Below are 72,089 nucleotides of genomic sequence, written 5' to 3' on the forward strand. Positions count from 1 at the left end.
TTGAAGGCTGATTTGCAGGCTCAGGGATCCAACCTCGTCTCTGGGCAACCCACTCCAGTGCTTCATGATCCTCACAGGGATTTTGGTTTTGATCCCTTACCTCCAGCCTGAACCTCTCTAGTTTCAGGAGGTGCCGCCGTCTCTCACCCTCCCACCAGGCAGTGCTGGGAAGAGCCTGTCCCCATCCCCTTGATACCTTCCCCATAGGCACCGGGGTGTGCTGTGAGGTGCCCCGATGCCACCTCTGCTCCATGCTGAACCAGCCCCAGCCCCACAGACCCTCCTTGCCTCCCCTGAGCCCCTCTGCTCTGTCAACGTGTCTCCGGGACCCCACGTGGGATGTAGTGCCCTCATGAGGCCTGGTGGGTGCTGAGCAAAGGGGATCACCCTTGTGCCCTCCAGCTAGGGCAGAAAGAGAGGAGAAAACCCTGATGTCACCGAGTCCCCGAGCGATGGGTTCTGTTGTCAGCGACGGATGGGCTGTGTCACCTAGCGATGGTGACCAGGCGACCCTCGCTGCTCCTATGCGGGCACTGAGTCCCACTGAGCTGGCTCATGCCCACACTCCAGCTGAGCAGCTTGTGAGGCTGGAGTGCTGAGCGAGGCCTTGGAGCTGGTGTCCTGACTGGGGAGCTGTTGCTTACAGCTCTCTGTGCCTGCTCAGAGCCGTCAGCAGATTATCCCCGGCCCTGCCAGCTTTAGGCAGCCGGGGCACCCAGGAGACGCGCTCGAAGCAGCAGCGGTGAGCTGGGTGGGGAAACCTCACCCTGGGGAGCTGGGAGGGTTTCCTTCTTGAGGGACCTGGGCATTTCTTCCACCCCTCGCCGGGCCACCCAATGACCGTGGCCTCTCTTCCTTTTCCAGCACAACACCCGCTGCTGCAGCGCCAAAGGGAGGGAGCAGTTCATCACCCCCGGCTCCCCCCGCCCACCGCAGTGAGTGGAGAGCATGGCCATGGAGGTAGGCGACCGCTGTCCAGTATGCCTGGACAGCTGGGATGATGCTGCCTACGTGATGCCGTGCCTCCACCAGTTCTGTTACAGGTGCATCCTGCGGTGGGCTCAGAGCAAGCCCGAGTGCCCCCTCTGCAAGAGGAGAGTGCAGTCCATCGTGCACTCGGTGTGGGCAGATGATGACTTCGAAGAGGTCATCATCACACCATCTGGGTCGGCATCACCATCGGTTAGCACCCGCCAGGCAGGAGGAGCGCCCATGCAGCCAGCCACCCAGAGCCCCCCGCGCCCTGTCACACCCCAGCCGCGGGCGGTGGAGTCGGGGCCCAGGCCTCCAGTGGGCGGCCTCCAGCCCGACACCTGGGCCTCCCTCTTCGACGAGCACCCAGCTCTCCTCCAGCGCTTTCTGCCCTGGCTGCAACAGCAGCTGGGGCTGATCTTTGCGGAGGAGCCTTCAACGGCAGCTGTGCTGGAGGACCTCATCCTCTCCGTCCTGGGCTTCTTTGGGCTGGACGAAGGGGTCCTGGTCCGGCTGCTGCAGGCCAGCCTCCACGAGCGCGCGGCGACGTTCGTACACCAGCTGATCAACGTCGCCGTGCAGCGCTGCAGCAGGGAGGCCCACCGCCTGCTGGGCCTCGAGGACGGCCATGCCGTCGAGGAGCGGGAGGGCAGCCCTGCGGCTGCCCCTCGGCCTGCTGCCTCCCGAAGGGGGTCTCCTGCCCCTGGCCCAGGCCCCTCCGGCAGCCCTGCGGGAGCCGGCGAAGAGGAGCGCCCCGGCACCTCAAGCGCTGCTCTTCGTGGGGGTCCCAGCAGCCCCCCCGACGCCCCCGTTCCCACCCACGGGGAGCAGGAAGAGCCGCAGGAGGATGCGGGTGAGGCTGGGGCAGGTCCCTCCACTCCCAGCCGGGGCAGGGACCGCTCCCCTGGAGGGCCTCGGCGAGCCCCGAAGAGGAGGGCCGGCAGCTCCCCGGACTCTTGCCAGCCACCCAAGAGGCCACCCCACCGGCCCAACTAGGACCAGGCCCCAGGAGCTGCCGAAACCAGGGCCGGGCCAGCAGCTGGGGCGCCAGCCGGCCTGCAAGTCCATCAGAAGGCCCCAGATCTATCAATCCCAATAAACTGCCCGCAGGCAAGTGCGGCCCAGCTCCAGGCCTGCATCTCTGCAGCTGGTCCCCGGACAGATGTTTCCAGCCGGGGGTCTCCAGGGCCAGCCCGTGCCCCATCGCTCATCACCCCAGGCCCGTCCTCCTCCTCACCGCACCCTCTGCCCCCACGTCGCGGGGCTCCGCTCTCCTACCAGCCTGCGCTGCCCGGGGCAGCCTCCCTACGGCGGCACCCAAACCCTCCTCCTGCGCCGAGTCACCAATGGTGCTGCTCTCTGCATCAACCTGGGGTCGTACCCTGCCAAGGCATCAGCCCCAAGAACTGCAGCAAGGGGAAGCGCAAAGCCCTGCACCTGGGGAGGGACAACCCCCGGCACCAGCACTGCGGCAGGCTGCCTGGCTGGAAAGCAGAAACAGCCCTGGAGGTCCTGGGGGGCACCTACTTTTTTGGAAGTAAAAAGATTTACTTCAAGCTCAAGCACTGAACACCCAGAGATGCTTAAGAATCTCAGTTTTCATTACGAGGAAATGTTTTTGATCCTTGTGACTGCAGAGGAAAAGCTGAAAAGAAACAAAGAGGAGCAAAGCAGAGAGAGTAAGTAAACAAAACTCCGGGTTTCCCCACTTTCTGACTCTATAGCACCAAAAAACCCCGACAAACCAAAGCCAGGGAGTTTGGTGACCAATTGTCTTGAATTCAATTGCAATTTTGCAAATTTTGCAACTTGCAATTTGCAAATTTTCCAAATTTCAGAGCAGAGGTTATGTAGCACCTGTTCAAAACACTAAGGCTATTAAAAGGCTATTAAAAGGCTAGCTCTACCCTGAAAATATTTTTGTCCCACAGTAGACATTTGGGCAGCCTGATGGATCACTATTCAAAGTCTGCATGAGAGATCCTTGGTCTTGTACGCACTTCTAGGCTCGTTGTAATACTAACTACATGGGCAATTACCTAAAGGCTATGTACCTCAGGTATCTCAGGGACATCTCAGATACCTCAGAGAAGTAGGACATGAACTTGACGTCGGGGCCAACACACACAGGGCTGTTTACATTTCCCTGGGACTGCAGAACATTTCTGGAGAGTCTTACCTGCTCTTTTACCCACACAACTTTACCTATGCTTTATGGTACATACAAGACCCTGCCTGCGGCAAAAAAATCCACAAGTTAGTATAGTCACGGAATGTTGTTAAAAATGTAAGCAAGCTTGATGAACATACCAAAAGTCCAGCTTGTCAGTAAAATATTTCTAAACTGCAGAGTGGAGGCCACATCATTTAGAAAAGGCTCCCAGATTGCTCAGGTGTTCCTGAATCCTAGATTGTCACACAAGGTGTTTCAAGTATTTGTAGTAATCATGGCTGAAACTTCAAAAAGGAGACCGGTCGATGTTACGCACATCAGATTGTAGGGATCTTGTGTGATCTTCACAAGTCCTCCTCGATGACCGTTTCAAGAGATGGCAATTACTGGTTGCCTGAAATACGCTAACAAAGTTAATAACACTGACGCTAGAAAGGTTTTTTTCCAAATCATGCTTGTGCATGATGTTGTTTGAGACTTCAGGGTGCTGTTCTAAATACTGAAAAGATGATAAATAATGCAAAGTTATGAATCACCATGTATTGCAAATGCCAGAAAATCCTGAGGTGAAACCTGGCTATCTGAGAAGGTACACAGTGTAGTATTGCCTGAAATGTGTGCATGTTCATCAGACTGCTCAAACCTGTGGAGGATTAGATGATGGTCTCAAATTCCATGGGACCACAAAAACAATGCAGGCAGCGAAGAAGAGCATGTTGGGCGCATCTTACAGATGCACAATACTTAGCATACATCCATAATACACATACGATACCATACGAATTAACTGTTTGTTTCCAACTTTTTGGGGATTTGCAAGGGTACAAAAAACAATCTAGACAAAATTATGACTCCAAGTTTTAAAAAAAAAAAAGGTGTCAAATTGCTTCCTGAATTCGTTTTGTTTCATTTGGGTTTTGGATCCTTTTTACATTTCTAAACTTCCAACTTGTTTTTAATTGCCAGTGTCTTTTTCATTCTACTGTCACCCTGGCCACATTCTTTACTCTGGATGAACTCCTCTGTCCTGAGAAACTGCACAATCTTTTTCACTCTTTACTCCCTTTTTCTTTTTTATATTGTTCTGGGCCTTTGTATTCTGGTGAACTCCAATATGGTATTTTTAAAAGTTCTCAAATTAAATGGAGGAATTGTAATTAGCTTATTAACTCCCAGTCTCTGTCTTAAAACTTGTTATTAATTATAGTAATGTCTTTTATACCTCTGAAATAGCTAATCTATTATTTCCCTCCCCCCTCCCAGGAAATAATATGGGCTTGCACGGGGCTGTCACTTTGCACGTGGCTATGCACGTGGCTTTTGACAGTTGCTGGAGGACTGGTGTTGCTGCTTGTGTCTCTGAAGACCTTTTTCCCATCTTTCTGGGAAGATCTGATCTACTTCTTGAGGCGCAAGAGCTTAAAAGCAAGAGCAAAGAAGTGGGCAAGCAGTGGAATTCTCTCCATAATTGACCTGTTCATGCAGAGAGTGGGAAAGATTCCCCACAAGCTGTTCCTCATCTCCGAAGGGAAGGTGAACACCTACCAGGATGTGGACAGGAGGATCAGCAGGGTAGCGCAGGTCTTCCTACACTCTGGGAATCTGAAAACAGGCGACACAGTGGCCCTGCTGATGGGTAATGGACCTGACTTCAGCTACGTCTGCTTCGGGCTGGCCAAGCTGGGCTTTGTGGTGGCTTTTCTCAGCTTCAGCATCCACCCTAGATCTCTCCTGCACTGCGTTAACACACGTGCAGCAAAAGCAGCGGTGATAGGAGAAGGTAAGTTCTGTACTGTGTTTGACTTACTACTGACTTTCCACTGCTTCATGCTTTTGCTCAAAAACAGGAAATCAGAGCCATTCCAAGCTGCAAGCACTTCCTAGAGACATACACATATGCTGGATAAAAAAGAGGGGAAAGCGATAGTCTTGTTTAAATTTCAAATGCATAAGCACCAAAAATATGTGGAATTAATTAGTGTAATAAAGGACTCAGATCCGAAACTCTCCAATGTACCAGCAGAAACAATCATGCATCAGCAAGAGAACAGCCTGGGCAGATGCTTCAGCATCATCTCCTTGCCGTTTCTATTTATTGGCTTAGGTAGCTACAACTCCACTGACTACAGGCAGACTCAGATTCCCTTTGTTAGTGGTGATTTCCTTCAGCTCAATATTTTCACATACAAATTTATGGTTACTTCAGAACTCTTTTAAAGTGGTGGTCCCAAGGTAGCGCTGCTTGGAGCAAAGAGTACAGCATGTTGAGCTGCAATTTTGGCCCTCTTACTGGCGTATGAGGTAATACTGGGCAATTTATTCAACCTTTCTACTCCTCTTTTCCCATCTTTCATACAGGTTGGCAATACTTCCATAACTCCATATGAACCCATGAGGGCTCATTAGTTGGTATGTGTACCAAGACATAAAACAAATGGTCTAACATACCGACTAAATGAAATCCTGTATATTAGCATCACCAAGTAGGAACAGGGAGTTCCTCAGGACACATACCAGGATGTATGACACAGGTGCAGTTTCTGCTACTAAGGAAATGGACTGAAATCTAGGACTGCTAGGAAAGACCCGTAACCATATTACGCTCTAGGATAAATGTTTTCTCTCTCTTCTGCTGATCCTGTCGTTTTTATTTCAGCTGAGACTGTTCAGTCTTCTTGACCTCACTTTGTGCGTACTTCCCAGTGTTGTCCTTGCCTTCAAGGACAGAAAAACCCACCTTTAAAATACATTCTTCACAAGGGAACAGCAACAGCAAAATCACACATCTCTACTTCCATTATTAGAAATAAACCAAACCGTTCCTCTGCCTGACCCTCCCTCCTAGCCATTAGCTTCCTGTTTTTCTTGCTCTCTGACAGGCCATTCATGGTTTCAGACAACCTACTCCATAGTCATGTGGTCTCCTTTACAGCTTCTTTAATCTTTTCCTCCAGTCAGGGTGAGAGTCCAATCCTTCCATAATGTGCCAATGTACCATACGACCGGCCCAGAATTATGATGTCCTCCAAACACAGCAAGTGAAATGAAATATTTAGTATGTGAACGGAACAAAGTCTCTAAGCTTAATTAATATATTCTAATCAGGTGACATAATGTAATCTGTTAATTATTCAGTAAAATGAATTGTAGGGAAAAAAGTAATGGCCTACAGCTTTTCTAAAATCCAAACACCATCATTATGCCTCAGAGAACATTCATACAGTGATAGAAGATACTTCTTATGAAAAATTAAATAGTACACAAACAGGAATGCAGCACACCCATGTGTATTTAGCAACCTTTTTCAAAAGCTGTTCAGCTTGTGATTTTGACTTTTAGAAATGAAAGGCTTAGTCCGTGTGATTTAAGTTGTTAGCCAACAGTGTATATGCCTTCCTGTATTCATGTAGTATTGCCTACTTCTTCAACCCATTAGGCAGCCAGAGGCATATAGTATAGTGTCCTTTTTCAGCATTTACAGTCTGTAACAAGACTGTCCTCCGAGGTTTGTATGACTAAGCTTAAAAAATGTGTTTGTCAGAAAATACTCTTCCACCTAATGAGGCCTTTGTACCTACTGCAGAGAACATACGACAATGTGAGAGAAATGCTGTGGAAACATTTGCTGTATACTGAATGTATTGGAGTTAGGAGTACACAGCAACATCACTACACTTCTTCCATTACACTGAAACAGTCGTTTCAACAGAGTAGTCCTTTCCTTTGGTACAACGCCCTGCCTTGCTGCTTATGGTCCTCTTAAGCATATAAACTAACAGAGCGTAATTGACTGCTTTTGCTTTTAACAATTCACTCTCCATACAGCCAGCAAACACACTGCATTCTAAGGTGCAACATCCGATTCCCTTTCAGTCAGATGCTTGAAGATAGCTGCAAAGCTGAGGAACTACAGAACAGGAGACCTGGGACATCCAGGAGACAGAAAGGAGGCTTCAGCTGTATGTGTGGGCACGCAGTCACCAGTGAAACACTACGGGTGTGGAGCTTCAGGAGAGCATCTGCTTGGATAAAATGAGTATGTTCAGAGTACCCACGCAACCTTCCTATGAGTGACGCACAGGGGCAGAAAGGATCTAACCGAATACAGGACAGTAATCAAAGTACAAAATCAAAAAGTTGGTAAGAAAATATCTGTTTACTTATCATTCAGATGCTGGAAAAAGCACTGGTTATACACTTAGCTAAATTATAATGTTCTCATGTCTTTTATAGGTAATTTCTCAGTACTTACACAGAACAACACCCACTGTATGTAGCTGAAGTCAGATTAGATTATTTCCTTTCTTTGCTTGCCTTACACTTCTCTGAAGCTGTCTTCTGTGCCTCTCTGCCTCAATCAGATAAACTTCTTAACCTATTCCAATTAACGAGACAGTAGGGTGAGCTTCAAAACGGAACTTTTGCTGCCTGCTGATTAGATTGCTTTTAGCAAGGGTAGCATGTTGTGTAACTGAAAAAGCTGGCAGATGACTTGGAAAACAGAACCTTCACTTGAATTCTTAGTGAATGTTTGGGCTCACTGTGTTTGGAAAGCCTTCCTGTTTGTCATTAGTCCTGTGGTTGCCTAAATACTGGAAGATAGTTAATTGTGCATTTCGATGCCGTTGACTACTGTCTTAGCCTTTTGTGTTTTACTTCAAGCTCAGGCTCTGAACACCCAGAGATGCTTAAGAATCTCAGTTTTCATTACGAGGAAATGTTTTTGATCCTTGTGACTGCAGAGGAAAAGCTGAAAAGAAACAAAGAGGAGCAAAGCAGAGAGAGTAAGTAAACAAAACTCCAGGTTTCCCCACCTTCTGACTCTATAGCACCAAAAAACCCCGACAAACCAAAGCCAGGGAGTTTGGTGACCAATTTTCTTGAATTCAATTGCAATTTTGCAAATTTTGCAACTTGCAATTTGCAAATGTTCCAAATTTCAGAGCAGAGGTTATGTAGCACCTGTTCAAAACACTAAGGCTATTAAAAGGCTATTAAAAGGCTAGCTCTATCCTGAAAATATTTTTTTCCCACAGTGGACATTTGGGCAGCCTGATGGATCACTATTCAAAGTCTGCATGAGAGATCCTTGGTCTTGTACGCACTTCTAGGCTCGTTGTAATACTAACTACATGGGCAATTACCTAAAGGCTATGTACCTCAGGTATCTCAGGGACATCTCAGATACCTCAGAGAAGTAGGACATGAACTTGACGTCGGGGCCAACACACACAGGGCTGTTTACATTTCCCTGGGACTGCAGAACATTTCTGGAGAGTCTTACCTGCTCTTTAACTGACTGAATGCTTCATGTGTTCTTTCTCTCTCCAGGACTTCCCCTGCCTCCCTGCCTTCAGGAAAATTACACCAGAGTCTACCGACTCATTGGAACAAGTAAGTTTATTTCTGACCACACAGAGATACAAATCTGGATAGACGTGCAGCAAAATGCCCCTTTGTGAATCCTGGTGAAAAGAACGCAAAGGAGAAGTAACACAGTCACATTGCAAGCAGTTACCTCTTACTTTGACAGAGGGCCTTGGCAAAAAAACCCCAAACCAAACCATGCCAAAACTTGACCGTTAGTCGATACTGTAAGAAGAATACAAAGGCTTTGCTGAGACTGCCAATTAAGCATGCACTGGGTAAGATGGGGAACAACTGAGTTGTATGCATTTACAGCTAAATCCCAAGTTATTCATCAGTGTATGAATAATTATTTTCTCCAGCGTGCCTTGAGTTTGTCTAGATTTAAGAAAATGCTTCACTGTCCTGAGCAGCTCCTTCTTATGGAGTGTGTTATAAATTCCTGGGCACGTAGCCTTTGTGAATGTTTTGGAGAATCCTGAAGTCCAGTAATCAGAAGCAAGCGAGGTGGTACCGCCAGGATACTGCAGCCAAAAGCAGGTATCAAGCTTGTCATTCCAGGCATAGGGGAGGTCATGGCAGTATGGCTTCTGGACTGCAGCTGACTGTATGCCTGTAGTATCACTCAGAGAGACGCATACTCTTTCTTAGGAGTCACTCTTTCCTAATATTCCCTCCTTTTCTTCTCCATCTATATATCCTACGTTTTTCCTTTCATCTCCTCTCTTTAGCTTGTATTTAATGTTTCTGCCCCATAGACAGTACCTCGCTCAAACAATTCTGAAACAAGGAATTGGTGGGCCTTCCTGTGAACCTAAATTAATCCTGAAACAACTCTGAAGACCAAAACTCTTTCATGTAGCCTGCTTTAGTCTTTTTGTCTGTTGTTTTAGTCTTTTGTCTGTTTTGGAACAGGGAGTTTTACTTACTACAATTAAATCCACAAGATAAATAGAGGGAGATTAAACCATGATTTTTTTTTTCCACTGTTGAATAGATGGGTTAGTTCTGCTGTACGCAGGTTCACTGTACGCAGCAGTAGTGTCTATCATTCCAATGCAGCTTATCGGGTCTGTAGTTGTTCTTATTTTAATAATAAGCATATAAATTCTTTAACTTGGCAGATTGTTTGGGATCAACAGAGAAAGACTTTCTTTTTCATCTCTTGGAAAATAATGTTGCTGTCTGGCTGATGAGCACTAGCTCTCCTTTCCAGCATCTTCACACTACGCCAGACAAATTAGACAAGGTGCCAGATCACCCCGTTCCATCTCACCGTAAAGTTTTCAGTAACACAAGAAACACTGCTTCATGTATCTTCACATCGGGAAGTACAGGTGAGGATGTGTGCTAACAAAGTACAACTGCAGCTCTCTGAAAATTTAGCTGGTATAAATTTAGCAACAAAACAGGTGCACAAAAAGACAGAACTTGAATTTTTAAGCCAAGAGAGGGAGGAATTCATTTAGTTAAAAGCATAGTACACTTTAAACCATTTTTGTCTTGGCATAACAAGGGCGTAATTCCAGTTAGTGACCTTTCACATAGCTATTCCATGGCTGAACTTTATTTCTTAAACATAAGGCCAATAAAGTCAGTCTCTAACAGCTGCTCAGATTCCATAGTGACAGAATTTCACAGGTCTATACTAAAAAGAAATATGGGCAGTACAAGTGCTTGGGCCTTGGGAGAAAAGTGTTCCTCTGAGACTGACCTGAATAATGAAGCTTCACCTTACTTCCCTGGGAAGCAAAGGGGAATCCTTCCTCTTGTCAAGCCAATCAACTTTGTAAAAGTTTTTCCTATTGCAAATAGCAGCCGAGCAGCACAGCGGCTCTTCAGAAGCTTTCCCATTCTCGCTTTGTGGCGAGGGAACACTGTGTGCGTGGTCGGTCTGCACTCGCCTGTGAAGGGTATGGACTTTCTCCCACAGACACAGCAGATGAGAGGATTTAATAGCCTTACAGGCAGAAAGACTAAAGAAGCTGAGAGACTAAGGAGATGTACTCATGAGGTAAAGACTAAAGGACGGGACAGACAAAGACTCAGAAGAAAAGACAATTCTCCCTCTACCTTCCAAACATAATTCTGTTTGCAGCAAAATTATTAATGCAAGCAGTACATTTATAATTATTTGCTTTTCTCCCATTGACAGGTTTCCCAAAAGCCGCTATCATCACTCATCTAAGAGCTCTATCTGCCTGCTTAGCATTTACTCAGTGTGATGCAGTTTCTCAGCATATTCTGAAGCTCACTCTTCCCTTGTACCACATGAGTGCTTCTCGGCATCAGTGGATGCACTGAGTTAGGCAATCTTTGCCTTCTAGTGAATTTTCATTAACTTGAGAATGCTGTAACATTCTGTTGTTTGGCAAGTATCTCCGTTTGGTGAGTAACTCAAATATTATGTCTACCAATAGACTTGTGTCATTTTCTCATTTTTATCACCTTCTACGGTCTGCAAACAATATCTAAGATACATGCCTAGTTTTTGAAGCTTAGAACAGATGCCAATCGTTACATAGATCCACCATAACATGACTTGAGGTCTGCATATTGCTCATACCACTGCGTATGTTCTGCAGGTTTAACTTAGAATCATATTTGTATCCTGTACCAAAAGTCTAAAAGGGCATTCACATAGGCATCTCAGCAGTCAGGCTTGATTTTTAGTGTCAGAAGGGACAAATGCATTGCGGAAGCTTTAACTAACCTTCAGAAGAAGGTCAACTAAATCTGTGTTGGAGCTTTTTGAGTCACATATTTGAGTAACACCTACAGAATTGGATTCTTTATATTAAAGGGAAGGAAAGGAAGAACGACGGAGCCTCCCCTTTTGATTCTGCTAAGGGGGGTTATTTGTAGAGAGCTAGCAACCAGGTGTTTTTTCAGGTATGTCCTCCTGTCCTGTCCTTAGAGTCTTGCCCAGATGCTGGTTTTTGGTATGCTAAGTATACACCTGGACTGTTTTAAAAGCCATTTCAGTGCTTTGTTTCTTAGGGAACAGCATGGGCAGGCATGCTGGGCTACAGCAACTGATCCCAAGACTGCTGCTGCCTAACCAAAACACAAAAGGGATAGGAAAAGGCACCTTAAAAGTGCAAGGAATACACCCCTCGTGTACTCCCCACAGGATGACCTTCTGCAACAGGTCAGGAGAGCATCATCTGCAGAGAGCAGGAAAGGGCCCCACATTACATCTTCTGAAAGTTTGAGCAGACTGTTTTGTGCTGTTAGGGGATGCCGAGAGGCATTCGGCAGTTTTGCCTCTCCCTAAATACTGACAAATTGCCTGAAAGGCACAAATTTGACTGCGAACAAGATGGGAACCTAACGGAGAAAGCACACAGAGAGAGTATACATTTAGAGAGAAGTGCAATTTTTAGATAGTTTAAAGAATTGAGGAAAGCTATTTTTTCACTAATAGGTTACTGTGCTAAGTAAATGTATCTTCAAATGCAGTTAGCATAGGTTATCTACGGTGCCTCAGGACAGCAGTGCCCTCTTCTCGGAAAAACCTTTGGAACAGACTTGTCTTTATGGTTCCATTAGATGGAGAAAATCTATATGGAGCTCTAGGGTCTATATATGTGGAAGCGATTAAACCTGTTTGCATTTATGTGTTCTCTGACTAAAGCTTTTTTTAGCTAGCTTACTACCAAAGATACTATCAGTACTAACTGATGAACATCTACACATGTGTAAATTCTTATTAAAGCAGATAAAAACAATCTTAGAAAAAACCCTCAAAATTACAAAAAAACATATCGTTACTTTAAAAAACATCTTAGGGGAGGATAATAGGATGAATGCTGAACTCACAATTTTCTGAGTGGACAGATAATTCAGTCCCTTCTGAAAAAACCAGATGTGTCTTGAGAAAGAGTTCATCCTAATCAAGAGTGACAAACAAAAATATGAAATTCTCATGCAAAATTGGATTTAAGATCAAATCAATCTTGAAAATTTTTCAGCAGTCCATATGTAGGCTCTTTCTAATATAACTTGCAACCATGGTTGACTGATTTTGTGAAAACCAGACAGGCTGAGAGTTGTTCTTCTCAACCTCCCTGACTTGACTCTAGAAGAAGAGCAGGGGCCCAGGGACAATGATGCATAGAACCAGTGTACTCCGAGGCTCTGAGATAGTAGGTTTTTCACTTGACTTTTGCTAGCTTTATTTCTTGTTTGCAGAAGGATATTAGGAAGAGGTTTCTAAGAGCATGCAGGGAGTAATTTCAGTTTTGCATTATTTGTGCTCTGGTTTGGTTTGAGGTTTTTAGGGGTTTTTTGGTTTTGTTTTTTTTTTTTTTTTTTCCCAAAACTCGTCTTTCCTTGTAGAAAAATCTGACTTTATTAAAATAACATCAAGGGATCATTTAAACAGAAAATCTCAGCAATCTGTATTCATAACACACATTTAAAATATTTAGTACCTGTCTTTATTGAACTTTTAATCTTATCATTACAACTTTTTAAATAATTACCAAGACACATTCATGCTAGCTATTCAGTTTGAAGCAATCCCACCTGGTAATGACTGAACATTATTACCATCTGGCAGCTATTCGGTGCCTGTGTGAAATGACTTGGTGGTCTAAGCGTGGATCCTGTCCTAAGTGCTGCCAAAAGAGAGAAGGAGCTGGCAAACTTATTAGCAGTCTCAGCTCAGAAGCCAAAGACTAAATGATCTGGGAGCTGTGGAAATGGAGTAGCAGTGTGAAGAGGAAATCAGGCATGTTACAGATCATGTTACAGATCAAGACGGAAAAACAAGAACTGAAAAGTGGCCTGTTTCAGCAAGAGAAGTGAAAGAAAATGTTGGCTACATTGAAAACACCGTACAAGTAATAACAGTGCTTGAAAACAGTGTGTTTTGAGCTTTTCCCTTAATGTAAGCCACCTTTTTAATGAGATTATTTTATATACCACTTCTGCTCTCGTACACTGACTATCGTGTGTAGACCAACTTGTTCATGAATTGGCATTTGAGTCACTGCTGTACAGCAAATGCTTACACAGAAAAATAACACAGGAAGGCGTTTAGCGTATTTGTATTTAATGTCTTAAATGAAGTTTAACAGCTGGAAATGAGAGGAGAGCCAGTACCATAAAATCAGCCAGCTCTCTGCAGAGCATCGCCAAGTGTCCCATGAACTAGAGATTTTGTGATCAGCTGCACCAATGAAAGTTAAAGAACATTCTTATTTTGAAACAGAAACTTCCAAGCTCGCATGTGGCTTTGATAGAGAAATGAGTAAGAAATAAATGCTGCATTTAGACTGAGATTTCACTGTACCTGGGAATCAGATGATTCTGTCTAACTGAAGACATTCCATAGTAAAATGGTATGATTCATTTTACTCAGTGATTGCATCCAATTTTCACTGACACAGGCTGAAATGGAACATTGCATTTTACTTGAATTACTTCTTTGTTAGGATGTTATGCAAATCACTGCAACTTTCAAGCATCAGAAAATGCATCTGGTGAATGAAGGATTTAATCCAGAAATTATAGCTGAACCTCTGTACTTCATGCATCAGCCTGCACATTCCGATATTCCTTGGACAAGAGAGCTATACAAGAATGGGGTTTCCGGTGAAATACGTTTATAAAGCATACAAATAAAACTACAATACAGAAAGTAAATGTCAAGTATACTCCTGCAATCATTTCAACAAAAGCCAGGATGCACTATTTGTTCTAAAAACACAAGATAATTTGTTCTAAAAACACAAGATAATCAAATTAGTCTTAATGTGATAGAATTTACCTCTTCATAAGACAGAGCCACAATAGTTATGTGCATTGTGTAAGCTGCGCTGCATCTGCTCATATTACTTCCAGTACTCACACATGCAAATTTTTATTTTACACTTCTCACCGATTCAAATTATTTTTGCCTAAGCCACCAGTATCTTACCTTAGCTGAATATTTCACTCCTTTAGATCATCATACTGATTCTGCTTTTAGAACGCATAAATGAGTAGATGAATAATGTCATAGGCAATAATAAAATATAAAATGGGCAGTCAGAAACAGAAGCAAAATACTGCGCAAGCACTGCATGTAGACTTCAGTTCAATGTCTGTTAATTATATTATGTAATATTTATTGCAATATTTTATGTGATGCTCAATTTCAGATTTTTATGGAAAATAAACATTCTATGTCAAAGTACAGTTGTAGTATTTAGTGGTCGTGATTTTTCACAACTTACACCACAACTAACACAGATTAAACTCTCCCCAAAAGTTCATCCCCGCTGACACATGACCTCTTCCTTTACTTGTCAATTGTCATATTCCTGAAATAGAGTTCTCATGAAAACAGGGCAGAAATGACTATAACTTCCAGCTTTTGCTGGAAGTGAACACCCAGAACCTGTTACAAGGTGAGGTGACCCCTGAGGCCTCTCCTGCCCACGCCCCTGGGGGGTCCCTCACCCTGGAGCCAGGCCTTGGGCTGACCCATGGCCTTGTGAGGAGTGGGGCCCGGCTGTTCCCCCCGCGCTGAGTTACCGGGGTGCCTCTGCCCGCCAGTGCTTCGCTGCTTTTTGTTTGTGCAGATTAGCCTTTAATCACGTCACCTAACATTCTAGGTAGTTCCCAGGCGTGCCTGTAGATTTTATAGGATGATAGAAAAGCCATAGTCATACCAGCTGTAGGAATACTATTGAGTGTGTTTGCAGGTAAGAGAACATCATTATTTCTTGGTCTAGGCTTTTTTTTCTAGTTGTCTCAGTGATGAACGCTGAACGTATTGGTTTAAGTCTTTATATGCTCCTGTGTGTGAGTGTGCACAAAACCCTGCCTTCTTCAAATAAACCTAGGGCTCTGTCAAATTGAAAAATAGTTGAAAGGCTTTTTGTTATGATTTCTTTCTTAAACCTTTGAGAGGAAAAATGTTAAGGGTGACTCTGACATATCCGACTGCCTCTTGTTAAGCTTTAGGTCTTGTTACATCCATCTGTGCTGGATCTGAGAAGCAGAAAATGTCTTCAGGGGTTTCATCTCAGATGCCCCAATTCAAAAGCCAGTTACGGGAGGCGTCTCAGGAGGCCTTGCTCCACCAGCCCAGAGGACTGCTGGAAGGGAGGTGCTCCTTAAAACGAGCGATGAAGGAAAGGTGATGGAAATCCTCCTCGTGCAAAAGGTCTGTCTTATCAGGAGAAGTTGTCAGGTGAACGGTGGGGATGACTTGTTCAAGGTTGACTGAGGAGAAGACCGTCAGACAGTTACAGGATTGCCCAGCTCTGTGGCTCAGGGCTGACCCCTCAGCAGCAGGTGGCCACAGCTCTCATTGCATGGCCCTGCATGGGCCTTACGCATGCATCACTGCCCTCCTGTAGTGACATTCTTCACGCCTCTGTCACCATCTCCATCAACTACTAATGGAAGTACCTCTTGGTAAAGTTAGTGTCAAGAAGTAGAAGAATCTGGTCGTTTTTCTGCCTTTTTCAGTGTGAGATGTAGTTTGGGGTATTCCTAATGAAACCTTGGGTTGTAAATTGAACAAGCCACCTCTCATGGTCATCACAGCTTTCCTCACATAGTAGAAGTGATAGTACTCATCCTCCTTGCAGAAATACCAATGTGAACAAGATCAATGGTAATAAAAGAAGTGTATCTTGAGTTCCCTTTGGCTTCCTGTGGATAAATGCCATCCTCCTGAAGGAAATCTTTTAATATCCCTCCAAATGAGGTCACAAATGGAACAGAAAGAGGAGAAAAACTCTCCTAACTAGATTTTAATCCCAGGACATGCAAGGTCAAGCTTGGCTGCTTCTCTGAACCAATGTTGAAATAAAAGGTGGGGGTTTTTTCATGAAACTCTAAGTTTATCTGAAAGGTTTTGCCGCAATAATTTTTTCAAAGGCTATTAAGCTCAAGTTGTCCACAAGAAAAGTGTGGCGGAGAGGAGCTTTAGCTTTGAAAGCTGGTTGGCTGGGTTTTTTTTCTGAGGGCTACTTCTTGGTGCCGAAGTGGTTCAAGGCTTACCTGCCATGAGTTGCACCACTATCAAGTCATGAGACTTACAGAATAAACTTGCCTAAAGGAGGGAGAATTCCCTTCTTAGCTCAACATACATGGTTCAGATTAATATGTTCTTATTTCCTTCTTTCTTTCCCTAGGAATTTTCCTCTGGCAAAATTGAATGCTTCAGTGGACACTGTTTGAGATCAATGAGAAAAAACATGCCGCCCTGTTCAGACTCTAGCTTTGACAAAAGCATGGAAATATTAAGTGAAAATGTCAATTGAAGACACTTTACGAGGTATTGTATTTCTAGATGTCCAATCTCTGTTCAATTCATAGAATTAAAAGGAAAAGTGAAAGCATGCACAATGAGTCATGTCATGATAAATCTACAGCTAAAAATGTGCGGGGCAGTATGATTATGTTAATGTCAGTGTCAGTGTCTTAGAACCAGAATCACTCTTCTTAGTAAAAGTCTTCTGCTTGTATAAAAAACGTGCATCTTTTCCCAACTCTTTTAAGATCTCTCCTCCGCTTTGGTTACTGAGATGTTATTTGCACTATTGAGACTTCAAGATTAGCCGGTTAGGAAAGTTGCGTCCCTACCGAACTGTCTGCATATGGTACGCAGCAGACTTGGGACCTGAATCCTCAGTGTGGTCCACAGGCTTTTCTTTGCATGATGTGGAGCACTGGATTACAAACTTGGTCAGGTTCCCTAGTCTTGATGGGGAACAGTACAATACAAGACTTCTATGCAATATTCTAATACAATAATTCTTTTCTTCTTTCTCTCCTCTGTTCTCTTTCTTAATGTAGGCGGTTGGCAAAGCCAAAGTCAGACCAAAAAAAAAATAAGAATATAAAGAAGGTAAGTAGTGGTAACTCCCTAGGATTCCTTTTTACTCTGGTTTCTGAGAAGGATTGTGTTTGGTCACTCCATCTATTTAACTTGGCCACAAAAACTGCTGAACTTATCAACCCAAAGCAGCTGAAGTTGTGAAAATAGATAGTGAAAAGATAGTGAATTTCCTACGAGTTTTACGAAAGAGGTAGGTGAGAATAGAAGGATATGCTATTAATTCCTGTCAGGCTTGGGGAGAACACAGCTTGAATTCCAGCCTGCTCTTAGGCACTAGTGCCTGAGAATCTGTTCCTTAGCTCAGGTTTCTTTGTGACACGGATTTTCTGGAGTCTGCAGGACACAAATTAATTGAAAATCGTTCTTGCAAATAGGAGGTAATATTTGAGTTAAAAAGTAATTCAGTCATGAGGCGCACAAACCCGCTGATGTGGGGAAGGTGTCACTGAAGTTCAGTGATTCACCTTGGAACTGAATCACTGTGCTGAGTACACAAGCAGGCTTGGTGCTGTGAGGCTGCTTGCTGGCAGCTGGGAAAATGTGTTATTTCCAGGCAGCGTCCTGCCAGCCATGGATGGGCTGAACGCAGGAAGGGGCCTGAAATGCGCTTTGTGTGTAGTAATTCAAGTTCTAATTGTGCACTACTTCCTCACTGACCTCTCTTAACTGTTTTAATGATAGTGCAAGTAACAGACCCGTGGCAAAGGATGCTGTGTGGTAAATACTGGGCAGATCGTTTTTAAAGCAGGCAAGCGTTTGAGTTCTTTGCTATTTGGGAGTTTATCTTGAGATGTTTCTTATCTTCTAGAGCTTTTGTGTCAGGATGCAGAAAATGAGTGATGCATGCTTAAACAATGGACTAAAACCACGCATCTTAAGAAGAGACTTCCCACATAAATATTTTTTTAAAAAAACTATTCGATACAATTTGACATGGATGGAGTAAAAACACCTTAGAGAGAGGTATTTGTTGCTTTCACTTTTCCAGAAAGAAGTAACTGGAATGAACTTGCTTCCTGCATGGAACAAAAGCTGCGTGTTTGTTTTCATCAGATTGGCTTCCCAGTCTATTAAAAAATTGCTATACAAGTCATGGTTTTAGGTAGGTAGTTTAAACATAATTAATTAAAGTTGAATGCTGTGGTCATGACAATAACTTCCAATTCGGTATTTAAAGAAAAAATCAAGCCACTGCAGATTTTTTTACATTTTACTAGAGCAACGGTGAAATAAAGGGACTAACGTATTTTCTGTCTCAAAATATTTTATACATTAATGCATTGTAGTCACCAGAACACTGAAGACCGGAGCTGATGCAAAAGCTGCACAACAAGTCCATGAAGAAAACGGGGATTTGGAGGTCCGCTGAAGCTGCAGACTTCAACAAAGTCGTTACACCATTACAAATCAATCTGTTTTGTTCGACAAACTTATAACAAAGTAAGTGGGTTTTTTTCATGATCTTACAAAGCTACTAAAATGAGCCTTACTAGCAAGCCTTTCTGCTATGGCATAATATTGGCTAGGGACTTTCTCCTTCTTTTGACAACAGAAAAAGGTATTGTTATTCCTGGCAGCAAGAGCTAAATGTATTCAGTGGTCAGGCTGAGACTTCCCTACGTGCCCTTACGTATACGGTACATCCGTGTGACAACTGCTGGGCTGCAGGTGCCTTCCATAGTAGAGTTCCAACAGGGTGGTGCAGCTTGGAACTTCTGGGTTGTTACTGGCAACCTCTGCTAACATTCCGTGGTCGTTGATCAGGTAGGGTCTCCTCCTCGTCCTCTGCCTGCACTGGTATGTCCTGCTCGCAGGAGCAGGCAGTGCCCCTGTGCCGTAAGAAGAGCCGGCGGGGAAGACGGCCGGCCTGGCTGAACAAGGAGCTTATGCTGAGGCTCGGGGAAAAAAAGAGAACTTACCACCTCTGGAAAAAGGGGAAGGCAAGTGAAGAAGAATACAAGGACCTCGTTAGGTCATGCAGGGAGGGAATTAGGAAGGCGAAAGCCCAGCTAGAGCTCAACCTGGCCACGGTCGTGAGGGACAACAAAAAAAGCTTCTATAAATACATTAACAACAAAAAGGGGGCCAAGGAGGATCTCCATCCTCTACTGGATGCGGCTGGGAACATTGTCACGAAGGATGAGGAAAAGGCTGAGGTACTTAATGCCTTCTTCGCCTCAGTCTTTAACAGCCACACCAGGTATCCTCAGGGTATCCGTCTCCCTGAGCTGGATGACAGGGATGGAGAGCAAAATAGGCTCCCCATGATCCAGGAGGAAGCAGTTAACGACCTGCTATGCCACCTGGAGACTCATAAGTCTATGGGGCCTGATGGCATCCACCCAAGGGTGCTGAGGGAGCTGGCGGAGGAGCTTGCCAAGCCGCTCTCCATCATTTATCAACAGTCCTGGTCAACGGGGGAGGTCCCGGATGACTGGAGGCTTGCCAACGTGACGCCCATCTACAAGAAGGGTCGGAAGGAGGATCCGGGGAACTACAGGCCTGTCAGCCTGACCTCGGTGCCGGGGAAGGTTATGGAGAGGCTCATCTTGAGGGCGCTCACGGGACACGTGCAGAATACCCAAGGGATCAGGCCAAGCCAGCACGGGTTCATGAAAGGCAGGTCCTGCTTGACCAACCTGATCTCCTTCTATGACCAGGTGACCCGCCTAGTGGATGAGGGGAAGGCTGTTGATGTTGTCTACCTGGACTTCAGCAAAGCTTTTGACACTGTTCCCCACAGTATTCTCCTAGAGAAGCTGGCGGCCCGTGGTTTAGACAGGTACACTCTTCGCTGGGTAAAAAACTGGCTGGATGGCCGAGCCCAGAGAGTTGTAGTGAATGGGGTGAAATCCAGCTGGCGGCCGGTCACAAGCGGGGTCCCCCAGGGCTCAGTTTTGGGACCGGTCTTTAATGTCTTCATTGATGATCTGGATGAGGGGATAGAGTGCACCCTCAGCAAGTTTGCAGACGACACCAAGTTGGGAGGGAGTGTTGATCTGCTTGAGGGTAGGAAGGCTCTGCAGAGGGATCTGGACAGGCTGGATCGATGGGCTGAGACCAACCGGATGAAGTTCAATAAGGCCAAGTGCCGGGTTCTACACTTTGGCCACAACAACCCCAGGCAACGCTACAGGCTTGGGGACGAGTGGCTGGAAAGCTCCCCCGCAGAAAAGGACCTGGGGGTGTTGATCGACACCCGGCTGAATATGAGCCAGCAGTGTGCCCAGGTGGCCAAGAAGGCCAACGGCATCCTGGCTTGTATCAGAAATGGTGTGGCCAGCAGGAGCAGGGAGGTAATCATGCCTCTGTACTCGGCGCTGGTGAGGCCGCACCTCGAATACTGTGTTCAGTTTTGGGCCCCTCACTACAAGAAAGACATGGAGGTGCTGGAGCATGTCCAGAGAAGGGCGACGAAGCTGGTGAGGGGTCTGGAACACAAGTCTTATGAGGAGCGGCTGAGGGAGCTGGGGTTGTTTAGCCTGGAGAAGAGGAGGCTGAGGGGAGACCTTATCGCTCTCTACAACTACCTGAAAGGGGGTTGCAGAGAGGTGGGTGTTGGTCTCTTCTCCCAAGGGACTAGTGACAGGACTAGAGGAAATGGCCTCAAGTTGCGCCAGGGGAGGTTCAGGCTAGATATTAGGAAAAAGTTCTTTACCGAGAGAGTAGTGAAACATTGGAATAGGCTGCCCAGGGAGGTGGTAGAGTCACCCTCCCTGGAGGTATTCAAGGAGCGTGTGGATGTGGCATTGTGGGATGTAGCTTGATGGACATGGTGCTGTGTGGTGTTGGGTGGGTTGGTTTTTGGTGTGTTGTGCCTTGTTGTTGTTGTGTGGTGGTTGGCTTGCGTGGGTGGTTTGTGTGGTTTTTTTTTTGTTTTGTTTTTTTTTTTTTTTTCAGGTTGGACTTGATGATCTTACAGGTCTTTTCCAACCGTAGTGATTCTGTGATTCTGTGATTCTGTGAATTATTGTTAATACATTGATTTGTGTAAGGTGTGGGGCTTTGTACTTCGCAGCAAAACTGTTTAACCTGTTTTTTGGAAATAGGTGCTTGTGGCTGCTTAAGACTTCCAGGTCTGAGAGCATGTGCGGGAGGATGTATTTGGAAGGTGTTTCATGTGTAAAGAATTTGGGCACAGCCAATGTTGAAATTTGCCACTGGTGTCTCTGTTTTGGGATTGCCAGTTGCAGAGAGGTCTTCATACGAGAGCATCTTTTATGTACTTGCCCTCTAAATGAATTTTCTTAGCATCAGAACTGCCTTCACTTTTAATTAACTTTTCTTCCATGCTTATGAATGTTCTTATAATGCTTGGTTGAGTTAAGATACTGAGGAAAGTTGGATAAAGCCAAAGTGAAGTAGTCCCAGTGTTTCTGCCTGTCTGTCCATGGCTTAATTCTCTTTGTGAAGCCCAAATGGACATTGTTTTCAGAAAGGTTTGCCAAGTGTAACAGCAGTGGGATGTTTTTTCCAGCATGTATAGTCATGGAAAACCAGCACAAAACTTAGATTACAGTTAAGAGAAGAACAAGCAGCCTGTTGTCTGAGGAAGGCTGTGAACTGAAAATTACTTAATGCTATCATGCAGAACAACTTAAGTGCTATTATAAACTGCCATAATTTCTTTCTGTTGTCTTACTATGATCTTTAGAATTCTTATTTTTCTCTTGCTTAAATGGATTTTTTTTACTGTACTCACCGAGAGGGAAAATAAACCTGAAAACAGTGTATTTTTGCAAATCTCAAATGCTTGTTCTTAAATCTATAAAAACCTTGAACATTTGATCTAATTTTTAAGTAGTGAGAGCTTGCATTCATGTATGTGCTGTGTTGACTGGTGTGGCTATTCGTAAGTGCTAAGAGTTGTTAAAGTAAACCCAGTTTAATGCCTGCAGTGACCTTTTTCCTTTATTTACTCACAGACATTAAATAGAAAACAATTTGAACACGTATTTAACTATTTAGGAAGTTTAAGCTCATTTGTAAGGTTTTCTGCATTCACTTGCCATTGTTATAAAAGCAAAAACCTTCTAGCTGCATCGTAAGTTAGAAAGCGCTTTTCTCTTTCTCCTTAATTCAAATCAGGTGTCTTCCACTAAACTTTCGGAAAGACGATTTGAAGGGAATTCACAAGGATCGAATGAAAATTGGAGCACGTCTGGCTGACGTTGATCCAATGCAAACAGATTGTTCAGTAAGTATTTTTAGTTCATTGTGTCAGTGAGATGTTTCCAGTGTTTATGAAAGCTTTCAATAACGTGCTGTCTACAGCTACCTTGGTTTACAGTTTTCTCTCAAGCAGTTTGAAAATTGCCCAGAGCATTTCCTTTGTGCTGACATACAATTTCTGATGGAACCTTATCAAGGTTGCAGCTTTCTTTAACATATAAAATGTGTTCTTTTGAATTTCTCTTTAGGTACGGTTTGATGCTGTGGGTGGTCTTTCTGACCACATTTCAGCTTTAAAAGAGATGGTCGTTTTTCCTTTGCTTTACCCAGAAGTCTTTGAGAGATTCAAAATTCAACCTCCAAGGTAACAGACATTGTTTCATAGAATCATAGAATGGTTTGGGTTGGAAGGGACCTTAAAGATCATCCAGTTCCAACCCTCTTCCATGGGCAGGGACACCTTCCACTAGAGCAGGTTGCTCAAAGCCCCATACAACCTGGCCTTGAACACTTCCAGGGTTGGGGCGTCCACAGCTTCTCTGGGCAACCTGTTCCAGTGCCTCACCAGCCACATGGTGAAGAATTTCTTCCTTATAGCTGATCTCAATCCACCCTCTTTCAGTTTTAAAGCCATTACCCCTTGTCCTGTCACTACATGCCCTTGCAAAAAGTCCCTCTCCAGCTTTCCTGTAGGCCCCTTTCGGGTACTGGAAGGCTGCTCTAAGGTCTCCCCGGAGCCTTCACTTCTCCAGGCTGAACAATGCCAACTCTCTCAGCCTGTCTTCATAGGAGAGGTGCTCCAGCCCTCTGATCATCTTTGTGGCCCTCCTCTGGACTTGCGCCAACAGGTCCCTGTCCTTACGTGGGGGGCCCCAGAGCTGAACGCAGTACTCCAGGTGGGGTCTCATGAGAGTGAAGTAGAGGGGAAGAATCACCTCCCTCGACCTGCTGGTCCCCCATTTTCATGAGACTATTCAACTGAGGTATCAATATGTTTCCATGCTTCAAAATTTTCAGGAGTGTTGATGGGGTTTTTTAGCAGTAGTAAAAAGTAATTTCTTAAAAATGGATAGAATCCAGAATATATGTAGGTTCAAAGATGTACTGTGTGGTGAGAATATACTTTGAAAGTGTCTTGCCTTTAAAAGGCAGGGTTGGAGTGTTTTTGTTTTGAGTTCTACGTACAAGTCAACTTCATTAGTTTATAAGCAGGAAGAAGGAATTACCTACTGGTAGTCAACTGTAATTTGTTTCTTGGAAGTCCAGTTGTCTCTCCCACCGACTCTCTTTTTTTTCAAGTGCTCAAGTATCAATTTTACAATTGATAGGACTTGCAACTAGAACCTTGCAGCGTTTGTTGTACTTAGTTATGAAATGAAATTATTAGAGATTTACTTGTTAGCTTTACATATTCTTGGTCAGCAAAACTCAATCATGGTATATTGAAATACGACTTTTAATCCTTTGCTTTCAGTAACTTTAAAAGTATTACAAGGAACGACAACAAAATCTGTGTTTTGCTTCTTTATTCATTTAAATTCTTTTTGAAACAGCAGTGTATTGGCTTTTCTAGCTGATGGCTATATTTATCTGATGGCTATATTTATCTGATGGCTATATTTATATATCCCAGCTTTAGACTTCCTCCTCGTTTATCATCAGCAATGGGAGACCAAGTCCACTAACTTAAAGCTTTTTACGGGAGAATTAAATGCTTTACTATCAAATCTTGCCTTTTGTGAAAACAAGAATGAATGTGCCGTGTATCATTGAAGAATGAACTGGTGATTCATAAGTTAGCCCAGTCTTAGATTCTGTGCTGAAGTTTGTTCTTGTTTGGCTCCACTGTGCTGTAACCACCCCTGTTAGTTTGTCAGCAGTTTTGGAAGTGTTGTTCTGGGACACTACGATCATTTCTCAAGGTTCTGTACATCTGCATGATCCTCTTTATTCATGTTGTTTACTGCCTTGTTGAGTTGTGTAGGAACACAAAACTTCCATCTGGTTTGACTTTTCTCACGCTTCAGCTGTTACCGCTCTCTTACACGTGAAGTGTAAGCTAGAGAGAAGAGTTGTGTGTTGTAGGGATGAGGGTTGTAATAGGTACTTTGCCATGATGTTTTTTTCTTATGTGAATCTTTGGTATTTTTAATTGCAGAGGCTGTCTCTTCTATGGCCCTCCAGGGACTGGGAAGACACTGGTTGCTCGTGCACTTGCTAATGAATGTAGCCAAGGTGACAGGAGAATAGCCTTTTTTATGAGAAAAGGTGCCGACTGCCTGAGTAAATGGGCGGGGGAATCTGAACGACAGCTTCGTTTATTGTTTGATCAGGTAAGGTGGAAACGTGCCACGTGTTCTGTCCGAGTTGTAACTGTAGTTTTCTGTGGTCAATATTTTTAAGAACTCACTCTTTTTTGGGTTTTGTCAGTTCCTTCCACTGAAACGGGATTGTCAGTGTTTCTTTTTTCAGTGGGTTTTTTAGGGGCTTGAAATCTTGAGATGTATTGGGAAAGATTAATAAAACAAATGAGAGAACCTCACAAAGCAACACCCCCCCCCCAAAAAAAAAAACCATCAAACAGCCACAAAAAAGGTTTCAAGAGGCAAGAGACGGTGGCTTTAGATCAGAGCGAAACAGATGCAGGCTGCAAGCATGGTCATTTAAATTCATAACAGAAGCTTGCTTCCAGAACCTGTAATTGAATTAAGTCCTGGCTCTGTTCTCGGTGGTTGCCAAATAGCTGTAAAAACTACTGGTATGATTTGTTTCCTGTCACCCAGTCTCAGTGGGTTGACATAGCTGCTGTCTTCTGTTACTCGTGCCACTTACTCCGTTAGCTCAATTAGTAGAGATCCCTGATGCTAGTTGGAAAAATCTAGCTCCAGTGACTTTCCAACCATGACGTTTCTCTCTTTAAAATTGTGCTGGTTTACTTATGTCAGTATTCCTGTGTTTTCATTCTAGGCCTACCAGATGCGACCTTCAATTATTTTCTTTGATGAGATAGATGGTCTTGCTCCTGTGCGGTCCTGTGAACAAGACGAAATCCATAGGTAGTACATTTTTTGTACCTACATAGAAGCTGCTAGATCTTTGTGAAAAGAAGACCACAACCTATTTAACTTCATGTGACACATTCATTTGTCCTGAAAACTAGTAATTCAATGCTACTAAACTTCAGATGGTTTTTAAACAATAATTGAAAACAATTCACTAAGCTTGAGAGCAGCACAAGACCTGTGTTACCTTGTCTGGTTTTTTATGTCTTAAAACGAGTCTTTCAGTAAGGAGCATCTCATCAATAAAAGCTTGGCCTTTTTGAGTGGTCATTGGAGAAGGTCATGTAAAACGTAACAAAATTTACTAAACCAGTGAATGAAAATTACATTTTTCTGTTAGCTCTATTGTATCAACACTTCTGGCACTTATGGATGGGTTAGACAGCAGAGGAGAGATTGTGGTAATTGGAGCCACCAACAGGCTGGATTCTATAGATCCTGCTTTACGAAGACCCGGACGGTTTGATCGAGAGTTCCTCTTCAGCCTGCCAAATAAAGAGGTCAGAACTTAAACTCAACCCTAATGCTAATGTGGCAAAGTCCCTCTTTGTAACAAAATCACATAACAGTGCAGTATCACGGAGCAGTTAAAGTCGAAATCAGTGTTGTACAACTTGGACAAAAGAGGGATGTCTGGAGAGAGCTGCGTTGTGCTGTGGAGGGCAGACCTGGTACTGAATATATATGACTAAGATGATTTCAACAAGTAGGTAGTTCTAGAATTAATTTTGGTTTCACTGTGACCAGCCAAGAAAAGGGGATGCTGCTAGTCACTGAAATGTTTAAGTAAGGATCAATGTCTGAATTAGCTACAAATTACTGCTATCTCATCCGGAAAATGACAGAAATGGTGTGCATGCAAGAATTCCTTTTTGCTAACAACAACTTTTACCAAGGCTGGTGCTGGAGCAACTTAAGATTTTTCATTCCCAAAGTGGTTCATGTTTGCTTACTTATTTAATCCAATTAGGCACTTTCACCCTGAAGCACTCTTGCTCTCAGTTCTTGGTTTATGAATGGATAGTGGACGTACCTGTGTTGGACTGTTCCCAGGCTGGGTATCCTGGGCGTTCCCTATAAGTATTTGGGGATCTGACATTCTTACTGGTACTCGTTAACAGCGACTTGGACAAAGATGTGAAGTACACTGCACAGGTGCAGGGCTTGGGAAGATTCTAGTTCAATGGCAATAGCTAAGCAATGAAAAAATAGGTATATAGCAACAAAAACATATTGGGGGGACAATAGTGTGCAAAACTGGAACCCTGTTTTTGTGTTTTTTCTCTGGCTACCACTGATATTGCTTTTTCTTTTAGTAGCACTTTTTGGAAAAAGGATAAAATGCTTATTGGAGTGAAGGCTAATAAAAGTGCACTGAGCAGTGTAGTTAACACACACATTTGCCTCCAGTTTCTATCTGCTTTCAGGAACAGGAGAGGAGGTGCCATGAAATGGATATAATACATGGTTCCCTACTGTGGAAGAATTCTAGAAATCTGCCATAATTAATCTGTGTACCAGGAAATACTTAAATGAAAGTCTTGCTAAGATCAGACACAAAGACAGGCAACATTTGACATTTTCTGGATCAATGACAGGAGTTTGAGTCATAATTATTGTTCTTTGTAGTAACTGTAGCAATTTGAAAGGTAGTGCTAGGACTGTCTTCCTTGAATGAACTGGCAGAAGACCAAATTTGATGAACTAATGAGCCTGTCAGCATGAGATTTTGCTGAATTGGAGAGAAAAAGTATTTTTATTAATGTGAGGTGGTTTTGTGTTTTGTTTTTTATTTTTAAGAGAAAACTTAGGACAAACCAAAATGCAACCATTTTGTTTCCAGGCTAGAAAAGATATTTTCAAGATTCACACACGAGACTGGACCCCTAAGCCACTGGACATGTTTCTTGAAGAGCTAGCTGAAAAATGTGTTGGTAAGTTTGAAAACAAAGTCAGTCCCTGCACGTGACTGAGTCCTAAGGAGTCTGAGCTTGTACCAGGCAGCACCCGAGCTCTTGTGCCTTGCTGCAGAGTGAGGCAGCTGACACGCCTTGGGAGCAAACAAAGTTAGATGCTTCTTTTCTTGTCATTTTCTTCTTGTCTCTCAGAACATTAAAGAGCTTTGGGGCATCTTCCTCAGGACTAAAGTTCTGATTAGGAGGCCACTTCATAAGCGCAGGGTATCAGGCTGTGAGCCACGTAACAAAACTTCTCTGCAGTTCGGTAACGCTTTGGATTATCTCTTAGCCTGTTAATTTTTAGCTGCATACAAAGTCTTTCAGTGTTGCACTTTGGAAACCTTGGCCTTGACTTCTGTGTTGCCTGAGACTGACACATTTCATTCTTGTTTTGTTTATTAGGATACTGTGGTGCTGATATTAAATGCTTATGTGCTGAAGCTGCCCTCTGTGCTCTGCGCCGCCGCTATCCTCAAATATACAAAAGCAGTGAGAAACTGCAGTTAGATATTGCTTCTATTAAAATAACAGCGAAGGATTTTGTCATGGCTATGCAGAAGACTGTTCCAGCTTCACGGAGGGCTGTGGCTTCACCTGGGCGAGCACTATCACCTATTTCAAAACCACTGCTTGAAAACACACTAGCAAGAATTTTACAAGCCTTGCAGAGAGTATTTCCCCACGCAGAGCTTGCTCTAAAGAAGGACCAACAGCAAGGTATAACAATAGTAGCCGCTTCTTTAAACTTCTGCCAAAGCAAAAACTTCCGATTTGTGCAATCAACATACAGAAACCTCTCAGCCATAATGACAGTAGGATTTTATAATATGCACATGCACGCCTTTATTTCAGGAATATCGTGCATAGTTTTTATTCTGGATTCTAAACTGAAGTGCTGGACGGGAGCTGTGAATGACTCGCAATACCTAGGAGAGAACTACGCATTCTCTCCTAGAGCACCCTGTTTCTCACAGTAGCTAATATCGTGTTTATCATTCATAGAGATGGATTTAAGGTTTAATGTGTGAGGCACCTCTTTCAAAATAAATGTTTAAATGGGGGGAGAGGGCATTTTTACATGAATGCTTCTAATTCCTGTGAAGAATGTCGGAACCACAATACAAGTATAAGTGGTTTAAGCTAAATAGTGTTACAGCTATCGTGATTTTTAACCATAGTCTCCTAATTTGAATGTTTGTGGATCACACTGTACGCCTGCACATGAGATCAGAATGTTTCAGTAACGTATACTCTGGGGCTTGGCTTGCATAGCGTATGTGAGCTCACACTCCTGACTGCATCAGCCCTGACCAAGTTGTCTGTTGGTTGGTGACAGCAAATAAATTGATAAACTCGCTGCACTCCTGATTAACGGAGATCCATGAATAGTTAGTTACTATCCTAATCCCTGGAGAATATCCTATCAGTATTACTCCCAGTAGAGCTGGTAGATTGTTTGCGTTGGTGAAAGAGGCAGAAACCCACCAACAATATAAAAGCAGAGAGGCTAAGGGATTGGTAATTGCATCCCGTCTCCGTTGTCGGCCTTTCATGATCTCTTCCTTCGGGGATCTTTGAGGAGCCTTATTTAGAAGATGTGTTGGTCTGTATATTCTGACTCACTAGTCCTAGACAAAGGGAAGGCTGTGGCCACCACGTTCACTTAATTTCCCCACATCCAGTGGGGGAACCTGCTCCAGAAGGAAGTGGCCTTGTTGGGTTTTTCAGGTGTCTAGGAACTACAAAAGTTCCTAATCATCTTTATTCTAAGGAAGAAACCTCCTGTTGTTTTCACCAACAGAGAGAGAATACCTTATGCAAATCATGCGATGCAGGACAGCTTTGTAGAGACTTGTGCAATCTCCTTAGATCTGTGGTAGGATAAACTCTTCAGAAAATAACATTCTGCATGTGCCCTCAAATGAAGAAATACAATATAAGGGGTCTCCAGCACTGATTTAGAAGCTGTATTAATGTGAGAGCAAGATATGGACTATTCAGGAAAGTTAACAAACCTCTCCTGTCTTTCAGACAGTTTAAATCATATTTTAAGAAATTATGTGATTGACAGTGATGAGGAATCACCACCAATCTTTGAAGATAAGCCAACTCCTGAAATGCCTGGTAGACAAGAGGAAAAATTCCTCAATTTTAGCAGGTACATATTTGTCCCTTTATGTTTGCATTATTAAGATGGCTGTGTCTGTAAACAGTTTTGGTGTGAGGGGTGGTAGCTGAAGAAGTAGAGGGGAGGGGTGTGGGGGGGTGATCAATATTTGCAAGAAGTAAGCGTGAAGATCCAGCTGGGTACTGAGGTTCTAATGGAGTACACTGCCATAACCCATCAAACTGAATGGCCCAGCCCTCTTTTCCTAAGTCAAAGTGGTCCACAGACTATTAGAATGTGTTGATTTAATCCATGGCATTCCTTGAAAGACTCAAGACCAAAGAAACATGCTGCCTGTCCTTTTAGCTAAAAAAACCCTACAGATTCATGTAGACATCTTTTGCCCTTCTAATTTCCAAGACTGTTAAACCAGCAGCGAATTATGTAGCAGAAACAGAACTGAGAAATGGTTTGTTAAAACACTGTGAGAAAAACTTAAACAATGTCTGCATTTTGTACCTTTAACCGACTAAGTTTATGTTAACTTTTTAACATTTTAATGTGGAAGTCATATAAGCTGACAGTTGAAAAAACAGATTATTGTCGTCACTGGTGGGTCAGTTATTTTTCTCACTTTCTATTGCTGCGCTGTCCAGAAAATCTTCTGACCTGCTGAGCTTGGTTAGGTCTCTAGATCTTTGACTTCAGCCAGCAAAGGTACAATAGTATTGTGGTGGAAAAAAACGAATGCTCTTCACAAATGTGTTTCATGCTAGTAAAGCAGGATTACTAGGAAATTAATAGACAATTCAAAGATGAAACATTAGAATGACTGACTAAAATAAATATACATCTTAATACATATTGAGTGTACTGCTGTAATTTAACCAGTCCATTTGTGTACTTCTTCAGATACAGCTAATGTGTTTCAGTGCCCACGTTAATTTTTTTCTAGAAATGTTGTTCTACTCCTTCCTTCCCACTATCTCCAGTAACTATGGCCAAATTTCAGCTAAACTAGACAGATGTAGAGATCTCACAGCTACTTAAACTCAAGACCTACTGAAAATCAGTGTCTACGGGCAGTGAGGAGATCCAGACTGGCGTGTGCTGAGAGATAGAGTTGTTATTCTCCCCCATATCGGGTTACTGATGAGTTGTCACATGTGTATTTAGCTGGACAGTCCCCCTGTATGATTTAAGAGCCGTTACTTAACCCAGCCAAAGGAACAGCAGACATGCTGGGGATTGGCAGGATTTCTTAAGGGAGGTATGGTACAAGTTTTTTAAAAAGAAAGTGGGCTTTGACAGTGTTCCTGATCACAGACCAGCTTATTATTTGCTGGAACATGGAGAGTATTTACCGAAAGGGAAAAAAAAAAAAGAAAGAAAGGTGTATAGGAAAAAACCTTATCATCTGTGTGCCTATTCATCACCTCATTTTTAAACTTGTTTTCTTCTTCATGTTCTAGAAATGCTTATTACCAGCCAACATCTTGCAGGCCACGGTTCTTACTAGTTGGAGAGCCAGGATACGGGCAAGCTACTCATTTGGCACCTGCAGTAATACATGCCCTGGAAAAGTTTCCAGTCTATACACTAGACCTATCTGTTTTGTTTGTTAGCATCACACCATCGGAAGAAACATGTGCACAGGTACCTTTTTTTCTCTTTAATCTCATAGGATTCATGAACTGTATATAAACTAGTAAAGTAAGCAAAATTCATTGTTAATGGAGGTGGCCTGGTTTGAATGTGCTGTTAGGTTTACTTCTGTCTGAAAAGCCACTTTTCTGCTAGATCAAATGATACCACATGAGGATGTTACATGTGGCCGTATCTTTCATTCCAAAGGAATGGAAAGTGAGGATGTTGCTAGCAGCTTGGGAAGCTGGGAGGTGCTGCTAATAAACCCCTCTTTATAGCAAGAAGTCCTCCCCATCTCGGTGGGATCCAGAAAGTTGTTTTCATGGCTGCTTAAGAATCTGTGCTCCCAGTAGATGGCTCTGCAGCAGCCTGACTGCCTGTCATGCACTTTTTGTAACCTTCATTTTCATTATATTTGTAAGGCAATCAAGCTTTTGGGGAAAAGAAGTGTTTCTTTTTTATATATACATATACAGCTTGTACTGCTGCAGTATATGCAGTAAAAGCGTTAAAATTCATGGAACGCTTACGTTTGTTTTTCTTATACTATAAATTAAATATAAGCAGATTTAGTGCTGTTTTCCTTTTTACTTTTAGGCAGGAAATCTGTTTCGTTGTTTGACATCACTGTATTAAAATATTTTCACCTTTAGTAGCAGCATTTGAGAGCTCTACAAGTAAGGATGGACATGTTACATGACTGGAGACTCATTTGTCACATAAGAGGAACAATTCCTTTTGTGTTATGTGATGGTTGCACCTGCGGTCATATAACTAGCATGTCTAGTCACTGCCCGGCTATACCACGTGCACTTCCCATCTTGTGACAGGAACTCCCTGAATATTGATAATCTGAAAGGGTGCACGGAGAAATTTGTCATGTGAAAGGACTGTTGCCGCTTCCCTCATGTGGTAGATGCATGTCCTCTTCTGTGATCGAGGTACCATCTGTAGGCAATGGCTTGTGGTCTTCCAAAGCACGTAATCTGGTCTGATTGATAATGAAAGGCTGTGAGTGATTTAGCTATTCAGGCAGCTATTCAGACTGGTCACCTCTTATAAAATGTACGTGAAGTTATAAATTGTAACCAGGCTTCTTTCACAGTGTCAGCCCTCATCTTTTCACATAGGTCTTTGCTTGTTCAAACTGTGCTTCAGAGTGACTTGGATATGTGCGCACTCTGAATTGAAAATGGTGCAGTCAGAGTCGTGTAGTGATTTACCCAGGCTAATACATCTTGCTCAAGGGTTAGTCTTGTTTTTTCAGGCACACCACCACAGCAGCTGAGTTGTAAGGCTCTTTAGGCATTACCTTACACCTAAGTAGTTTTGAAATCAGGCAGAGATTCAGGTCAGTTTCTGTCTGTGTAGCAATGTCCATATTTGAGTAAAGTGAAAATTTTGCCTTATTGTTAAGGAGTTGTTTTTTGTTGGATTGTTTTGATGTTTTGGCTGCATGTGCTCCTATTTCATAAGACAGTTTGACTGACACGTAGTTATTTATTAGCCTGTTCTACATGGTTTAGTTTTCTTATCCAAGCTTTCATTTTACCAGTTGATGCGAGAAGCACAAAGAACAGCACCAAGTATCATTTATATTCCACATATCCATTTGTGGTGGGAGGCTGCTGGAGCTACATTGAGAGCTACTTTTACAACACTACTGCAGAACATTCCAGCATTTGCTCCAGTTTTGCTGCTTGCAACATCTGATGTGTGTCATGCAGATCTTCCAGAAGAGGTATTTCTGTTGATACTCTTCTTACTTTTTTTAGTCAGTTTTTTGTTAATTTATAAATCCTTTAAACATTGGAGTACTGTGCACTCTTAAGCAAATTCATACTGTTATTACTCAGGCACCCTAACCAGGTCTCTTAAAATTTGCTTAGACAAAACAATGCTTGAAAGCATTTGCCTAAAGTGTTTTCTGAGTAAAGAGATTGACTTTGACCCAACTTTTTCCCCCTTCTCACACACTCATGCTTATTAGACAGACATAAACATTTACTTCAGACAATAATTCCAGTGACTTCAAGATTGTTAGGTATGTACTTAGTCAAGAATATACGGTGCTTGAAATGTACATGGGAAAAAGATACTTTTACTGAAAAGTGAAAGATAGTTTTACAGAGAAAGTACGATGGTCACACTCTTAATGATGGAATGTAATTTCAAATTTAAATTCTTTATTAAAAATTTCAATTTCTTTCTTCATATCGGTGAAAGCTTTACAAATCAGAAAGCTAAGTTCCAACTTCTGTTTAAGTAACTTGGAAATCTATTTTTAGTTGTATTTCTTAACAAAATTCAGTAAGAGTATGTGCTTAGCTTTCTAGGTATCCGAGAGTGTGCATTAAAGGAAGGTGTTCAAAATGTGAATATGCTGCTCTGGTTATTTTGTCTCATTTACTGGGGGGAGAGAGGGGGTTGCCTAGATGTGTTTATCATCAAATGCTTTGAAAGGGCTCAACTTTCTACAGAAATTCTTCTACGGTTAATAAATTCTTTCTAAAATAAGTATTGAAATTCCTTCCATACTTTCTGGTAGTAGAGATTGAAAAATGGAGTAAAACTTGGAAGTGTGCAGCTTTAGACACCTCATTTAAATTAATTTAAAAAAAAACCACAGCACCTTACCAAAAAAGCCCACACTTGTCTCCTGAATCCTGCCTGTTCCTTCTATAGCTGCCATAAAGATTCAAACTAAAGGACAGCAAGGCAGGTAAATACAAAATAAGCAGTCTAGGAGGTGCTGAATGTCAGCACTTTATCAGTGTATCATAGGGTCCCTTCATTGAGCTTTAACTCTAGAGGTGTTCCTTAGAGAAGATACTTTAATTTGCCATGCTAACCTATGAAAATCCAGCCTTTTAAGGCCAAGAAGATACCTTTTCACCGTTTGTCTTATCAAGGTGATTATTCAGTTTAATTTGGAAAGGCACTCATCTTTTTGGAACAGAACATGAATTTGTGTGACCTTACATCTGAAATATCTTTTCTCCTCATGCTTTAGATAAAAGAATTGTTTATTAATGATGATGAAGTGTTCAAAATCCAGTTGCCTAATGAGGAAGAAAGAAGAACATTTTTTGAGGACTTAATTGTAAAGCAAACTGCTAAACCTCCTGCATCAAAAACTAAGACAGGTGAGGATATTCTACATAGAAAACTTTGCTAACTGTAAGTTAACAGCTCTACAGCATTTGCTTTGGTGGTAATTTTCTATCAATAATTTTTCATAGGCTTGTATTTGAGTACCGTAAATTGACTAAAAGTTTCTGATTCTTTTAAGCTTGGCAGACATTGGAAGTACTGCCTGTAGCACCACCGCCTAAGCCTCCACAGCTGACAGAGGAAGAAATAAGACAGCTGGAGGAGGAGGAGGAGGATATATTGCGTGAACTGAGGATTTTCTTAAGGGATGTGACTCGTAGACTTGCCGGTGACAGACGTTTCAGAGCATTTACAAAGCCTGTCGACCCAGAGGAGGTAAATTAGTGTTGATCTGTAATACCATTTTATCTGGGTGTATTCGTAATTTCTGCGTGTTTATATTTCTCAGAGTTTGTGTGCTCTTTATAGGAAGGTTTGTCTGTTTTTAGGACCGTACTATTCTGATTTTTCAAGAAGCAGGAAGTTTGCTTTTACTTTTGCTGACTCCTTGAGGCCCTCAAATGTCTGTTATTTGAGTTTCACTGAAAGCCCCGGGTTCCTTCTGCAATGCCTTCAGAACTTTAGAATATTTCAGTTGGAAGGGACCTATAACGATCATCTAGACCGACTGCCAGTTAGACCAACTGCCAGTTAGACCGACTGCCAACACAGTTCACTCATGAAAAGGCTTTGACATGTAGGCATGTTACAGCACTGAAAAGCAGAGAGATCTCTTTCTTTATAATTATAAACAGTATCTATAGGACTGTTTTAATAAAGCCTAAAGCTCTTTAATTGACTGTCAGTAGTTTCTGTGAGAACAGGAGTAAGAACAGCAGTTTTTAAAATAAATTCCAAGATTCTATTCTCTGTTTCGTCTGGGGCTCCTCCGTATAAGATCAACCATAAGGGCTGTGTGGTTTCTTCTTCCTCCCATACGCTTCTGTCTTTTTTTTTTCTCATGTAATGTATTGAATAAGTCTAAGCCAGGGGCATATACTTCGAAGTCAGCTGTCATTTTAATAGAGCTTTGCATTTCAGCAAAGTCCTGTTCCCCTAAACATCCACTGACTTGTCTTTCCCTTTACTTCTAGTTTCTGAGATGTAAATAACCTAAACAAACCTAGATGTCCTCATCTCTACTAGTCATTAGGCTCCTTTTATGGTCTGAGTAAAGAAATCGGCACCTCTCGGTCCAGTTATCTCATGCAAAAGTAGATGCCTAGGACAGATACTTCAAAGGTGCATTCCTGCACCTTTTTCTTCCCGCCAACAACAAAGAGAATCTCGGGTGACTCTACTGAGAAAGCTTTCTTTGCTGTGATTTTCTGAAGCAAAGTGAAATGAATCCCACTCTGGGTGTCTGCTCCCTTCTCTGCCCCACACGTGCTTCTGACCTCCCTGCTTCTTGTTTTTCCCTCTTCTGGTCTGTCTCTTCAAAGCCAGTTGAAATAGCCCTTCTATTTTCAAGCAACTAACTGGTTCATTTCCATATCTTTGGATGTGTCATAAATATTTGGGGTTTTGAAGAAGTCCTTTATTTTACGTTATTAAAATAATTAATGTTGGTAGATACTGTGTTAAATCTCTGAACACGCATATTTCATTTGTAGGTACCTGATTATGACACAGTTATTAAACAGCCCATGGACCTTTCGGCAGTTCTCTCGAAGATTGACTTGCACCAGTACCTAACTGCAGGAGATTTCCTAAAAGACATCGATCTAATCTGCAGCAATGCTTTACAGTACAACCCAGATAAAGACCCTGGAGGTAAGAATGTGTTTTTATCCCTAATTTGGAAAAATTAAAAATGTATAAATTGATAAACATCATCTCTGGACAGTAGACATGGGATTAGATCATTTTAAACATCCACAGAGAGCATTTCTTGCCAGGTTGTAAATGTTGTAGCATTAAACTACTTGGACAAGAAATTGTGATAGAAGTGTTGATCAGTAACTAGTGCTTTTGCTTTAATGATTAACTTTTATGTTGTTATGCTGAAAATATTCACTGAGATAACCCTTCAGAACCTATCTATGAAAAGAGCAAAATCTTTCGATAAGTAATCAAAAGAAAGGATTTCATCGGCTGGTAGAAAAGACTCAGTTCTGACTGTAAAATTTCAGATCGTCTCATTAGGCACAGAGCTTGTGCTTTGAGAGATACTGCATATGCCATCGTGAGAGAGGAAATGGATGAAGATTTTGAACAACGCTGTGAAGAAATTCAAGAATCTCGCAAGAAAAGAGGTACGGTTTTTGACGCTAATGATTTTAAGACTTGTCTCGGTATTTGTAACCAACAATGCAAGACACAATTCTTTGCTATCTGTTCTTTGTTGCAAGGTTGTAGCTCTTCAAAGTATGCTCCGCCTTACTACCGTGTAATGCCAAAGCAGAACTATGTTCCTGGCTGTGAGAAAACAGACCCAAAGTGTAACGAAAAGATGAAGATGCCAGCAGCGCCTGTAGATTCCAGTACACCGTGCTCTGAAGGCAAGTTGCATTTTATTCAGACTTTCTTGGAGAAGGTGCTAAAGTCACTGATACCTTCTCTGGTTTTGTGACACAACAGGTTTCTGTGATGCCTGGTTCTTCGTGCCAGAGGCGTTCAGTGTTTTTAATTTGCTTCAAAACGTGAGATAAATCCAGAGGTCATTCATTCGATAGAGTTATGAAGTTCAAGTACAGTGGATGGTTTACATTGTAAGACACTGGACTTGATGACCCAACTGACATTTAACGGCTCCTAAATTGCTCTCTCTTGAAGTCAAAAATGTTGTACATGGCAGTTTCTGAATACTCAACTAGCTTTTAGTTATGAGAAACAGTATTTTTCCCTTCCCTGCCCTCAAATGCTAAAATCTATGCCACCTCTTAGTGTGATTTCCAGCTGAAGGGGGAAAGGGCAGAAAAATAGGGGAGCAATAATAATAGATATGTAAAGGAACGACAATTATTTCCTCACTTTTCCTGTGAAAAGGACATGAAAGAACAAAGGGACTTGGGTCTCTTTCGGCTAAAACACATGACATGGTGTGAACTTTCCTGGTCTCCATAACAGGACTAGGAATTTTGCCATTGACTTCACCCATGCGCTTTGTGCAGTACTCCGTCGATACAAAGAACGGTGGGTTTTTCTGGAAGGCAAAAATGCTAAGTTTGTTTTAAACAAGGTTAACAGAAAGCGCGTGAGGTGTAAGTCTTCACAGGCAAATTTTTCTCCAGCAAATATTCCCTTAAAATTGTCTCTTTAACTCTGCCCAACATGTGTTTAGCTTCTGAAGTTTACAGCTTTATAACCGATTTGAAGAAGGGCTCGTCTCCAAATGCTTTTCTGTTCATCTATATTAGTTCACGTAGTAAGACAGTAAGCAACTTCACCTAATAACTTTGCTTTCTGGTAATACTTCCTATCTAAAGTAAGAATTTTCTGCTCATAAAATCTTGAAGCTGATGGTTTTGTGAGTGAAATTCTGTAGCTGGCTTTTTAAAATCTAATAGCAAATTGACCTCATTAACTTGCAACTCTTTCTCTAGACATATGTAGGGAGACAATGTTACCTGAGCTCCTTTGATAATTTTCCTTGTAAGTCAAGTAAGATGAGGATGCTGGATTTTGAAGGAAGAACTGTTTTGGTAAGGTTTTGGCTTACTTTTTCTGATATCTCTTTGTAGAGATGTCAAAAAGGAAACGCAGGAAGAACAAAGCGTCTTCAAGTATCGCAGCAAAGAGGAGGAAATTTTAGTTCAATAAAGAGAATAAAGTTCCAGAAAACCAAAATGAAGTAGAGAGTGCGGAAGAGTCTCCAGAAGAACATGTTTCTAACATGGATTGCACGGAAGTTGAGTCCACGCAGGATTCTTCTATGGAAGAAAATGGAAGCGTACTTCAAGAACGACAGAAAAATGGGCATGAAAATAAATCTGGGTCAGAAAACGAAAGAGAGAGGGTTCTCCTTGTGGCTAAATCTGCTTCTGAAAAGAAGAGTGTCATGCTTTCTGAACATTCAGACCTAAGAGAGGACAGTGAAATGCCAGATTGCCAAATAGCAGAAAGTTCTGAAGACGGAGATTCAAATGGTAAGGGAAAGGTCAAACAGGTCCTTTAGCTCCTTTTTCTTCCTGAGGAGGATTACACTATTTATTAGGTTTTAGCCTTCTTTAATTCCATTCTGCTATTTCTGTTGCATCTCTCTAAAATCAGCACACAGTGTTTCTTGCATAATGGTGCTGCCCCTCTAGTTCTAGTAGCCAAACTCATGTTTTTCTGCAGCTGCTGTTCTTTTGATTCTGAAGTTTGTTTTTCCAAATGGTACCTAATCGAAAAACAGTCATTGACTTTCTTTTATTGTATGAGTAGTGTTCCACTAAGGAGCAGCGTAAGTTAAAAAGCTGTACTTCAAGCAATGTGGACCCAGAGTCACATGTGGAAAAGAAGACTTCTGTCCTAATGTTTGCAATGCAGGATGTGTTTCCTAACCTAAATTACTTTGGAGTTTTACCGTGCAGTGCTGTAATGGCAATGTGACTCTATTTTTTTTCCTGTTTTTGCCCTCCCTTTTTCTCTAGTGCTTTTCTGTGTGCCTGAATTTCTAATTTTTATGGAGCACTGGCTTTTGCCAGGAAGAAAGTAAAAGTCAAGCATTTCTCAGTGAAAAAATGGTAATGGGTCTGTCTCTGTCATTGCAGAGAGAGACTGTATTCCAGGCACAGGACACTTCACTGATACTGTATTCCCGATAAACAGGCCGGTGGCCGCCGGCGTCTCCTCGCCCTTGGGCCAGGCGAGGTGCCGGCGCGCAGCGGTTGCGCAGGTTGGGAGTTCTCGGGTGGCAGGGACGCCCTCACAGCCCGCTCCTTCGCCGCCAAACTTCGGCTCCGCGCTAGACTGTCCCGCCACGCACCCAGACGGCTTTTAAAGACAGCGTCGTCTCTAGCCCCGTGAAGGGTTTTTCTCCGACGCCAGCCCCGAGTTTCTCTCAGGCGCCCTGAGCTGTCGCTGAGGGAGGACATGGCCGCAGGGTCCAGAGCCCCAAACCAGGGGCGAGTGAGCACAAAGTGACGGCTCTGAGGGAAAAACCCCACGCCACACCACCCCCCCCCCCTTTTTTTTTTTGTTTAGTTACAGAACTTGGAGAACGGGGACCTTTTCCTTTAGTACATAACCTAGCTATTGAGGCAATATTTAGTTTTGACTCCCGCTGCCTACTTGTCAAAAGCGTTGCGTTTCTACATACTATTTCTTTGATTGCTGCTTGCCATTTTGGTTCAGACACTAGAATACGACTGTTTCCCTGAGGAAGAAAAATAAAGGTGTGCCTTGTGGGAACCGTTAACAGTTGGTCATGGAAGCTCAAGATACACAGAGCTACAATTTTTTTAAAAAACTGTATAGGTACAGTATCCTGTCGAGACTACTGCCAGGAAAGAGTTTGGTCAAAGTTTGAAAAGCAAAAGATTTGATCGCAGGAATGTTTCTGGTTCCTCGTTTCCACACTGTCACTCCTGTTCAGTTTTTCAAACAGTCATCTTGGGGAACGTGGTCAGCAAACCACCCCCACAGTCCCATCGAAAATGGCTGTCAGCAGTCAAGGTGGAGGTCAAGTTGAGGAAAAATTACGTTAATTCCTTTATTACCTTTCCAATGTAATACATTACATTAAAATGTAAATTTTCAATATAATTTTTCATCCTCCTGTGCTTGCCTTGGCCACATAACCAATACACCTAGAGTGGGGTGTAGCTAGCTACACCTAGCTCATGTACAGTTCTTATTTTAAAGTCTTAAGGCTCATGCTGTTTTTCAAGTGTAAGATTGTTAATGATCAAAATTATTCTGTGCTTAAAATAGAGCAGACAAAACCCCCCAAAAAGGTGATTCATTTTTTATTAACACCCATCCAAACAATACAGATAAAAGAAAAAATTCTGCATAGTACACAGATGTTGGCACAAACACACTAGAAAGAAACAAACAAAGGAAACTAAAACATGCGTAAGAAACTAAGCACGGAGGGATTGCACAGTTAGGCATTCAGTGTCACCAGACGTTGTGTGTGTGAGGTGACATAACAGCAATGTATCATGCCACATACTTTATCACAGCTGGTATAAACTTTTATTCTCATAAACTTACACTTTGCCTATCCTCAATTTTTTAAAAAATAGCCGTCAAATTAACAGAGACATTTTCTCTGCTGGTTTGAAGAGGCATACATCTTCAAAACGGGGTACTGCTTTGCTTTTACTTAAACATACTTATCACTAACAATATATTCACTTTTATGTAATAAACAGATGTAATTCTCCCCAGGTAACTAGAACACTATTTACAGTTAAATTCAACTACAAGCCACCTGACCTGTAACTAACAATTTATATTAAAATGCAATTCTCTGGTATCAAGAAGATTGTCATTATTACAAGCAAGACTCAACTTTACCTTAGAAAGTTACAGTAGTACATCTTGCTTTGTTTCAAGTTAGGTTTTTTTGACAGGCAAACATATGCCATAGCAAAAGTTCTTATGTTTGTGGAAAGAGCGTTTCTCCCACATACTTTCTTTAGGTTGTTAATTCTATGAAAGCCACTTGAGGTGCCATCAGGTAATTAAAAAAAATTACCTCTGAACTGCATTAAGAGGTTTCTAAAGGATTTACTTTTCATATACCAAAATGAGATTTGGTTTAAGACCTTTATGTAATATGCAATTGACTATACAGCACCACAAGCTACTTCAGAAAAATGTATTCCCACAAGCTGGAAAACGATGGTAAAAGTGTATCAAGTTTTCAATTGTTTTCTTTTAAAGAGAGGTACTGAAATTATCTGGGAGATGTTCGTATCTGCAGCATTCCAAAGGCAATCACAGCAGTATGTCACATAAAAATATGTATATAGGAGACAAATATGAAATAAAAGCAGTTGAAGGACTTTATTTCAGCTTTCTTAAATTTTAAGGTATATTTGTTTAATGTATGTATAAATATATATGTAGAAGTAATCTTTATTGAATTATGCACAGGTAACAGCATGCAATGAAAAGAAAACATTAGAGTAGAAGTCGAGTACGCTGAAATCAAGTATCACTGAGCATAACTGAAGGCTGTAATTTCTTTCTTCATTTCCTAATAAGAAAAAAAGACAAACTAGCAGTCAGCATAAATATAAGTTTAAGAACCCTGTTTATTTCTTCATAAAAAGAATGAAGAATCTGTACATACATACAATTGTCAGTAATATTTAGCAAATACATGTGCTACCACCACCACAACGTCTTTCTATACCCACTAGCTTCAAACGCATCCTTATGCATCCAAAACAGAGAGTAGGCTAGAGAGACTGTATGGCTCTGTATCAAGAGACTATGGATCTGTATCAACAGTGGTTTCAACAATTAGAAAGAGGAGACAGTTCCTGAAAAGCCACAACTAAAAGCTGGAAATGTTGTTTTCTGCACTCTGAATAATGACTTGTCGAAGTCTCTCTCTTCATACAGTAGAGCTTGCTCCTGACTGACCTACACAGTCACTCTGAATAGGAGATTTTTTTTTTGTTAAAGCTAAAGGTAGAAGTAGAAAACAAAGAAATCAAGTCCCTTTTAATTTAAGCATTAAAAGTTAAGTCACAAAAGCTCACAAGCCCTGAGATAACAAATAAATCCCTTCTCATGCTAAAACACATCGTTATCCTAGATGAGAGAAGGGCGCATTTTTCAGGAATGGCCTCCCCGAAGCCAAATAATCCTCACTGTTGCACAATGGGAACAGAGCATCTGTTCTAACTCTTCATCAGACCTGCAAGAAGAGATCGAGATGACCAGGGCTGAAAAGAAGAGGCTTCCCCTTTTTCAAGGCAGACTGAGAGGCATAAAAAATTTTATCTATTCTCAGGCACAAGCGTCTCAAAGACAAATGGATTCAAGGATATTGAATCTGAAGACTGAATATCCAACCTATCTAAATCGACTCAATACTGGGAATGCCTGACTGGGACCACAGGTGCTTCTGGAAGATGACAACTCAGGAACCTTCTCTTACAGGAAGAGATCACAGAATCTCACTCATTAGCATGAAACTGGCATAGGCAGAAATCTCCCCTATGTCAAATTAAAGATCATAGAATCGTTTAGGTTGGAAAAGACCTTTAAGACCATCAAGTCCAACCGTTGACCTAACACTGCTAAGTCCACCACTAAACCATGTCCCTAAGCGCCTTGTCCACATGTACTTTAAATACTTGCAGGGATGGTGCCTCAGCCACCTCCCTGGGCAGCCTGTTCCAGTGTCTGACAACCTTTTCAGTGAAGAAGTTTTTCCTAATATCCAATCTAAACTTCCCCTGGTGCAACTCGAGGTCATTTCCTCTTGTCCTGTCACTTGTCACTTGGGAGAAGAGACCAGCACCCACCTCCCTGCAACTACCTGAAAAGAGGTTGTAGAGAGCAATAAGGTCTCCCCTGAGCCTCCTCCAGGCTAAAAAACCCCAGCTCTCTCAGCTGCTCCTCATAAGGCTCGAGATGCTCGAGCCATGCTAGTTAAAAAGGGATTCTGGTGAGACTAGAGAAAAACCTCAACGTCAGGTAATGGTAATGGTAATGGGTCTGCCTCTGTCATTGCAGAGAGAGACTGTATTCCAGGCACAGGACACTTCACTGATACTGTATTCCCGATAAACAGAAATCCTGACTTAAGAAATTTTTGTCATGCCAGATTCGTGGGCACACCATATGACTCGTGAGAGATGTTCTCGGGTAGAAGAACAACAAGTGATAGGAGTTGAGAAATCAAAGGAAATTCTCACACAGCCAGTGATTGTGGATGACTGTGAGCTCAAAGTAAGTCTAACTTTACTTATGTTCATACTGAAGTAGGACGTTTTCTTGCTACATGTACAGTTGTAAATTAAGTCATTTGTTAACCAATGCCAATTAAAACAATTTATGGGAAGGATACATGTGGAGGAATGGCTTAGTAACAAGGGACATGATCTGATTCCCATGAGCAACCCAGTCTTTGATGAGGGGGAAGGCTCAGAGGAAACCGTTCACTGTCCTTGAAAGCCTGTTGTGATAAGAGACAGTGGAATGGTAAACAAGAAGAAAGAGCTACATCCGCGAAGAGGAGAAGTGCTCTTGTGCGTGCAACTGTACCAATCTCACTCGCCGCCTTGACGCGTGAACAGAGGCTGTAAGCCAATCATACAATTGTTGCGGACGCGTGTTCTTGGCATCTGTCTATATATACTCTGTAAGCTTGAATAAAGGGGAGAACGACTATACTCATATTGAGATTCCATCGTTACTCCGGGTCCGTCTCCCACTCCGACAGCTGAGGATTCCTGGTACACAGATGGAAGTAGCTTTGTTCGACAAGGTGTCCGCAGAGCAGGGTATGCAATAACCACCGTGAATCAGGTAATAGAATCTGCAGCCCTTGCCCCAAATACTTTGGCACAAAAAGCAGAAATAAGCGCTTTAACCCGAGTGTTGGAGCTAGCCAAAGACAAAAAGATTAATATCTGGACGGACTCCAAATATGCTTTTGGGGTAGTCCATGCCCATGGAGCCATGTGGAAAGAAAGGGGACTCCTATCCACCCAAGGGAAACATATAAAATATGCTGAAGAAATTCTTAGGCTCCTGGAAGCAGTACAGCAACCTGAAAAAGTGGCTATCATACATTGCAAGACTCATCAGAAAGGAGATACCGCTCAAGAATTGGGCAATGCTATGGCAGACCGAGAAGCCAAAAGAGCAGCTGAGAAAGGTGAATTAGAGGTGCACTCATTGGTTCCAGACAGTAAAATACAAATTGATTGTGAACCCAGGTATTCCAAAGAAGATCAGAAATTAGTTGAAGACATAGGGGGAGAAGTAGAGAAAGGTAAGTGGGCAAAGACTACGCAGGGCAAAATAATAATCCCATTTGTGTTATTGTGGGCCACAGTTATAGCAGAACACAGGAAATCCCACTGGGGAGCTGAGGCATTGTGTAAACATTTGAGTCAGCGTATAGTTGCCCAAAACCTCTACACCACTGTTAAACAAGTGACACAGCAGTGTGAAATATGTTTGAAAAATAATCCTAAGGTAAGCCCTAAAGTCCAACTTGGACAGATAGGGAAAGGAAAACTATCCAGGGCAGTGGTGGCAAATTGATTTCTCAGAACTTCCAAGAAAAGGGGGGTCTCGATATCTGCTGGTTCTAACAGACACCTTTTTAGGCTGGCCAGAAGCATTCCCTTGCTGAACTAATAAGGTTAGAGAAGTAACTAAAGCACTATTACAAGAAATAATACCGAGATTTGGAATTCCTGCAACAATCTCCTCGGATAGAGGACCACATTTCATTGCAAAAATTGTTCAGCAAGTTAGTAAACTCTTGGGAATAGATTGGCAGTTACATACCCCATATAGGCCACAAGCAAGTGGTCAAGTGGAGAAGATGAACCACTTAATTAAGTTACAGATTGTAAAATTGGGCAGGAGGAGGCTGGATTGCCACAATCTCTGGCACTCCTGAGAATTAGAACTAAGCCCAGAACTAAAGAGGAGTTGAGCCCTTTTGAAATACTGTACAGGAGGCCCTATATTGTACAGGCAGGAATATCAACTCAGACTGGAGATGAGATGTTATCTGATTATATTGTAAACCTGCAAAAACAACCTCAGGAGACAGAGAAACTTGTCTTAGGAACCAGAGCCCGAGGTCTTGGTGGGCCGGTGCATAATATTAAGCCTGGTGATTATGTGTATGTGAAGTCCTTTACAGATTCACCTCTGAAACCGAAATGGGAAGGCCCCTTCCAGGTGCTGCTGACATCCCATACAGCGATCAAGATTAAAGAGCAGACCTCGTGGGTGCATCACACCAGAGTGAAGAAAGGCCCTAAGCCACGATGGGAATCAACACCTATGGGACCATTGAAGCTTCGCATTCAAAAGCGATGATATGGATTCTTATGACTCTGCTGAACTGTAACCACTGTTGGGAGTGGCCTTGGACAGACGTTTATTTTGGGTATACGGGAAGCTCAGGAAAGGATTTAAACGGATTGAATTTGGGAACTGTGGTAATATATAATAATAACATGACACTGTGACCAACTGAATGGGAAAGGATAGATTCGGTCTACACCTGGATGTTTGAGAAAGGAAAGGAGGTCCAGGTAGGTTGTAGACTCCTTAATGTAAGTAACCCGCCTCCTCTCCAGACCCAAATTACTGCCAAGAACGGTGCTGTCTGGGACTCTGCCAATAGAACAGGCAGCACGATATGTGAAAGCAAGGAGGTTTGTTGGTATCCCTTCAATATAACTCAAACGGTGACCATAGTATGTCTGGGGGCAACTCAAGAGGGGGCCCAAGCTCTAACTTTTAGATTTTGGTTGCAGACACCAGAGGAAACCACCACTCCCCCTGCCTACACCACCCCGACTCAGGCTACTAAATCAAGTCCCACAGAGCCTGAGCAAATGGGACCATAAGTGTATCCGACAGGACCATACGTAATTCAACATGTCGGTCAGCAACAGGTAATGTCTAATCCAATATGGTCTCTTAAACGAGTGGAATTATTAACACAGAACGATATTTCCACCGTTCAGCCAGGTTGTTCGTCATTTATAAGATCCTTACATACGGGGTGGACGTCATGGTTACATAAAAGGACCCTCCATCCCGAATGAGGAAAAGGAGATATGCAATTGGTGCAGTAGGAACAGGACTGGGAGTTTTAAATAGTATAGATACTGCGATAATAAGGAACAAACTCGCAATGGTGACCAGTGATCTGAACAAAATACAGAACCCTTTAAGATCTTCCCTCCTAACTTTAGGAACCGGCCAATGGCTTACAGCAAATGTGTTACCACAGTGGGATAAGCTTAATGAAAAGGACAGTGAACTAATTATAAATGCATTAGACATGGCTCAGACTAATGTTTCTACAGCACTTAGTTGTATCCAAGCTCAATTATGGATACAGACAATAGCAGCTGCAATCATTAGGGAAGGTGGAGACGGAATCCTACCAAAAGAAATCCGAAAGGTGATTTGGAATAACGCAACGGAATTTGAAAGGAGATTCCCATCGTGGTGGCATTTGGTTAATTTTACCTTTGACCCTACTAACAACACAGCTACAGCTTTTGTACTAACAATATCTAAAGCTTTAGTATATAACATATACCCAATTGTTGCGCTAGGATTAAATTACCATGGAACTGTACCTTATCCCCTAGAACACAGGGTATGGGCTATGAAAAACAGGAATAAGTGGCAAACTACTGATGTCGAGGCCTGTGTCGTACGAGACCAGCAAGGATTTATTTGTGAAGGAAACACCATCAAAGGGCAAGATATTTGTCTTGACACTGAACATAATGTTTGTCACTTTGAGGTGCATCCCAACGAGACCCTAAGAACCATCATAATTTACAGGGGTATGGGATGTGTTTGTCTCAGAAGTCAGTGTGATTTTGTACAAGTAGATGATCAAATGGTGGACACGAGCAACCATTCAAATATTTGCATTTGCAACTTTGTTAGTCTTACAGGATGTGATTTTACCTACACGGCTCCTGTTACTACTTATCAATTGCTACAGTTTAATTATACATCGATTCAGGATATACAGCCCACCCCTATTGGAATGAATCTCACTCTAATAAGAAAACTATTGCATCATGAAAATTTAAAAAGGTTGTTAAAACAAGTTGAAGAAAGTGGAAGAAAGACTTTAATTACTGTCCATCATGATGCAGATGGGATGTGTTTAGGGGTTATTCCCCGTCAGCTACCAAAATCTTAAACATAATGACCCACCCGATATTGGTGTTACTAATAGCTACGACAACATTAACAATAGTAAATCTTATCCTTTGGTGTAAACTCAAGGAACTTACTGGACAAGCGTGGACACTAAAAATAATGATGAAACATAACAAACCACTTTTAAAAGCCAAAGAATTTGCTTAGGGGACAGAAAAGGGGATAGTGTTACAGGACTTCTTGAAAAATAAGTATTAAAAGCAAGTAAGAAGATTTAGAAGAATGTAAAGAAGATGCTTCGTAACAACTGCGCCTGGCACTTAGACGTATTAGAGATAAAGACTGTCTTCACTGACTCTCTGCTAACTAGCAATAATGATTAGCACAAGGACGTATCTTAGAAAAATAGAATGGACTGCCAAAATAGTGCCCTAGAGTTAACCTGTCTCATTATAATCTCATTCTAATGCTAAGGAACACACCTCCCAGCTAGAAAAGCCCCAACCCAATTAAGGCCCCTACTCTCTGAGCATATGTGGTGAATTAAAAGAGAACTGTAACTTTAAGATGAAGAAAACTATTAACCAATAGTTAATTAAGGGGTAGCACCAGTAGGTGTAACTAACTTTGTTAACTGTTTTGAATACCTGTCATGATTTTAACCCGGTGTGCAAGTTTTGAGGAGAAATCCCCCATGCACCCAGCGCTTCTTTATTTTTTATTATTTTTCTCCCTTCTGTATTTTGCTCCTTTTTGAAGAAAAAAAGGGTTAAGAAGAAAGTCAGCATTTTTATTTACTTTCTTTCCCCATGCTCCTCTTCTTGTTCGCCTCTTATGTTGGCAGACACAGGACTCATTCCTAACTGAAAATGGGTAATCTGTTTCTCTTAAGCCGGGCGGGGATTTGGGAGATGGTATATGTCTCAGAGGGTTGAACGTTTAGCTTTTCTTCTAAGGTTTATACAATTTGCCACTTGTTTGTGAACTACTTTGCCCTGTACCTTCCTCCTCATCGGTTTTGAGCCATGTGGCCAATTTCAGACCAATTTGATGCAGCGGGCAGCAGAGATCAGAAAAAAATGAATGCTCAGGAAAACAAACTTCATTAGTTTTTGCAGCTCATGGAATCAGCTTGTTTAAACTCCTCATCTAATGATGATAGGAGAAGCAGAGGGAAATACCGCCTTTATCCTGAATTTTGCAAGCACCTTAAGTCTGCAGATGTAAGCTTTCAACGTAAGCGGAATTCGCCTGGAAAGTGGAACACTCTGGGAATGAGTTTCTAAACATGGTAAAGCCAGAATAACTACCCCGTGCTCAGCCGTACTCTCTTAATTTTTGTTCTATCCTTACGAAGTCTAACAATATTTTTTCTTATTTTAGTGAGAAATTTTGACTATAAATATCTCTCCCCAGGTAATGGACTTGCTGTCTAAAACCAGGAACCTGGTGGGCGCAGGATTAGAGAAGACCAGCAGCAAGGTTGTTATGTGGACAGTTTGAAGGTGGTGCCTTGTCGTAATTACGCGCAGATCGAGAGGAACAAGGGAGTAAGGTGAGAACAACGGCTACGACTGCCATGAATGCCACCAGCAGTCGGTCTCACGTGGTCGTCACCATGCGATTCAAACAGGTGTAGTGTGCGGGCACTGTTTCCTCTGTTCAGTGTAGCTGTTTAGCACTCTTAATGAATTTAGTCCTGTTAGATGCACCATAAAATGAACTCGTGGAAGTTTATGCAGCCACAAAAGCCAGGGTGGCTCTGTTTTACCTAGACCCACCATAGTTTACTGCCACCTCCAGGACAGCGAGCAGATGAGAGCATGTTGGGTTTCCTCACCCTGGGCTGCAGGGTCAGCCTCGCCAGTCCACATTTTTGGCGCTCGCACCCTGTCCACCACTGCTGCTCTCGGAGTGAGGATCACCAAAGGCAGAGACGTCCTAAACCACTGCCTGTTTGCAGATGGACTCCGTCTTTAAGATCCTCTATGTCCCAAATATGACAAGTGGTCTTGGAAAATCTCTCACTGGTGTCCCGAAATAACCTACGGTCCCTGTTTATCTGTGGTAGCTGCTGCTTGCCCGTTAGCGAAACGCAGAACTCCTGGCCTCAGTACAACAAGCGGCCCTATAGCGAGCAAGCTCATACAGCGCGGCACAAGTGTGGGGCAGTCTGTGGCACCTCCCCGAGCCCGCCTAAGGGAACGCCGCAGTGGGGCAGCTGCAAAGACACGACCCCAGAGGGTCACAAGGCCCGAATCGTGCTGTCCTCGCTGTGTGTGCCCGGGGCCAGGCGGAGGGCTGCTGGGTGACCGTGGTGCTGCTGCTGACGCATGGCCGAACCATCTCAGAGCAGCCGTGTCGGGGGAGACGACTGCTCGCGGCTCCGCTCCGGAAAAGGGGCCTTGCTCCTGCCATCGCTCCCCCAGTTTTTCCCCTTGGTAGACAGATACCAGAACTACAGGCTTTGTTGAAGTCCCCTGTCGACAGAGGCAGAGAGGTGTCTGCAGGGCAGCTTACACAGGACAACCCTGGGCTGGGGCCGGCTGAGGAGGAGGGGGGTCCGGCTGGCCCGGACGTGCACGACCCATCTCGGCAGCACGAGCGAGCTCAGCGCCCCACGGCTGCTCGCGCAGGCAGCTCCAAAAGCTGCTCAGCCCTGGCAGGCAGGGCCAGTCCTGGGCTCATCTGGAAGGGGAAGAGGAGGGAGACATCTTCTTTGCAGCCAGGGGAGGTTGGGAGCCAGGGGTGTTTCCATACTCCCTTTCTGCGGGTGCAGGGGATGAGCGGTATTGCCTGTTGCTTAATCCCGAGAGACGGGAGGTCATTTCTTTTCAGGCACACCTTTGCAGTTCTCATATTTAAAGCAATTCTGCACATAGAAGATGTTCCAATACCGGTAACTATCCCAAGATATTTCCTCTGAGTTTCTGCAGAGTATCGTTTTCTGTATCTTACTTAATAATGTCTGAGCAATTGATTTGGTAATTGTTCCTGCTGTGTTGATACCATCTTTTAACAGATTTTTCTCGACTGAAGCAATCACCAAACGGTCAGTTATAAATCTGGTGGGCTTGGCAGGAAGCAAAAGGCAAAAATCCTCAGGACTGGGAAGAGACAGATTGAAGGAAGGAACACGTGTAAATCTAAGTCTAACCACATTAAGAACTGTCATCAGGTTTGGTTTTTTTTTTTTTTTTAATCCTTTCCTGTGAAGTAAAAAATAAATTTCTAGATATGAAAAAAATCTTCCCTCCATTCAGGATTCTTTGCTGCATGGTTAATCAATGAATAAAGCCTGAGATGTACATAAGAACAAATATAGTGAAGCATGTACTTAAGCGTGAATATACTGAAGTTTCTAATCTGGTAGCTTTCCCCCTCCGTGCCCCGCCCCCCCCCCCCCCCGCCCCCCAATTTGATTTTGATAGTTACGCTTCTATCGTTCACATCTTTTCACTTTATTTTCCCTTAGCGCTCTGGCCGAGGTTGCTATGGAAAAGAAGGTGCTGCATATCCCATGCAGGGACTCGGTCCTGAGGAAACAGCAGGGCCCATCATGGTAAACTGGTTCTTGAATTTATATCCCAGTTTACCCGTTGAAATAGAATTGCATGGCTCGAACGTTGGTGAAAGTGGGTGTAGCTTCAAACTTAACTGTTTGCTTTCTATGCAACATAAAGGTGAGAACCCTTCTGCTGGTCAAAAGTTTCTTGCCACTATTAAACGCACTACTCAAATGGAGAGCACTTCTGTTTTCAGAGCAGAAGTGTGGCTGGCACAAAATCTCTCTCGCTCACTCGCTCGCTCTCTCCATTAGAGATACAAACCCCATTTCTGCTGAAAGAGTTTTTGGCATATTTGTAAAAATGTATCTAAATGCAGATAAATCTAGCTAGATAACTCATAAGCACGTGTTTTATAGAAAAGCCATGTTCTTTACATAAAACTAGGCAGTATTACGAAACAGCTACTTTGTTTCCTGAATGCTGAGATTATTGTTTGTGCTGCGCACCAGATATTGCATTCCTAAATAAGATGAAGCTCCCATAGGTTCTTCTTTGTCTCAGGTGAATTAACTGTATCCTCCAGCATCTTTGAAGAGGTATTTTTGTTAAAGAAAGTACTATCAAGTGAAAGATGGAAGGATACAAATAGAAAATGTGCCCATGTGAAAACGTTGCCTGTAAATGCTGGTAGTCCTAAAACAGTTTACTTGAGCTTCTTCAAATGCTAACTCCCGTAATTCACCGAAGATGTTTTGAACAAATTTAAGGACAGATTCTTCAACTGTTACTTGTACAAATACCATCAAAGTGGTTTTGCGAGGTTGGTTTTTTGCGTTGATGCTAGCGTAAGCCAGAGTTACCAGGATTCAAGTGCCTCCAGTATTAATTTTTGCAAAAGCCACCTGTATCCTCTCATCTTTCTGTCTGTCGGTCTGTCGGTCTGTCTGTCTCATTTCTTGTGAAAGTGTTAAAGAGTTAAGTTATAGCCAGATTGCGAAGATGCTAGGGTTCTCCTTTTATGTTTAAAGACCTTAATGGTTGATTTTTCCATGTTAATGCTTATCTGATTTTTGGTAGTGTTGACAGCTCTTTCAAAACGCCTCCTTCAAAATCTAATGTCAGTTCATACTTGTCATATGCTTACAGATTGCGGACGTGAGTCCAGCAGACGTCTGTTACGAAGAAACTCTGTCAACTTTACGATGTGCTGAAAGGTACACTTCCGTAATTTTTCCCTCTCTGGTCTTGGTGCAAATTGCAGCCAGGTGCTGGGCAAAACGACAAAAGATACCAGTTCAAAGTGATTGACAGCTCAGGATGAAGAAAGAGTGAATCTGTCAGTAAGCAAGGGCAGCATATGAAGAGCTTATTCTGTATTCTTATTAACGAACGGCATATATTTTCACAACTACGTTGTATGACAGCGGTAACTCTTTTTCCTGAGAATTCTGGGTCTCTCTCACAGGTGTGACTTAATTCAGCGTCTTTCCTTCCCTTTCTCTCCCAGCACCTCTAAAACTAAGCTGTAATTTGGGGTCCCACAGACCAAACATGGCTGAAACATAGAACATACAGATGATCCCTGCTGCCAGGCATTTGTCGTCTCTGTTTCCCAATCCCAGATCCCAGCGATAGTGCCACGCAGAGCTATTCCTTCCTGCCCAGGAGCCGCTTGCTCCCCGGCCACTTTCCCAGTCCGTCGGCTCCTTCTGGACGAGAGGGTTGCCTCTCTCCTCCCCTTTGCTCTGCTCCTGCCCTTTCTGGGGCTCAGCACTGAAAACCGCTCTCTTTGCAGTCCTTTCAGTCAGGCTTTCTCTGGGACTCCAGCACTAATTCTTATTCCAGCTCCCATAAAAAGAGGTCAGGCACTTACACGTCTCTTATCCCAAAGCGGATGGATCGTGGCTCTGCAAGCTCGTAGCCGCAGCAGCCTGGCTGTTAGGAGATATCAGGAGCAGAAGTTTTAATGTTTCCAGCCCCAGTTCAGTCCTGCAAAGAGCTGAATTGTTTTCACGTGCCGATGAATGCAAACCAACAAACTCCTCACGCCTGAGCCAGCTCCATGCCGGGGCAGGTGGACTTGTCTCTGCAGGGGATTTGTCTGCCTACCTGGCGTACCCACAGTTACAGTGGATGAGGGCTGGTTTTCAGGTATCCCATCCCACATTGCCCCGCATACTGGAGGCACAGCAGCTATGGCTACGTTGCTGCCGGTTAGGGTTAGCTGGAGAAGAGAAGGTTTTTCCTGGGCTGGCAGGGGCAAAACCAAACCAGGCTGTGATTGCTGGTAACAGTACAGGAGAGGGCATCAGATGCTTCCACCCGAGGAGCAAAGTGGCCATGAGACCTTTTCGCTTGTGAAGTTCCAGAGCTACATGGGATATTTCTGAACAGGGAAAAGAGCAAAAGAAGGGGGGGCGGGGGGGAAGAAGAGTAATTTTTGACAGGAAATCTTGCTGTTTGCTGGGATTATCTGGGTACCGGCTTCTGTTTTGTCTTTTATGGATTTTCATATTACCACAAAGCAGTGGTAAATGCAATTCCCGGTGAGAAGCTTATAAGAGACTGAAGGCTGAAAATAACAAAGTGTTGTCCAGTCTGACTGGGCTCGGGAGCACAGGGCCACCAACAGCCGACGAAACACGTACGTATTTCAGCATAAATAGCAAGTAGATTTTGACTTCCCCAAGCGTTATCAGGAGGCATCTTTGGTAATCTGTAAGATCGAGGAAGTGTGGTGGGAATGCAGCTGAGGTAGGTCCACCGGTGGATTTCTTACAAAGTAGGTGGCAGAGAACATTTTGAACAACTGTGAACACGCTGCGTGGCTGCCACGGTGCTGGTCCTCGTCCCTCACGGGGTTTGCTATCTTACACGTAGATACCCTGGTTAAAGCTGTTCAGAAGAGGTGGGGTTTTTGCTGGCTGAGCATGAGCGGCAGATCCGGAGCACACGGGCAACGAGGGAGTCCCCGCTGGAGGAAGCCCGGAAGGAGTGGGAGCACCAGTATGCCGCCGTGGCTCAGGCGAGTTTCCCAGTAACAGGCATCGCGGCCAGATACCTTAACCTGTGGTCTGATGTTTTCCCCTTCTTGTCATCTTTCAGATTTGTTACTCACACACCTCTCTGCCAGCAATGCCCCGACAAGACCTTCCAGGGGCTTTTAAGCCTGGGTAAACTGGCAATAACGTAGCCCTTGGTTAGGGGTCCACAATGTAATATCAAATCTCTCATGAGTTCAGCTGACAGAATATGCTGTCTACTTCTAACTACATTGTAGTTTCTTGTCTTCATTTTGTAGTTATAAGAAATTATTACGGAAATAAGAGATGCCAGTGAATGCACCGAGCCATGTCGAAGCAGCTCAGGCTTGTGTCGTTTCAAAGTCCTTGACAGGGAGAACCAAAGATATTCCCTGTAAAACCAGTCATGAGATAAACACCCTAGAACGTGGGGCAGACGCCTTCTTTGTTCTTTTTCTTAAAAAAGGTTAATACTGCTTTTAATTTGGGGCATGTTTCTGAAAGCAACCGATCTCAACGTGACTTATTTAGCCAGACAGAAGCATTTCAGTAGGAGGCTGTGGCGCGTAAGAGCCAAGGAGTGCGTGACAGGCTGCTCTGGGAAAGACGGGGTCTGATGGTGACTTGCTTAATAAATCGTTCAAGGCACACCTTCGCTGAAAGGCCATATGCTGCTCCCCTCCCAGTTGCTCTACACGAACCGTTTCTTTGCTTCAACATGGGTAACTGCCAAAGGGAGGCGTCAGGAAATTCGCTATCTGCGTAGAGTGGCGATCGCGGCAAGAGGGCTGGGTTTAATGGGGAGAGCACAGCTTTACAGGAATCCAGCGCATTTTGTGGGGGTCTCTTGATTTTTGCACGAAGCACGCATCACGCAGCAAAGTTGCTGCCTTAAACAAAAGTGCTTGACTTCTTCCTTAATGAAGGAAGGTGACTCCGGGTCTGGAGCTTCTGCCAATGGAAAGAAGCGTGGTGTCAGTCTTTCAGGTCTAATAATTGCTTCCTGATCGTGCTTGGTAAACTTATGGGAAATTTAGGGACTTAATTCTGTGGGGAATGCTGAACCCCACGTGGTGTGTATGGCTAAACGTGGTAGTTCAAGTGCCTTCTTAGTCTGGACGGTTGTATCAGTCTTGGCTGGCAGCTGCCACAGGCGTTTGGGCACACAGGACTGTATCCTGTTCTGCTGAGGACAGCTCCTCATTCACTGACTGCATCAACTCGTTTTCCTGCATTGATTTGCCTGGGGTTTGCTTTTTTAGGGCAGTGAAATGAACTTAATCAGGCATCTATTAATTTTGTTTCTTCTACCTAGTAAGCTGTCAGGTATGGTTTTAGAGAAATAACGGTGACAAGGCTTTGCTGGTGTGGTAGTGTTTTCCTTATGTGGTGGAGAGAATGCTTAAATTGGTAGGAGAGAGTCACCAAAAACCAGGGCCTGTTGCACGTGTTGCAAATGCTTTTGCGGTTCAGCTTGTCAGGTTGCTGCTCGTAAAAGTACGTTTCAGAATGAGCTATTCAAAAGCCGTGTGGGCACGGTGCTGGGCAGCCTGCTCTAGGTGACCCTGCTTGAGCGGGGGGGTTGGGCCACGTGGGTTCCAGGGATTGGAATCCTCTTTGTTGTGATTCTGTGATTCCGGAACTTGTGCTGAGAGGGGCAAGCGGTGTGGTACGCTGGAAATGCCTTATTAACTACTGTCTCCCTGTGCTGGAAGGCTGCGTGTGTGTTCTGTACCGCGACACTTGGCACCTCCATCCATCTGTCCAGGTAGAACAAGCAATGTAAAAAAGAGCGCAATTTCAGAACTGGCTTTAGGAACTTTTGCTAGCTTAGCCACGTTAGGCAGGGACTGCAACTCTTGAATGGCAGTATAGTTGTGTTAGAGAATAACCATAGGAGGTAGCTGGGTAAACTGGCTCTAGTGTCAAATTCCGATCTGTGTTGGTTTTGTTTGTTTTCTCATTTAAAGGGAAATCAAGGCTATGGTCTGCATCAGATACAGGATCTTAGCTGTTGGGGGCTGTTGGGCTAGAGAGCTAAAATTCTTTCTTCTTCTCACCTTCTGCTGTAGATCTGTGCTTCTTGGAGAACTTGTGGAGCATCCGCACAACCTCTGCAAGACAATGTGTAGGGTGCACTTGTGTGAAGTAAGCCTGACTCCAGAATTCTGATACAGACAGTCTCTGTTGTGCTAGTGGCTTTTAAGACTAAAACTTTGGTTTTGGATTAAATGTAGGGGTTTTGCCTAAAACATTTGGGGGAGGTTTTCTGCCTAAGTGGGAAAGAAATGACCCAGTGATACTCACTAAATCACCAGCTAACTCGCTCACAAAATCCTCTTTCTGCAGGAGTAAAATATGGCAAACTTCTGTCAAGCTCAAAACTATTTATGGCTGACATGAGTCTATTTTTGCATTGTTTTCTTTATTTAGAGTGAAGAATGGGAGAGCTAACGGCTCGGGCAACGAGCAGTCTGCTGCAGTTTCCAGAGGTGACTCTTCAGGCACTTGGGGAAGATGGCATACCCCTAGATTCTGTGCTGTGCGGGAAGCTTTCTAGAGGTGAGCATTTTCCCTTAAATTTGGCGGTGGTATAAAGCTGTTACGGCCTGGAGGTTACCTGAAGCATAGGGTCATAGTATCAACTGTGTCAGGTTGGCGCTGTTAAGATGCATCAAGTTTGGAGAGAACAAAAAGGATGTTGTAACGATTGAAAATGCTAATATTAAAACATTAGTATAGTTAAACTTTGAAATTACAACCACGTGCACCGATCCTGTGCTATTAGAATAATTTACTTAAACCTGCTGAGTCAGTGAGCTCTCCTCAATTTCTGCTTAAATACAAGGCAGTTTCCCAAAAAGTAATAGTGTTGGTTTGGGCCGTATTTATTTGCACCAGCTCAAGCTCTATGACCGTCATAACATCACACGCAGAAATAGTTCTCCCACACTGTTACAGTGGCAAAAGCCCCTGCTTTTTCTTTTCTAGTCTGAATAAAAACAGAAGGAAGAGGGCAGCACTGTTAAGCGCTGCAGCTGTATTTCCAAAGTATTTAATAGGATGCAGATGAGTAGGCAGCGAGAGCTGCTGGAAGTGGCTAAGCAGATTAGGTAGGTGACTTTCCAGGTGATCTGAAAGCAGAGCTGGGTGCCGAGCTGGATGTCGAGGCTTCTGTCAAGACCAGGTAGAATCTATCTGCCTAACTGTCAATGCAGTAATGGAGTTAATACTTCCTTCGAGTTTGAAGCAGTTCAGTGGAGCAAATGTCTTAAATTCTTTCTGTGATCGGCACGTGTAAAAGTTTAAATTTACTAAGGCAGTGCCCGTTTTAAGACAATCTCTTGCTGAAGTCCAAATCCCTGCCCAAAGTAGGCACGCGTCAAGTGAAATTTATAAACTAAAAATGAATTGGCTTAGATTTGTTATGTTTGAAGTATGCTTCAAGACTTGTATTCCCGTCTGTATGTAGATGATTTCTAGCAAAACCAAGCCGACTATGGTATAAAGACTATAGATCAATATATTGCAATCTTTATCCCAAACGATCAAAATTCTTCAGTGCAGGAATGACAAGTACAAATGCAAAATAAAAAGGTGGTTGATGTTAAGATGTGTTGCTTGAGGATTTCAATGGGTGATTTTAGAGAACTGACCAGAATTAGGGAAGTCGGTCTTCCTCCGTTAGGGCCTTTTATTGAAGGAAAGGGTCAGTGACTGTGACTTTTTTCAGTTGTTTTGAGTCTTGTGTTGGAAAGTTGCTTTAGTCGGCTTTCTTTTCTCTTACAGGGAGAAATGGCCTAGCATGGTTGGCGTGTGGTCCTCAACTGGAGGTGGTGAACTCTGTGACAGGAGAGCGGCGCTCTGCATATCGTTTCAGTGGAGTAAATAAACGGCGTCCCACTGTTCGTGTGGTAAAGGAGTTTTCCTGGCAGAAGAGACCTGGACTACTGGTTGGGTTGGAAGAAGCAGCGGGAAGTGTTCTCTGTCTGTACGACCTTGGAATATCGAGAGTGGTTAAAGCAGTTGTTCTTCCAGGAAGGGTACGTACTTTTTAAGCGGCGAAAGGAAGCTTTTATGTTGTTAGGTGCTGCATAATCCTGCTTCAGGAAAAGCTTTGGAGCGCCTCTTTGTAGGAGGTGTTTTGTTCTGTACTGCATTAACGTACTGTCACTTCAGAGAATCCAGTCGAGAGAGCCTTGATGTAAAATCTTGGGCTTAATGGTACCATTATCTTCTGAGTCTACTGAGAGTAAACCAAATTTCCTGCTTTTATTGTAGAGCACATAGTTACCTAATTCTCCGCTTCCACAAAAAGGCATTGCAAAATACCTTTTCCTGGCCAGAGTCAGAAAGGAAAAAACCCCACTCTTTCAAGCGTCCATAGCATGCATTTCCTAAACGGTTAATTTCTGTTAGAAATAATGTCTTTAAAATACCTCAAACTTCCACAGTTGTGCTGTAAATGACTGAGACACATTCCCATGAATCTCAGGCTAGCAAGCAGGTCTGACTTCAGAGCAGAACACATTTTTGTGTTGACCTAAGTAGGAAAAACGAGCCTTGAGTGAGGTATCTGACAGACTGTTGAAAGATTGACTTTCAGTCTGAAGTCCTTGAATCTCTGCTCATTGAATATTGTGTTTGTGTAGATGGGATGCACTGGTGTGATGTTACTCATTTTTTTCTGTCTTCTGTAACCCATAAACTCAAGTGTCGTAATGTCCCCTAGTCTCATTGTCTTAATGTAAACAAGAATCAGCGTCAGTTAATAGAAAACCCAGATTCCCTGTATTTTTCTCACCTTAGAATCTGCCACAAATAAATACTTTTCTGTTACTCAGCTTTCCATAATGTGATTTGGTTTAACTTGCTAGAATACAGCTGGAGGGAGTTTTGTTTGTTTGTAGTGCTACAGCACGATTACTAGCAGTAAGCATTTGTATTGTGGTAATTTCTAAAGATATGAGTTGGGTTGGTGCTCCGCTGTGTTAGTTTGCCTATCATCTTGATAAATCTTAGAGTTTGAGGTGGAAGGACAAGCTGTGTGCTGACATCAGCGTATAATCAGTAAGTAAACTATGTTTGTGAAAAAGGTCATAGCTTTGTTAAGTTTTATTTCTTTGATCTACGTAAGCAGGGAATAGGAAAAGGAAAGGTTAAGAAGGATCACGTCACATACCGAATCTGCGTCTACCAAAGTGATTTGAAATAGAACGTAGTTAGACCTGCCCGTTGTATTGGGGAGTTCTTCTATACCGCAAGGCAATGGTTCAGGAGAAAATACGAAGAAGCCTTGGGGGGAAAAGTTGGCTGTTGTGTGATAAAGGTTATGGATTTTGGAATAAAGCCAAAGCTTACCTGAAGTTCTGCTCTTATGCCCTCAACGCTCTTGATGACAAGCATGTTTGGCCTGTTGCTTTCATTTTGCTTCCTATCTTTTTGCTATTAGCTTAGTTAGATCAGCATAGCCAGGCCACAGGTATTGCTAGTCGGACTGTTAACTTCTAAGTTGTGAGTGGGAGTAAGGGTTAGCAAGAACAAGTAGATAAAACTTGCCCTTGGCCACTGTCCCTATGCTTTGAATTTATTCTGTAACTCATACTTCCAAATTATACATTATGTAGCATGCGTTTTTAATCTGCCTGAACGTTTCTCTGATTTCCATAATGATTATTTTTAAAACTAAACTGCAGACCTAGTCTTAACATCACGTTCTGCAGTTTTTGTTGTTACTGTTTTAAGGCTTTGATGAGCACCTTAATTTCTGGACTGTTTTCCATGTGGGTATATCTTCAGTGGACAACTAAGTTCTACAGGTTAACCCTAACTTTGAGCAACTCTGGTCCAAGGTGTCAAGCCATTAGTGTATTAATACGGGGTATTTATAGTGACTGTATGACTGCCTTTTAGTGTAAGAGCAGATGTGTAGTCATTCAGAGAGCAAAGAATGAGTTAAAAAACCCAAACTCACAAGCTGAGAAAGAATTTAGGCATAATTTTTTTTTCTTTTTTTTTCCTTTTTTTTTTCTTGGTCTCTTCTCCCATGTATCTAGCAATAGAATGAGAGGAAATGGCCTCAAGTTGTGCCAGGGGAGGTTTAGACTGGATATTAGGAAAAATTTTGTTACTGAGAGAGTGGTCAAACATTGGAAGAGGCTATGCAGGGAGGTGGTGGAGTGACCATCACTGGAGGTGTTCAAAAAACGTGTAGACGTGGCACTTTGGGACATGGTTTAGTGGGCATGGTGGTGTTGGGTTGATGGTTGGACTTGATGATCTCACAGGTCTTTTCCAACCTTAATGGTTCTGTGATTCTGTGCTCTCTAACTGCCCTCTGGATATACAGGTGAAATGCCGCTGACAACTGAAAGAGTTAATGGAGTATTATTTGAACTGGATTCTAGTAAAAGCAAATCTGAATTTAAAACATTCATTATATTGAATTGGTTTCTAATGGTTGTATGTTTCAGAACTATGGAAGGGTTCAAATTTTGCTGGTTTGTATGAGGCAGAAGGGTAGCATTCAGATTCAGTGAGGTGAGAAAAGCGTCCTTTCTTCATTCCCAGAATGAGTTGGCAGTAGTCTGGGAGAATATGAAAAGCCAGTGCATAGCGCAGTGGAAAAATATGCAGTTTCAGGAGCTTCTACGTGGAAAACTGAAGTGTTAAAACCAGGCAACATTTTTGGAAGACCGTATGCAAAAATGGAAGAGATTCCTTTGGGGCCAGTTGTACAAGGAAAGAAATCTTAAAAGAAAAAGAAGTTAGAAGGAACACTTGACCTTTGGCTAATTCTGCAGCAAGATATGTACAGTATTTTGAAGATTGGAAATTTCATTAGCTTTCCTATAAATCTGACAGAAACCCAAGTTGTCCAAGTTACTGTAGGTACTTCTAAGATTAGAATTCTCGTGACCAAGATGAAAGGTAAATTCTGTGGTAGATTTCCAGGCAGTGTAGTCCCAGCAAGTGCTTGATATGGGAGAGGAGAAAACTTTGGGGCTTAGGGGTTTGGTTATTTTTCCCCACCTCTTGGGGGGTGGAGGGGGGCGGGGGAAATGTATTAAAAAATGGACTGCCTTGTGATGCTCACTTCTTTGTTTTACTTTCCTGTCAAACTGTGCTGTTGATGTAAAGGTTCCTGGTTTTGTCGTGCTGCTTTTTGTAAGAAGGCTAAACCATAGCCTCTGTTCTTTTGTTGTATAGCTTTAGTGCCGGAGTCTTTGTGCGCTTGTATCTCTGCTAGAGCAGTCCGTATAGTCCTGGGACGTGTTGCAGGTGCTGAAAGGTCTGTCTTCCCCTTGTAATAAAGCTGCGTGCAGACTGCTCCACATGTTCAAGAGCAGTGTGCGCTTCTTCCTTAGCTGGAGTTAGCTCTTTCTCTAACAAGCTGCTGTTCTTTTTGCCGTTGTTTTAGGCTGGCTTTTAACATTTCTGTTAACATTCCTAAAAGTGCTGGTGTGCATTTACACCTTTTCTGACTTTATCTGGTGGTTATTTTTATTCTAAATGAGGACTCGTGTAAATTTTGCTAAGCTACTATCTCCCTTCAACACTTTCCAAAAATGTTTCATTCCCATGGAAAATGGTGTGTCTACCATGCAGCTTGACTGCTGCCTCATCTGACTTACAGCCATGATCTCTCCGAATACCTGTTTGGCAAAGAAGGCGTAGACTGTATCGCAGTGCTGATGGGCTGTGAGCAGTGGGAGAACTAGGTGTAGCTTTGTCTTTCTAACTTAAGTCCCTTAAATAGGATGAAGTTTCTTGCATATAACTGGTTTTCTGTGTTTAATTCTTCGAGTTAATTATGTCTAAGTAGGGAGTGGCAATTGGTAAGCTGTAATAATAGAATGGACCTTTTCAGCTGAAGTTAATTCAGTTCAATATTAACTTGTCGCTTTCCTGCAGGTAACTGCCATAGAACCCATAACTAATCACGGAGGACCCAGTACGAGCACTCGGCACCTACATCAGAGTCTGCGATGGTTCTTCGGAGTGGCAGCCGTGGCTACAGATGTTGGTCATCTACTTCTGGTTGACCTTTGTTTGGATGATTGTTCTTGCACTCAGAATGAAAGAGAAGCATCGGGTAAGCTTGCCGGTTTTAAGCTTGAATTTAAAAGTCAGAAATCTTGTGTCTTTTAAAGAAACTATATGCATCCCGCTTTGAAGATACTCATGCGCAGACATTCATGGCTACTGGTTACAGGTGGCAGTTTGACACCGTGTAGTGCTGAAGTGATTAAAAATGGGAGTGGCTTAATACGCCTTCTAATGTTATAAATGCCCCCCTCCCACCAAGATCCCCATGTCACTATGATTCTTGCCAGTGAGGTGTAGGAATTTTCCCATCTGAGTCAGTGCAGCTGCCTGATAGGAAGTTGTGTCAGAGGTGCCCTATTTCTTGGGAATGTTCTTCTGCTTCTGTTAATTGACTTGGGGCAAATTTTAGGCTTGTTTTTTAAAATCAACCCGACTTATCAAAAGTCATGCGTTTGGATGAACGAAATCTCTGATTTGTGTGTTCAGATTGCATAGACTGTTTTGGCTATTACAACAGTGGCTTCAGGAGCTGATGTCACTTCAAATAGCTTCGTCATGAGGCCCAAACTCCTGATTTACAGAGTCCAAGAAGAATTTGTCTATGAAGGCTACACTTTTACCTGGTTTTGAACGACGAGTGAGAACAAGTTTCCGATCAGAGAGCTGTTGCGTTCTTTGAAAACGTACAAAATGGAAATGGCAAAACCAGTGTTGCATAAAGGGGTATTTTGCCTGGGACGGTAGAATTAGGTTATACACCTTGTCACGTCAGTGTTTAAAATGCAACCTCAGTGGCATAACGCATTCATTTATTGCGTGGTGTTGGGTGTCTAGGTCTGGAAGCTGTCACTGGAATTCCTGCTGAAGTTGCACAAAGAAGAGAAACTGTGGCCGGAGAAGGGAGACATCTCTGTTTGCAATTACAAAATCCTTCAGGAACAGCAATATCAACCCTGTGCTACATAAGCAGAAGCAATCAGCTCGCTGTGGGTTTTTCAGACGGCTACCTGTCACTATGGAACATGAAAACTTTGCAGAGGGAGTAAGTAGGCCTTTACACTTGGCCGTGCCTGGAGGTGCAGGGCTCTCAATGTTTTGCTTAAGGAAGTATGTTAATTTAAAGAGAACTTTTTCGGGGACTGAAATTCTGAGTATAGTCTTGGAAGGTTTAGAAATCCTCTTCTGAAATAACTGTTAAGTCATACATGGACTAAATGGGACCGCCTTCTCCCCAGTGGACTAGGATTGTTTTCCGTATTGTGCCTGTGGATTGAGGAATTGTGGAAAGCATGCTTCTTTGGGTTATGCCAAGCAGTTAGGATGTGATAGAGCTGGTTTCCATAAGACGGTTTGTTCTATCAGTAGTATTCAGTGAAAGCAGGAAATGTGTGTATTTTGACAAAACAGATTTTAAAAATTATTTTTCAGGAGAAGTTCCTGCAATTAGGGCATACGTTGAAAGGCTTAAGTATGTTAATAATGTGATTTAACCTGTAGGCACCACTCTCAGCTTGAAGGAGGAAGGATTCCTGTCTATGCTGTTACTTTTCAAGAGCCTGAGAATGATCCTCGCAATTGTTGCTACTTGTGGGCTGTTCAGTCTACACAAGAAAGGTGAAGAAAAACTTACTATTAGCCACTGAATTAATTGTTATATATATAGATATATTTGTTCACGTACAGTTAATACCTGTATATTTGTTTTGTTTGTTTAGCTGTGCGGGAGATTCTCTCAGGTAGGGAAGCTGTTAAGCTTACAATGCAATTTTGACAGGATTCAACGGACGTGAAGGAGGGACCTAGGAGTTCCTCTCTTCTGAAAGAAGGCAAAGCAACAGTGGCTGTATTTTAGTGCTTGCATTCTTAAGTGATTTCCTTTGTTGCTTGATGACTGCTTCATGCTTTGTCTGATATTCACACCATGGCATTAACACAGTAGTTGAGGCTGCACACCTAGAACACTAACCGTGCCGACATAACAGCCTGCTGCCCCTAAAGGAGGGAGGTGACAGTACTGCCCATTACCTTGTGCCAACTTTAGCAGTCTCTGGAGCCTTCATGAGCCAGTTCAGCTCACCTGGCAGAGAACGATCACTGTTCAGCAGAAAAGTCAATGGCTTCCTGCTGGGCTAATGGATGAAATCGATATGTGGAAGGGGGCAGCATATGCAAGAGAGGGACTGGAACTCTGGTGGTGAGGGAAGGAGAGAAAGGTATCTCTCTCTCTCAGCATCAGCAAGCTATTTAATCAGCTCAGCTGTTCATAGGGTGGCAATCTTTTTAAGTTTGACTTTAAAGCAGTTTTGATTGAGAACTCTTCCCTGTGAAGAACTATTTCCGACAAGTTTTAGCCCATACAACACAGTAAAGCTTTCAAAGGGTATGGTTAGCATTTGCCCCTGAAGCGGTTAGTGTCAAAATTTCCTCCTTTCTGATTCAGCGGCCTAATGTGACCAATTATCATGTCTTGGGAAGTGCTGTTTGTCTCTTCAGCAAGAGAGCGCTATTAAGAAAACTTCAGTCTAGATCTAATAAAATGATAATGAGGACTATAAAGCAGCTTTGTAATCAAATTTCATAATGTACACCTCTTTCAGTGAAGGTGATGTTGTGAGTTTACGTCTGTTGCAGTTAGCATTTGGTGACCGAAAACGCTTGGCATCAGGACAGGTCATGTATGAGGTAAGACGTGCACGTATGTGAAAGGATGAAAATCGTAGTTTTCTCTAAGCGAGTATCAGTTAAGTTGGCAGGGGTAATATTTACCATCAAAATTCAGAGGTGACTAAAAAACCGTAATCTTTGGCTGCGTCTTCTTGGGCATGGCCTTTGTCCATACTTTTTGACAACAACTCACGCCATTTCATACTGCGGCGTCGTGTGTTCCAACTAGATTCATCTGCAGAGAGCCCATATAAATTCAGTTGCTGAGGAGGAAGCAGCTTTTACAAATAAAATTATTCTTCATTTAAACACCAGATTAACGGCATGTCAGAAGAGAAGATAGGGCTTTGAATAGCTTTGTTTAACCAAACTGCAAGCTTCTGTCTGTCTCCCTTTCTTAAAGTAAGGTCATGCAGCTTTATTCTTTTCTGATCTTTGGGGTTATATATTCTTGTTTCTCTCTTGAGCTCTGTCAGCAGGACTTCAAATGAAACGTGTCTACAGTGTCACTCTTAAGTGTTGGTCCTGAAATGTAGGAGCTCTAAAGATATCTCCTTCTACTTTTTGGCTGGGTTACCTATGAAATCTACTCTTAAAGCCAGCAAAATACGTCAATACAGGAACCGGTGGTATGATTTGGTCAAAAGAGTAGACGTAAATTGTTAGAACTGGCTCCAATGATGATGTTGTGTTTAAAATAGAGGTGAGGTATCATTATATCTCAGAGATGTAACAGATAGCAGACGCATCTGTATAATGTATAATTCTCTTCGGTAGTATGCTTGAAACTCTTCCAAAATCTTTTTGAGGGGGAAGCGATCTTAATTCCGAGCAATTCTTTCCTCCTCTTTTGATACTTTCTCTTGCATGTTCTCAATAGGTATGCAATGAAATAGGGGTGATTCTTGCATCGTGGTACTCCGTTTCAATAGGGACGGGGCGTTTTGATTTTTTTGAATAAGTTTAAATGTTGACCTTTTTCCTTATATATGGGAAAGCTCCTTCCTCATCTGTAAATGTTGCTGTTGAATAGATGAAGGTTAGGCGTTTGGAAAAGGTGGTGTTTCTTTAAAATGCATTACCTATCCTGGTGACAAGGTATAAATATCTTCAAGTCATTCAGCGTGGTCTAAATATGGATGTCATCTCCTTATCTTTATGTGCATTTTTTTTATGACACAAACGTACGATGCTCTAGAGGAACAGAGCACCCTGATTAGTTTTTTTCCGAATTTTAAATTAAAATTTAATTTGGTGGGGTTTTGTTGTTGTTGTTGTTGTTGTTTTGTTTGGTGGTTTGTTTGGGTTTTTTCTTAATTGTAGAGCGGCTATTTGTCCACAATACACACATTCATGTGTTGCATTGTAGACAGTTTGAAGGAATGCTGTATTTGGAGAGGCAGTATTTCAGTTAATGCTTGCTTAGAAAATGGTGGTATCAGAGGTTCAACACAATCCTGCTGGAGTTTCTGTATATCCCAACGTAGTTTGCTGACTCCGTAGGAATTCGTGATCCTAAACGCATTGCCCATGTGCATCCCACGTCCTCTCTGTTTTCCCCTTTTGCTGTTGGGTGTGCTCGGTGAAGGAACTGAGGGATATTTCACCCATTAGTCTCTGACCAGATTAGAGGAGGAGCTGGTAAGAGCTTACGTGGTTTGAAAGGAGATTGCTAAGCAGTAAGAAGTTCTCATAGCTACTAGAGAGAGAGATGCGTTTTCACTCTAGTGGTGAGCTTATAGAGAACACCTCTCAAAAGAGCTTTAGCTGCTGTAATGCCATGACTTCTCTACCTACCTCAGTTCTGTTCTCAAGACATGGAGCAAAGAGCTTTGCATGCATATGACGTGTTGCATTATTTCGGATATCTCTTTGTAGATATATATTTAGGTTTGTAAAGAAACCTTGATGTTGCAAGGCATTCTGCAGAACATGTTTAGAAATTAATAATGTTAGGGAAATGCTAACTTTTGAAAGCGTGCAAAGCCTTTGCAGCCAAGCTTACCTGTTACGATTTGGCATTTAATTCTCTTGCATGTCAGCTGTAGTTTCTATTTGCCATCAGAAATAAGCGCGTGGGAAACATACACTAGAATATGCATATTATATTAGAGATATACGTTCTTTCGTATTTAGGTATAATGTATGTTTTCATCTCCAAATGACCTTTTCTCTCTCCTTTCATTTTTTCCCCAGGGTTTGGAATACTGTGACGAAAAGTGCAGTTTAGATCTCACGAATGGAGCCATTCCCCTGAGAGGGGAGGCCAGCAATACCAAATTACTCAGCTGTCAGACTGTAGAAAAATTTCCCAACCATGCTGACGGAGAGGATAGCATTAACAAAGGTTTGTTCTGATGTCCGCGTTTGGCTATTCTAAAATAAATGGGTTCGGAATCTAAGCGATGAATGCTGCTCTGTACCCACAGTCTGCAAGTCTTAAATATCTGTATAGACTAGCTTGTTGGGCTTATTTAAAAAGAAAAATTGGGTGCTTAAGTTATGTGGGACTCCTTTAAAGGAAAAAATAGCCTTTATTTTATGCTTGCTGACATGCCATAGCGATGTATGGTGGGGTCATGTCAGTGTTCTATTCCTCCAGCTGTTGTCTTGGAACAGTAAGATCATTCTCTCCCTTGCTTAGGAATGTTACCTTTCTGTCTCCTTTTTATGAAGTTTGAGGCATGGAGAAATACCTGTAATTTTTCTGATGGTTTCTAATGAGCTTTTTTTCAGAATCTGTCCAAGTTAAGTTCTAGGCACACATGAGCTTCTGCTGGATGTGGGTTGAGGCTAGCAATGAAGCTGTCTTCTGAATGATGAAAATAATTGCTATCTTCAAAGGCAGTTTCAGGGGCTAACAAAACTGAAAAGGCACAGAAGTTCACAATGCAACATAGTAAAGTGTGTGAGGATCCCTAAACGGTCATGATGAATTCAAGAGAGAATCATTTTGCCAAACAAAGTGTCGTCTTGTTCCTTGCCCCATTAGGGTGAACGATAGACCACATACTTTGCTTCTTACATCTGGAGAATGCATTCTCCCCAGAGAAGAAAGACCATTCCACTTACTGAGAGAACTGGAGTGCAGCATTGTGAATGTTTTATGTTACAGTCTTTATTCCGCTTTCCTGTTTGTTGGGTTTGGGTTCTTTTTGTATTTATTTTTGTGTGCTAGTTGTGTTCTTTCATTCTGAATATGCTGGGGAGGAGCTATTCTTAAAATTTGTAATTGACTCAAATCTGGAAATTAATAATGCCAGCTGAGCAATACAAGTGTATACAATAAGTATTTGTCTGCTTTCTGAAAGTAGCAATGTATGTGTTGCTAGCACATCTTTTTTTGCTAAACTGTTCATCTAGCTAAATGTCTTGGTCAACTCTTCATGTATGGAAAACCGAATTAGCTAGTAAGCGTGTATTTGATTTGGCTTAGAACTGATACAGTTTGAATGAGAAAAAGAGGCAGTATGACTGAAACCTACCACAGGGATGTTTGCTACTCCGTACATCATTTTTTTTATTATTCTTAGCAAGTGGTGTGTTTCAGGAGTGATAGAACAGGATTAAGCCAAAGCAGAAAGTGGTGTTTTAAAAATAGCAGCTGTATCATATTTTCTACAAATAAGAAACAATGTCTTGTCTTTTCCAGTAATATCCCCTGACACCAGCGTATCAATCTTCAGTTGGCAAGTGACGACATGTAGTCAGAGAAAACCATCTACTTATTTGGGTGTATTTGACATTAATCGCTGGTATCATGCTCAAATGCCAGATTCGCTAAGGTAGATTTTCATTAAGTTGTTCTCAACGTCCCTGCAAATAATTCATTTGAAAGTCGGCGTTCAGCTTATGCACTTGTTTTCTTTAAGGCCAGAAGAGTTCCTTCATGATTGCCCCTATTTTGCACTGTGGTCACTGGATACTGTAATAAGTATGACTTCGCCAAACCTCATTTTGGATATTCTGGTCCGTGAGCGGAGTCTAAGTCGGGGACTTCCTCCTTCTTATCCACCACCGGAGCAGTTTTTTCATCCAAGCACCTATAATTTTGGTAGGTATTTCACCGCTTTTAACAGCGAGAAGCGTAAATTGAGGTCCAACGCCATTTACTGGTTCTCTTGTTCGTTGTTTTTCACTCAACAACCAAACCAAACCAAAAAACCCCAACCCCCCACAAACCCAGCTCTGATTACATTGTACCAGCAAGGTATGTAATGTTGTGAAATGCATCTGACATTCTGCTGAGTTTTGGGGTTTGGTGCTTTTGTCACGTAGCCGGTGAAGTGGTGATGGTTACAAAATGAAATGACTTTGAACTGAAGCTCAAAGCACAGCACCTCGATAGCACTAGAGATGAAATTTCTACACGCAGTAATAATTTTTTAAAAAAGGTTTGCCTGCGATCTGACGAAGAAAATGGGTACTCAGTTATAACTTTCCAGATATTGCTGTTTAAAAAAAATAAAGTGGTCCTAACATAACTGTGAGAGCATGGAATGTTGTCAAACGTTCCTTGTTTCTGCAGATGGTTCGTGCTTGCTGAACTCCGGAGTCGTTCATATGACTTGCACCGGCTTGCAGAAGGAGGTGATCTTTTACTGTATCTTTATTGAGACTGCCAAGAGATGTAGCTTTTCTAAGTTTTCTCTTGCACTGCTTTCAGTGTCAGAGACCATTCTATGCTCATCCTGCCCATCCACACGCAGAATCGCAATTGTACCCTGCCACTTTTATGCCAATGGCAACGTTTTCGGTCCACTCTTGGGACTTTAGAACTACCGTTGTCTATTGTTGAAGCACGATCAGGGATTGAGTGTCTAGAACGGAATACAACGTTGCTGTAGGAGCAAGAACAAAAATGTCGTGGAAGGCGGCGAAAGCTGTTACTTCTATATTACCCATCAGTCCAACTGCCTGCTTAGGCTTGAGTTAGGGTTTGGATCCCTGATTAACCTGAAAAAGGAGGACAGAATGGAGAAAATGAAAAATTATTTGACTGTTTAAGAAGCAATGAATTCTTTGTTCTCCCAGACTTGGCCAAATCATAACTTCTGAGCCACTGCACAGATTGTAACAAATAATTTTGAATTAAGTTTGAGCTCACTAAACATTTCCAACGTCAACCAGCTTCTGCACAAACAAGCATAGAAAGGGTCTTCCACAGTGTGATTTGAAGTTGTGCTGTTGCTGGTTCAGCTATTGAAAGTATGTAAGATTCTCATTTTACTTTGTCTGTTATGTTTAGAAGGAGCAGTTAGAAGCGGTATTGTCAGCTGCTGTCCGGACAGGTTCTTTAGAACTTCTGACTGGGTGCATTAAACAGTGGGCATCTGAAGGTAATACTTCTTTACATTGTTTTTATGTTATATATTGGTTAGTTTGAAGTTGTTGATTTGTTTCTTTTTTGTTGTCTCTTTTTAAAGAGCAGCCAAGTTCTGCTGCTAATTTACGGCTTGTTCTTGAGTGGACATGGAACAAAGTGATCTCTACAAAAGAAGAATTGGACCAAATATGTGAGTACTAGTGTAGTCATTCCACAAACATAAAATCATTCCTTCTAATTGAGCTTATCCAGTAATCTGCTGGTATATGGCATTGCACGCGGTTCTTTAAGTGTGCTTTGAAACTCTGAAATTGCTCTGTAGGCTAATGCTTTAATGTTTGTTCTTGAAAAGGTGTTCCGCTCTTTGATGGCTCTTGCAACTTCGTTGACCCACAGACGTTACAGTCTCTTCAGCACTGCCAGTTGCTTTTGAGCAACCTTAGGACAATCTTAAACTGTTCTCTAACAGAAGCACAAGAGCTGACTGAAAAAGGTTTGTCATAGTATTATTAAATCTTTGGTATGCTTTCTTAAGGTTTGGAATTATGCTTGGGTTGTAATTGTGGGAACGTGAGCTTTTGTTGGGTTTGGTGATTGGAAGACGGTTAAATTTAGCTGGGCGAAGGGGCTTAAATCTGAGAAGCTGGGACGACCACTCAATATGCGTTGAGTTCAGGGAAACAGTTTCTTGTGGAGTTCACGCAAGCGGCTAGGGGAGACTACACTCAGCAAGAAGCTATGTAAGCAACTGGGTTGAAATTGCAGCACCTGAGTGTGGTAATGCTCAACATGTTTCTTTTTAATTCTTAGCCAGCAATTTATAATTGCATGCAAATATTGAATTGCAAATTACTAAAAAAGATAAAGGAAGCGCAAATGAGTGACTTGTAAAGTAAGTTAATTGAGTTTCTATAGCTTTTTAGATCATAAGTTGTTCTTGGCATATTGAGAAAAAGAAAGACTGTCCCTTTGCTCTAGTAAAAATCTCTGCTACTTGAAAACCAGGTGTTGTCTTCCTGCGTGTATTTAATAGTTCAGGCTTAATTTTGTTTTATGTTAACCTTTAGTGAATCTGGTTCTTTGGAGGGGTTGCTTTCTCTTTTCGTGGTGATTGTGGGTTTTTTCTTCAAATAAGAAAGCGATACAGAGTAGAAAATGCAAAGACGAGAGATTTCTACCGTGTCATTTTTGTATTTTCTATGTAGTATGATGAAGGGAGTTTTGTAAAAAGGAAAGGAATTGCATAACAAAAATCATCCTATGCCTTTTTTCAGGTTTTGCAGACTTGACAAACAAGAAGGTGGTAGCTAGCCTCATTTCTTTGTACGCACGAGTGGTCATCTGGTTCTGTCGAGCCAGTCTCCTTCCAGAGGGTTTAGGTAAGCATAAACCGTAAGACATTTGTACCAAGGACACTGTCCAGTAAGTGATTCCTAGGAACACGTGCTTAGCCACGCTTTTGTAAATGTTTTGTCAGCAGCAAGTCCTGTTGGTTCAGTGACAACGTATGCCGAGAAGCTCTGGTGGTGAAATTGAGATTCTACAGGTTTTTCAAATACATAGCATAGAATAATGCAAGCAGTTTCTTTCCTGGATGTTTTTTAGGAATAGCAATAAGGCTCTGATTCAAGGAGCTGCTTGTGTCCACAGCTTGAAATACTTGGGATTTTAGACAAATTACTATTAGGCAACAAACGCCTGTTGGAATGCTTGTTTGTACAGTAAAAGCACTACCTGCATGTTTTGAACTTTTTATGTATTGCTTGAGGAAATAATACGCCTTGGAAATGCTTCTTTATTTGGATAGATTATAAGCCCTAATTGTCTTTACAAATGCTCACATGACATGTTTAAAAAGCCATTCCCTTTGAGAACTGGTGTTTTTTATAGTGAACTTCAGCTAACGCTACATGTTCTGAATGCTACATCAACTGCAAGCTTGAAATGGCGCTTGAGACAAGAAGGAATTGAGTTTTGTCTCTTACATCTCTTCTGGCAAAGGCAGAAATGGGCTTGGCTTCTTTCAGAGTTGGAGGCTTCTTGATGCTTACCTTGTGTCTGTCTTTTTAGTCAAAAATTTTAGTCGAAAAACGTGCTATTGTTTCTGTAACTTGCTTTTACGTTATTGCCTGTAGATGGTGATATGCATTTGTCTCGACCTTTCTACAACTATCCTCTGATTCAGAGCTACTATGCTGGTCAGCGACAGAAACTTGAGCGTTTGTCAAGGTAAGCCTTACTGGAAAACTCTGGAACACTTCCACTGCAAATTTAGAAGTGGA

At 42.5% G+C, this 72,089-nt stretch overlaps 1 pseudogene; it reads left to right on the forward strand.

Annotated features, from left to right (window-relative positions):
- Positions 1 to 948: 948 nt before the first annotated feature.
- On the forward strand, positions 949 to 39,383 carry LOC132321548 (ATPase family AAA domain-containing protein 2-like; annotated as a pseudogene).
- The last annotated feature ends 32,706 nt before the right edge of the window (positions 39,384 to 72,089 follow it).

This window comes from Gavia stellata, unplaced genomic scaffold (assembly GCF_030936135.1).
Source record: "Gavia stellata isolate bGavSte3 unplaced genomic scaffold, bGavSte3.hap2 HAP2_SCAFFOLD_60, whole genome shotgun sequence".
NCBI classification, from domain to species: domain Eukaryota; kingdom Metazoa; phylum Chordata; class Aves; order Gaviiformes; family Gaviidae; genus Gavia; species Gavia stellata.